Below are 72089 nucleotides of genomic sequence, written 5' to 3' on the forward strand. Positions count from 1 at the left end.
TTTTATCTAATCTATAATGTGATACATAACCCATTTTAGGGTAAACCACACGAATGATCACTAAAATTTGAGTAAGTTTTTGTTTTTATCACTGAACTCGCAAAAGTTACAAATTAGTAACTAACATTATTGATTTGTAACAAAATGACTATTAATGTGCCACTGAAGGATAAAGTAAAGTAGGCTGCTGAGACCTGACCCATATCTGGGCCTGCATAGGAGGGGCACCTACCTAAGGCCCATAATTTTTATAATGTATTATATTTATAAAAAATGGTTTTATTTCAGTTACAAGGTTCAATTATTTTTAATATTTGTTATTAAGGGTTTAATTTTTCTTCAATATTGTTATGGACTCAATTTTTTTAATATTTATTATTAGATGCTTACTCTTATAATTTATTTTTTCTAATATTTGAATAAGTGCCCAATTTTTTTCCAATATTTTTTTCTAACATTTGTTATTAAAGGCTCAATTTTTTCAATAATTATTATTAGGGGCCTAATTTTTCAATAGTTGTTATTAGGGCGTATTTTGAAAATCCAATTTCTTGTATAATTTTTTTTTTGTTATTATGAGTCCAATTTTTCCATTCTTTTTATTAGAGGTCCAATTCTTTTTAATATTTGTTATTAAGAGCTTAAAATTTATTTTTTTTCTTTAATATTTGTTATTAGGGACCTATTTTTTTCAATATTTATTATTATGGAACTACCCTTAATTTTGTTTCCAACACTTGTTATTAGGAATAATTACTTAAACAATAGTATGTAACCAAAACAATGACAGTTATGTAATGATAATGACATCGTTTGAAGCCGCGATATACACAAACGTTATATTCACGATAGCATATGTTATTAAAAATTTACAACCACGATACTTACAGTGACCGTAATATCATCAATAATGTCAGCAATAACGATAAACATAATACGATCAAAGACACAAATATAAACTGTAATTTAAATCCTTAATTAAAAGTCTAATTTTTTTGTTCGCCTGAATCTTATAAATAGGCTTGGTTGAGACTAATTCGTTGAGAATGAAAAAAAGGATGAGATTGAAACCTTGTCGGAAAAACTTAAAGAGGTGGCTATGATACCAGATTTGACCTCATTTCCGGCAAATCGATATATATCGACTTTGACTCCGCCTATCGAAGGATATATCGAGAAGGTAAAGAAAGCGGCTAATAATAGTAAAGCCAAGCAGAAGCTTAGGCGAAGGCGAGGTGGAAGGTATGTTTTTTTCTCCCTTTGTCGTTTTTAACATTATGAATTGGGTTATTGATTAATCGCTTGGTGTTATAAATACTATTGTTACCGACCAACGTTAATTTTGATGAGTGAATCTTTTGACGGAGATTTCCTGTATACATAAAAAACTCGAATTTAAAACCTACTTAAATAATATAAAATTATTTATCACTTGAACTAATTCTGAATAATTGTCGTCTCAACTCTTTAAATATGCTATTTCGTATTGATTTCGATTAAAAGGTATCCCAGGACTTATTGTACTTGATGGCTTTGTTTAAGAATGTACGACAGGATTTTACAAATCTCCAATTGCCAGATACAACAATATCTGTGATGAAGGCTCCCTGTTTCTGGTCCTTAAAGTTCGTCATTTGGCATGTAGAATTTTCGTAGTATTGCCATCTTGTTGTTCAATGTGGCTTCCTATTTGTGATATATATGTCACTATATTTTATGTGGATTGGACATTTACTTTTATCCGATGGTAAAATTTTTGGCAATTTTATTTAAAAATCACTTAAAAAATTAAAAAAAAAATCAATTTAACACCCTTTTCTGAATATTGACCAAATTAGCACCTTTTCTAAAATCGAGGAGAGAAGATGCATTTCGAGTAACACATTTTGCAAGCGTGACCAAAAGGCAAGCCCCAGGAGAAACATCTTTGTTGAGGTGGCAAGACACTTAGGAAGCATGTCTTATGAGACGCATCTTCCCTAAATTTTGATAAAAAAATATTTTAATTTTTAAAAAAAAATTAAACTATAAGAACTAATAATGTAATTTAATACATATTAGTTGTATAAGTTAAATAGTCGAATGATGTTAGTTTATTTAGGCATAATGAAATGATTAGGTTATATTTGATGAAATTACAATTTTTAAGTCATTGATTATAAATTTCAACACATGTTTAATTAAAATTAATTGTATGTTGTCCGTCACTAAATTTTAAAATTAATTTTTTTAAAATTATATAATAATATCAATTTTTTTAAAAATATAATATCTAATTTAAGATAATATATATATATATATATATAATAAAATATAATTTGAGTTGAATTGGGTTATTGTCATTTATCAACCAAAATTAATTGTAATTATGACGGTAAACGAACTGAACGCACACGAACGGAGGTATGTTCATGTTCTTTCATTTAAGAAATAAACGAACATAAACGAACACGAACATAAACGAACAATTTTTTTGTTCATGTTCGTTTATTAATGAATATAACTTGTTCATGTTTGTTCATTTAATAAATAAACGAACATAAACGAACACGAACATAAACGAACACGAACATAAACGTTGGAGACCCTACCTTCTATTGTTCTTTCATGAAAAATAGTCGACAATGCAAATCAACCAAATCGATAGTGATAAATAGCGTAAGAGCTGATTAGCAGTGATGAAATATTTGAAGATATCAAATATTTCGATCGATCTTTTAAAGATATTAAATGATTCACACGACTTTAATTTAACGCTATAACATTTATCTTAGTGGTCCATGATTACATATGAACAATCATTTTCCACTACGTTATTCTAATAAATTCGCCGGTTAAAAGTTTTGTGACATCAATTTCAAACTTTAGTGAGGTTTGTTAATAATGGTTTTTTCCGTTGACAGAGTAGAAAATTTAACTGCATGAAGATTTCGAACGGTACAAATTGGACTACAAGGCAATAACATAGATCTGAAATCCCTTCGATGCTACATATCGTAACTGATATTATTGCTAAACTACCATTCAAAATTTTAACGTACCTAAAGTCTACTCCACAACTAAAGGTCACACAAAAACTATGAAAACAAAAGTTCATTGTCAAAATGTATTTTCTACTTATTAATTGGTTTTTCCTGGAAAACACATTACTTCCGCTATTATACTCTTTTTCAGAAATTGCATAGAAACATTTGTTTTGTTTTCTGGTAGATTCTATATATTTTTCTCTTTACTGATGGTCATATACTTCCAATTGTTACCTTTATCTTCTCATCTATTTCTAGAAAGAAGTATGATATTTTCTTGAATTTTAGATGTGAAGATAGATGCAATAACTTTACATATCAACTATTAAGCCAAATAAAACAGAGAAATGGATGAAAATAGACCTGTAAAACTTCAGATTGCACTATAATATAACTTGTTTTGAAGCATTCACCGATCGTCTCCACTCTCCAGTGAACATTAAGGTTTGGGGAAAAAAGAGGAAAATGAATATAGGTACGAGGTGCCTCACGGGTTAACATATTGGATTTAATCTCCAAATAAAATTGGGTTAGATATGAAGTTGGTCATCAAAATATCAGATTAATTAATATTTTTAAGATACTTACAAGTTGGTCACCAAAATTGATTTAAGAAGACTGGGTTAAATATAAATGAATGAACATAAACGAACATAACCGAACGAACATAAACGAACATAACATAACCGAACGTTCACGAACGTAAATGAACGAACGAGATTTATGTTCATGTTTGTTCATTTAATTAAATGAACACAAAATCTTGTTCATGTTCATTCATTTAATAAATAAACGCACATAAACGAACTTCCCGCCGTATGGTTCATGAACGATTCGCTGAACGATTAGTTCATTTAGAGGCTTAATTGTAATCCTTCTTCTTTTGGGTGATTCTTTTCAAGACTCAATTTCACTCTTCCTAGGGTTTTAATCTCACTCTCAGTCGCTAAATTTTCTCGAAAGCCTACCTCTTGTTTCCGACACCCTCAATCGAGATATGGCTCGAAACGAAGAGAAAGCGCAGTCGATGCTCAATCGATTCATAGCCCTAAAAGCTGAGGAAAAAAAGAAACCTAAAGAACGCCGCCCTTTCCTCGCCTCCGAGTGCCGCGACCTCTCCGAAGCCGACCAATGGCGTCAACAAATCATGCGAGAGATCGGCCGCAAGGTTGCTGAGATTCAGAATGAAGGCCTCGGAAAACATCGACTCCAAACAAGCTTATCCGAGAGAAGTCTCATTGGCAACGCCGTATAGTAGAACTCGGCAGCTCGAATTACGCCAAACATGCTCCTTAAATGACGGATTTAGAGGGGAACATAGTGGATGTTCCGAACCCCAGCGGACGTGGCCCTGGGTATCGGTATTTCGGAGCAGCGAAAAAGTTGCCGTGAGTCAGGGAGCTGTTTGAGAAGCCTCCAGAGTTGCGAAAGAGGAGAACTAGATATGATATTTATAAGAGGATTGATGCGAGTTATTATGGGTATAGAGATGAAGAAGATGGGGTATTGGCTAGGGTGGAGGGGCCAGCGTAGGCAAAGATGAGGGCTGAAGCGGAAGAGGAATGGCGGGGAGTGGAAGAGATTAAAGGAGAGGCAAGGAGAGGAGCAAAGGAGGTGGTTAGCGTGGGAGCTGCTGCGGAGGTGTTATTTGAGGAAGCGGAGGATGTGGTGGAAGAGGAGAGGAAAGAAAGGGAGGAGAAAGAGAGGAAAGATAAAGAAAGAGAATTCATTGTGCACGTGCCGTTGCCTGATGAGAAGGAGATTGAGAGGATGGTTGTTGAAATGAAGAAGATGGAGCTTTTAAGTAAGTATGCGAGTGAAGGGTTGATGGAGGAGCAGAGTGAAGCCAAGGACTTGCTTAATATTCATCGGTAGAGTAGATGCTGGTAATCTTGTATCTTTTAATCCACAACTTTGATGATATCCAATTATATAACCTTCCTGTCTTGTTTAAATTGCTTTTAGATTTCATTTGCATTTTGAGTTCCGAGAATTACTTTCCCATATGCAACTTGGTTTTCATGTGGAAGAGTTAGAAAATTCCTTATATTTGCAAATTCTGATGTTGTTTACTCCTATTATACTCTTGATGTTATATCTTGATTTGGTTACATAGATTTCATCGTTAATCTACTGATCATGGTATTAAATTGCGGCCGCAATATAGTGTAACGGCCGCAATATAGTGTAACGGCCGCATCGTAACGGTTTTGAAGGTCACCGCGACGTAATATTAACGCGATAAAATATTTTAGAAGTATTGTGATGTTTTAGGAAGAAATCACGCCCGCCACAGCCGCAACACGTTACATAACGTCCGTAGCATCTGCAACCGCTACAGATGCCGCAACCGCTATTTTATACTATGCTACTGATAGCCTTCATTTGTCGTTATTGCTGATGCTTTTGTACCTAGCTTGGTTGATGTTCTTTGAGATTATAAGTAAAATGTCGATTTCTCCTTGATACTATGAGCAGTAACGATTCACCACGGATATAGTTTTGGAAATAAGACCGGAATTGTTAACTCTGAAAAGTGCTACACAACACCGGATGACAAATATTGCCCATAGCTTGTGAGTCTTTTGCATCACTTTGTTGGCACTTTAACATGTGTTCCCAGTTCAAGAGAGTAGTATTTATAATCTAACAATTTAAAGTTTTCTTATTGAGGACGTTTATGCGCTCTGATGAAATATTAAGACAATTTTGTACCATTTAACCATAACTGGCCATCCCATATGTTTAATATTGCTTCAACTCCATATTTGGAGTTATTTTCAAGTGAAATTATATGTAACTTTTGAATGTGCTTGATGTTTTAGGGTAGTATTATATGTCTATATGATGGTTATTTAGGTATTCTAGCTTGTTTAAATTCCTAGACTTTGTGGATACCTTTCATGCTTTCACTTGTTTAAAATTGGTGTCACTTAAGTTTATGGTGGCGTTTGTTTTTACTCCTGACATTTGATATCATACTGGAAATTGATACCATACTGTTAAGTTGATACCATACTGATTTGAGCACAAAGATCTATGCCGATGAAAATGATACACGTAGTATGAATATATGTCTAAGACATTGATGCTAAATATACTTTTGTAACTTTTGGCATTGCAGATCTCAGTAACTAGCTTTAGGATATGAATTCCTGCATTGGGTTCTTTGATTGATTTGCTCAGAGTGGAGGACTAAATTTCAAATTGATATAGGAAACGTCTTGGAAGATATGATGTAACAGTGTAATGGATAGATCTGCTTCATTCGGCCATTCTCTAATATTCATACATCATTAAAAAAATTGAATGAAACAGAATCCGGAGAGTAGCATGACTTATTATAGTTTTTCTTCTCGTCATTGCAACTTGGAATTTATTCCTGTTATCTACTTTTATCTTTGTTGGAGGAAGGAAATTCTGAACTTGATTACAAAAATATATTGTATCATGGCAGGGGTTAAATATTTGGTGTTAAAAGCAGTTTAGGGTTTTCATAATAAGATAAGACATTATATTCTTTAAGCAAGGCAAGAGGTTCAAAATTTAACATTTGCGGATAAAATAGACTGGATTGCGAGGATCGTCGTCGTATAAGATTTCTACATGGTTTACAAAACCGATAGCAGCCAAAGGTTTAAAGAGTAAATTATACTATGGGTCATTAAAGGGTAAAAATCATTTTTCACCTGAAGTTTAAAAAGTTACAAAACAATCACTAAGCCATTAAAATTCAAATAAATTTGATTTATTTCTCATTCCAATTTCAATTCAATCTCTGGATCAAGGATGAATTCTTGAAACGTATCCTAATCCTCACATATTCAGTGATCTCTGTTAGAAGAAAAATGCTCTACTGTTCCGATAACTTGAATCAATGCATCTCCCAATTTAGTTACAGCATGAATAATCTCACAACATCAAAATAATCTGGAAATTATATGGTAAAGATCCTTGAAACATCAATCGAGAAATTATAGATCTTATTCATTCATGGGTTTTTCTCCTTTGTTGGATTTACAATCCTCAAAACTCTCCAAACAGCACTGTTACATTTGAATTCGAAATCCAATGTTATTCTCCATGTTTCATCTCCTTTTCCAATCTTACCCTTAGCTCCTTTATACGTCAATTCATACTAAAGTGAACTGCTTGAGGTGTAGTTAAACCAGTGACAATTATGATATTCTTGTCTTTTACATTGAAGAGTGTTTACATAAACTTCAGAGGAAGAAATGAACTTGCTATAATCTTTGACATAGTTTACCTTTTTTTTGTTTAATAGACCTTCGATATTATAAGTAAGATTTGACATGTAGGATGAAGGAGAATTTCCCAATAAATCATCCTATCCATCTTTATTTCCCTGTCGGACACCCTTCCATCTTTATTTCTCGATCTAACACCCTTTGCAAAAAGGCGCGGCCCATGCATCGCGCCTTACCTTGATGTGGCGCCACGTGGGGTAAGGCGCGGCCCATGCACCGCGCCTTATGCTGACATGGCGCCACGCTCGGTAAGGCACGGTGCATGGGTCGCGCCTTCTGCCACGTAGGGTATGGCGCGGTGCATGGGCTGTGCCTTCCTGACAATCTGACACGCGTCAGAATGTCGCGGTGCATGGGCCGCGCCTTAGCCTTAAATCTGGCCCCCACCCGGCCGTTCATACCCCATCCCCCTATAAATACCTCCATTCTCAATCATTTTCATCACACCAAATCCTCTCAACTTCTCTCAAGTACTCTTAAATTCTCTCATAGCTCTTTAAGGTATATTTTATTATATTTAATATTTTGTTAGTATTTATTTAATTATTTAAAATTTTTAATATTTTATTTAATTAATTTTTTTTGCAGTTATAAAATGGAAGACGGTCTGCTTCGTTTGGATGAAAATCATATATCTAGACATTATGCTGATACGATAATATTTTTACATTTTAATTTAATTTAAATTTTTAGTAATAATTTATTTATTTATTTTTTGATTATTAATTTATAAATTAATTTTTATAATTATTAATATTTTTAGGAGAACGATAGTATATTAGATCATTTTATCCGGAACCTAAAGTTAGCAATATCGATCCGTGTCTGGCCGTATTTAGTCGAGGTTGGATTCGGTCACATAGCTAGATATAAAAGGCCATTGTAGGATAGAACCAAACCTGATTTCTGCATTAGTGGAGCGGTGGAGGCCGGAGACTCACACATTCCATCTTCCGTGCGGAGAGTGCACAATTATGCTTGAGGATGTTTCTATGCACTTGGGGCTTCCAGTGGATGGAGATATGATTTCAGGGATGGCGCATGGTAACTGGAATACTTTGTACGAGGATTATCTAGGAGGTGTCCCTCGAAATTTTAACGGTGGTCGGATACCGTTAAATTGGTTAGATGCAAATTTTCAGAATCTGAGTGAGGACGCCTCAGATGATCAAGTTAAAAAGTATGCACGGTCATGCATACTGCATCTGATAAGAGGGTTGATGATGCTGGACAAATCGCGCAACCAAGTTCATTGTATGTGATTGCGACATCTTAGCGATTTTCATCTGGCTGGATCACTGAGTTGGGGCTTGGTAGTTTTGGCATTCCTGTATAGGGAGATGTGTATCGGCGGATGTCTCTTTCTGCTGCAGTCTTGGGCATGATATTGCTTGCCCTTTTTATGTCCTGTTGTGAAGAACATGTTCGTATTCCCGCTACTATTGAGGTAATTACAAAACTGATTTCGTATATTAATCATTTTATCCAGTGTATAATAAAATTTATTTCCTTGGATAGGTGGTCTATTGACAGGAAATGTCATCAAGATCTACCTGATGAATTAGAAATAATCAGGCTACTAATCGATCAGAAGGTTGGCATAGATGTATGTATTTTAATGTTTGAAAATCTATTTTGTATTATACTTATATAATTAGAATATTATTTTGATAAGAATTATATATATTTGTTTTAGTTTGAATGGGTTCCTTATTGTAATGATGATATGAGGATGTACATCCCACCTGAGTTAAGGGGCCCGTTTGATGTTTAGATGGCGGTGATCCCTCTGATCTGTTATGCTATTATTGAGTGGCACCCCACTGATCGCGTGCTCCGGCAATTTAGTTTTGTACAACCAATTCTGGAAGCAGCTAGAAATATTGACCAGTTGTATAACAAAGATCGACGCGACAAGACATATATAGATTGGCTGGTGAAGCATTATGAGTGGGTCATGATATGGGAGGATCGACATCAGCGCAATCCCCATAGAAAACCCATTTATGTTGACGATTTGACGATTGTATATGGGTATTATAAGTGGTTCAACAGTAATGGGAAACCATTTCTGTTTTTCGAGGATGCACGAGGATAGAGCATTCATCAACGTCGATAGAGACGTGCACCGTCATAACCCCATCGTCCCCAGACTTGTGGACGGAGAGCAGGTGCTTCTGGTTCGTCATCAGCTGCACCAACGGAACCTTCACAGTAACCACCATCTACAACGACATACACCCCACAACCATACTTGATGACGCCATTGCCATTCCCTTACCAGATGTCACCACCGTCAAAGAGTTATATGACCCCTCCTGGAGGATATTATGGTTCTATGTTTCATATCTGACTTGGGGTTCATATGCTGGTTATTTGGCGAGTGCAGCCTCATCACCGATGATTGCCGCACAGACACCTCCTGTACAGTTTTCTCACTCATCGATTTCTGTGTTTTCTGAGTTTTCCAGTTTTCTATGAGTGGGGATAGTCAGTCATATACTTCCAGGGTCCTTATTCTACGGAAGTGCTACATCATCATCAGTTCCTCATCAACAAAATATATCTACTCCTGACGAGGAGGAGGAGGAGGACGACGACAACGATGATGATGATGATGACGGTGATGATGATGACAATGAGGAGTCAGAACCAGTTATATGAAGAAATCCTCCTCGAGACAGACATCCACCGGACTGCGGAACACATTCGCACCGTAGACATCGATAGTTTTTTATATTTTATTATATTTGTATTTACTTGTTTATTGGACTTTCTTTATTGTAATTTTTTTATTTACCATTTAACACTTAATTTATTTTGTTAATTTTGTTTATTACTTAATTCAAGCGAACATTGATGATCATTTAGTGCTTTTTAATTGTTTTTATAATAATAATAGTAAATTTATGTATAAAAAACATTTTTCTTTTAAACGTTTGTTGTATTTAAAATTATATTCAAATACCAAATTGTTATTATTTTGATAAAATTTAATAATTTTGTTCAATAACTTTCTTAAGTTTGTCACTTATTATCTCTTTCATTATAATCACATATAACGCCAACGTCGAATCCCGTTTTCTTGTATTGTTTTTTTAATTAATCAGTGGTTATCAAATGACATTAACTTTAAGTAAATGTGAATTAAACCCGTCTAAACTATTATTTGATAAACAACTACATCAGTTTCTCATCAATGGTTACTTGATGACAAAAGAAGTGGACATGTTCTTCTAGTGTGTCCTGTGTTTCTATAATGCTCACATTTTTGTCGTGTCTAGAACTTTCTCGAATATCCATATCACAATGAATTCGAGTGGATTTTGGCCAACCACGGTCCCTTAATAAAGTCAGATCTAGTACAATCAGAACCCAATTTTGAACCTTATTAGGGTCTTTATCATTACTTATGGGGGAACTCAAATTCGTATACCTTAAACACTTCTGATAGTAGGTATACGGGATCCACAAAATGGTTATAGTCTTGACGGGTATGCGAGCAAGCTGCTATCATATGAGAGCATGTATACTTCAGAGCTTGAAAAAACTCGCAGTCGCACCATCTGTCTCGTAGATTTACTCTTAACGAATTAGCTTCAATCCCTTGAAGAGGTCGCGACAACTCTGTGACACGAAACAATTCATGCGTTCTAGAGAAGCTTGTTATAGACATTCCATTTGATGCAACAGCTTTTTTTTTGTAGATTTGTAACCAATCTAGGGTGATAGACATGACCGTCTTGCATCCATGTTTGAGCTTGTCCCCCGAGCTTCGCAAAAAGCGCCCCCAAATGAAAATATGTAGTTTTTACCAAAGCTGATACAGGTAAGTGACGTGCACCCTTTAAAGTTGAATTGATTGCCTCACCCAAGTTGGTTGTCATGTGTCTATATCGATATCAACCATTATATACATTTTTCCACATTTTTTTATTGATGACGCTGATGTAATCGTATCCTTCCTTATTTTTCGCCCGCAAATCTTGAAGCACGGATTCAAATGTTTGAGGTAATAGTTCATAACATGAGCATAAAATTTAGAACTTACTACTTTGTTTCTTTAAAAAATGAAAATGATCAAAAGAAAAAAAACTACAACAACTTACCCATGCACACAAGTAATTGGCGCTCATCATTCTTCTTGAACCTTCCATGGTAGTTCACAGCAATGTGTCATATACAATACCTATTTTGGATAAAGGGTGGTTGCCACATTGGACACAAAGACTCCATTGCTGCTTTGATCCCAGCTCTACGATCTGAAATGACACAGATTTGTTTCCTCGTGATAACATATGAACGTAAGTTTCGAAACAAAAAAGCCCAAGAATATGTATCTTCTCCTTCAACAAGGGAAAAATAAACTAAAATAATGTTACGATTGCCATCTTGGATAACTGCCAATAGTAAAACCTACTTGTATTTTCCATACAAGAAAGTCCCGTCGATCTGGACCACAGGCTTGCAGTATTTGACAACATTAATGCACTGTGGGTAAGTCCAAAAAACCCTGTAGAATTGGAATCGATCGCGAAGAACTCGATCATTATGGTATGCATGGCAGGTTTCGAACTCCACAATTGTCCCAGGATTCAACCTCCGCACCACCCTAAACCAACTTGAAAGTTCATTGTAAGATGCATCCCATTCGTCGTGAAGTTTTTTAATGGTATTCTGCTTTGCCTTCCATGCTTTTTTGTATGAGACGGAATACCCATACTACGATTATATAGATGAAATCAACACACCAATAGCTATATGTGAGCTTTCTTTTACCATGGGCATGATGGCTTGGCAGATCACTTCAGAGTCCAAGTTGGGATGATCTTGGTTGATCCCTCCAGTACAACATGTGTGAGGATCGTTGTATACCATTAGTTCTCATCTATTGTTTTTTCTCTTCCTCTTCGATACGCAAACCATCCAATTGTATCTTTTTTCACGTCGGACATTGTGATATACATACTTTTCTGTCGTAGAGCGGTCGACTCTGGATTGAACAGAATTACGGATATTGTAATTTTTTATAGCCATCATCGCTTCTTCTTTTCTTGAAAAATCCATGCCTAAAGATAACTCACCATTATTTATTGATAAGTAAAATCTATAGTCATTGAGATTAGGCATATCCGCAAATTTTGTGCCATACATTCCACCATATTCAGCTTCATACATGTGTTCTGGAGGTTTAGTTTGTGCCACATTTATGGAAACCTCATCTACATCATCATCATCATCAGAGTTGAATTGCGGTGATTCTGGGTGAATGAATAGTCCAGTCTCAGCACCATCCGCACCTGGCTCACGAAGCGGTTCTTCTGATGGAAATGATGGTTCCTCCATGCTCTCCACATTTAGGTCGAAGAACCTACTACTTGCATGCCTTCCCCTTGAACTAGAAGGCATATCGACATTGAGATCGAAAAAGCTCGCAGTAGAATGCCTCCCCCTGGAGCTTGAAGCCATCGTGTCAAATGGAAACTGTACAGATTGTTGCGTCGAGGGCATCTCCATATTAAGGTCAAAGAAAATTCCAGATGAATGCCTTCCTCTTGAACTGGACGCGATGTTGCCATCCAGATAGTTCGTGGACCCACCTCAATACAGATCATAAGGAGTTATTGATGAATGCCTCCCTATTGAAGTTAATGGGATGGTACCATGATGCGGATTTCCCATTATGGCATTAAAATCATTACACATTACTGTAGTCGGGCTGTCAACTTAATCAGCTTGTTCAGCCAGCCTATAGTGGGAACTTAATGACAGACCCCGAATAACACGCACTTCAACAAACTTTGCATACATCTCCGTATCGGCGTCTGAATAATGATTTTGAGAATCAACCATCATTTCAACATCATCATTTTTTGATAGTTCGAACGTTGTATAAGTTAACGGAAACAATGATGTTGGAAATCTGTACTGAAGCGACGACATTCTTCTAGTACTTCCAACATGAACTTTCCTTTAAATCTTCGTTATCAGCTTTTCAAGAGTTATGTTTCTCTTGAAGGATATTTTAACATAATGATTTATTACAAAAACAACGACGGTTTCATCTTCCCGAATTTCTCCATCATAATAAACAATAGCTGAAATTCGCGTTATTCTTAGAGTTTGAAAGTGAGACAATCTTATAACTGCAAAAAAAAACACCTGAAACAAGCCTAATAAAATAAATAATATATGAATTAAAATATAACGCAATAAAATTTTTACACATAAACGTAAATAATTTAAATAATATAATTGTATATAATTACCGTATAGGCAAAAATATTTCGACGTATGCTCCCGCTTTCCAATTTTACAACCACAAAAATTAAATGAAAACAATTAGTACAATATTTTTTTTCAAATAATCATAAATAATTATAAAAAATATTATAAAAAAATTACCTTACAACGAAAGATCGAACGAACTTCTAAATCAAAGATAAGAGGATTGTCGGGTGATATTTACAGGTTGAGAGGATTATTGTTTGATGTTTTCGGTTGAGAGGTTGTTGTGTGAAAGTTTATGGGGGAGAGGGTTATTTATAGAAAAGGGAAACGCTTTAAAGCCGAGAAGTGCATACACAATTATACAAGGCGCGACCCATGCACCGCGCCATTCTGACGCTTGTCAGACTGTCAAGAAGGTACGACCCATGCACCGCGTCATACCCTACGTGGCATAAGGTGCGGCCCATGAGCCGCGCCTTACCCAACGTGGTGCCATGTCAGCATAAGGCGTAGTGCATGGGTAGCGCCTTACCCCACGTGGTGCCACATCAGGGTAAGGCACGATGCATGTGCTGCGCCTTTCTGCAAAGGGTGTTAGATCGGGAAATAAAGATGGAAGGGTGTATAACATCAGGGTAAGGCACGATGCATTTGCCTAGGATGAATGAATAAGTGCCTACATATAAATAAATAGATGCAAAATTAGAAGAAAAAAATTCTTCCAATTTTTAACCATAATTTTCTTATTTTAAATTAGGATTAGGGTTCAGAGTTTCTTTTTAAATATCTAATTTTATGTTTTTAAAGTAAATGATCAGTCGATTATGGTTTGATATGGCCAAACATTGATATCTTAGTAGTCCAAACCAACTTCCTGTGATTGGAGTAACAAAGGTTAAGTATTGAATGATTGTTTGTTACAAAATGATAACATTAATGATTATTTTATAAATTTTCAAACTTTAATGATAAAAAAATTATCCAAATTTTAGTGATAAGTGTAGTTTACCCTAAATTAAAATATTATTTTTCAAATTCTTATTTGAACTATATCTCGACATCATTACATTCATTATGTCTTACTGAGAATTTTATTTATAATTTTTGTTGCTGGTTCATACCTCTCTTAATCTCTATACTTTCAACTTTCTATAAAAAATCAATTATATATATATATAGAGAGAGAGAGGATCCACTTACACAGATTTAGAATCGTTCAAAATAGATGGTTGAAATTGACTTATTGTTTTTTTCTAGTGAATATCTTCTAATTTCCTACTGTTTAGTCTCAACCATCTATTTTCACTCATCCAACGTTCCTAAATCTGTGTAAAACTAAAAGAGTTTTACATTGTATAACAGGATCCTATTATATATATAAAATCAAAATTAAAAGGAGGGAAGGATTCAAATCAAATTACCATAAAGCCAAGTCCCACCATCCCACATTGCACTGGGAAAGCAAGATAACAACTTTTCCTCCTGTTTATAAAGCAACTTTTTGCATACTTCCAACTCACTGAGTCGTGTGGTGAGCACAGGAACGAATTATTCTTTCGTATTTTACTAAAGAATACCGTGTGCTCTCCATGTTAAGCGGCATACGCCAATATTTGGAATTCCTTGTTGAATACACCCAATACCAATCCAAGTTTCAATGTTTTCCAGTAGCTTTTTTTCCTCATGATCAGAGATTTAAATAACGCTCTGTGACTACAATAACACTTGTGATATAATGGTATCAGTGCTGTCCAATACTGCTATTTTATAACCACGATACTTGTTATTTGTAGACACCCATTTTCTTAAAAGATAGAACTAGCAAGAGTTTCTCTCCCAGGAGGACTCTTCCACCACCATATCTTTTAAAGCAACAACCACACCAACAAACGTGCAACAACCGAGCAAAGAGTCTAGTTGCATTAGGATTCTACTATTAATAGGATTCTAAAAATAGTTAGCTTTTTTCACTATAAATAAATGTAATCTTCCCCATTTGTAAGACAAAATTTACATACAAAATACATAGAAAATCACGGAAAATACAAAGGCAAAGCTATTGTAAACGATTCGAAAAGGAAATAAAAGGTAGCATCTTTTTTTACTTTTGATTCGGTCTCTTACATTTACGTTTTAATTATTATTATTTTATTTTTTTAACTTTATTTATACGCACATTTCCCTTGTTACTCATTTTATTTAATTGTTTTGTTATTTATTTTTCTTTTTTTCATGTAATATTTTTTTACATTTTATGCATTTTTTTTTTTTACTTTAGTATATATTTTATTTTTTAGATTATATATATATATATATATATATATATATATATATATATATATATATATATATATATATATTTTATTATCAATTTTATTAATTTATCTATATATATATATTTACTATTTTTTTTAATTTTTTTATTATATATATATATTATTTTTACTTTTTTATTATTATTTTATTTATTTATTTATTTATTTATTTATTTTTTTTATATTTATTTTACTTACTATTTTATATTTGCTTTCTTTATCTTATCTTTTATTTAATTTATTTTTTCTTTATTTTAATTTAATTAATTAATTTATTTCTTACCTTTTTATCTAACATGATTTTTTGACCTTCTTAATGCCACACCTTTAAAACTATCTAAGGTAAGTAATTGCGATAGTATTTTTACCTTTTAATTTTAAATTACAATTTTCTTAATTTAAGACAACAGGCAAATTAATTGGTACCAAAAGGGTGGTTCAAGGGTGCTAATCCTTCCTTGACCGTAACCGACTCCCGAACCTGACACATTTATGGTAAAAACGCAGATCAGGCAAGATGGTGTCTGACCTACCTAAATTCATTTTAAAGTGGTCGGTGGCGACTCCCAACCCAATTATTTCAAGTCGAAGCCCAATTCAGGGCCCAACCAAAAGACGGTTACGACAGCTTGGCGACTCCACTGGGGACAAGTAAGCGAGTCAGGCTAAGGTAATTTTCAGTTGTCTTTTTAACTAAAAGGGTAAGTTTGAATTTTAAGGTAACTTTTTGATCTTTATTACTTACTTTTGATTACATTTTTCAAATAAATAGTTGTACTGACGTTTTTTTAATGATTTCAGTTTTTTCAAAAGTGTTCATCTCAGGCTCTATACCCGAGCTCCGAACCCTTTTAAGTGGGGGTGAAAGTGATGCCTTCGTGGGAATTTATTCTCCGTATGGGCCTAGCAAGTAACCTTCAGGATTCATATACCTTATGTGTTCGTGTGAATTTATTCTCCGTATGGACATAAGAGAATGTATCCTCTCGAGTTTAACATAGTCCACACAAGCCTGTAATGGGTTTAGGACTAAGGGTCTGGCAAGCGCAAGGGGGCTCCAGTAAGGAGAACTCGGGTACCTTTCTATAGAACCAAAACCAGGAGACCATGGAGAATTAGAGTCCACCCCAAAACCTCATTGCAAACCCTAGGCTGCTTTATTTCATGCTTTATTTTCTGTTCAAAGCATACGAACTAGACAAATATGCGGTTAGAATTTGTTTGAAATTAGCATGCGGGAAAGAGATCATGTCCGGGTAGGAATTAAAGCATGTGGGGTAAGATTTTTCATTTTTATTATTGTTTTGATTTACCTCACTAACTCTTTTAATTTTTTGTTCTGTTTTTTTTGTTCTCATCATTCACATCATTTAACAGAGGTGTTGATCCACTAAAAAAGTGTTTGTTAAACATGAATAATTTGTATTAATGGACAAAGGGTTGTAATACAAGAGATAAAGAACGCAGGGGTCCGACTATGGTCAGAAAAAACTCAGAATGAAAAGGAGGACAATCTGTAAGGCAACTATGTGTCACATTCGATCAAGAAGACGTGATGCCCACAATCAAGTAAATCAAAAGTTAAATTTTCAATGGGTTGACAAAGGTGGCAGGGGAAAGACGAGAAAAATGTTACTAACCTCGAGAGTCCATTCAAAGACCACAAGAACAAGATGGCAAGTCACTGTCGACAAATTCAAGAAACAAGTAAATGAACTTCGGATAATCCCTTTGATGGAGGATTTCAATAGAGTTTCCGATTCAGCAAAGGATGAAAGCTAGAGATGCAGTCATTCGATACTTTTGAGAACCAATACAAAAAAAACAACTCAATATTTTCACGGTTCATCCAGAGAGGCCGGAGCGGTTCGACAGGTTATTCAACCAGTGAAAGAAAAAGGCAAATGACTAGTCAACCAGTTCCGAGTCTAGAGGATTTAGTCCGGATGTCCCTTGAAATATGTTTATTGTCTCTTAAAAGATAAAATACTTTTGTCCCAATAAAGATTATTTATAATAACATACATGTTTTTGGATCAATGCCTCGAATATTTCATGCATTTTGCATCTTGCATCTACATTTCATTTTTAAGCATTTTCATAAACATGAAATTTCTTATTGGAGGATTCGATGGAATGGTTTTAACCACATGGAAGCAAGATTGTAACATAAAAAGAAAAAAACTGAAATCACAACGAATGAGCCCGATCAGCTGGTTGTACGACTAAGCCTGCCAGGATGATATGAGAAGAGAGTCCACATATCCTAAGGGCTACGATGTTGAAGCTGTTTGCAGTTGCCACATAGGATGCTCCAAACATTCCTCTGAGAACTATAAGGCGCTGAAGCGCGAGATCCAAAACCTGATGGATTCAGGGGCATGAACAGCCGAAGAAGGGGGCATTGCATATATCATTTGCACTTAGAGGATTGTTTTGTTTGAACACATCTTTGATCTTTCATGTTTGTTTAATCTTTTAAAAGATTGAATTTATTCACTTTCTAAGGTGAAGCAATTGAACAAATTTTAATCTTTAGTTCTTCAAATATTAAATGAATTAAGGATTCTTTTAATTCTTCAAGAATTATAGATTTTTGACATATGGCAATATTAGACCTTTCTTATCCTGTCTCAAACCCCAAAATAAAATACCTTGATTCTTTACCCAAAAAAACTCATGGTCATTACCAAAAAGACCAAATTTTGACATTACCTCCCTTTGAAACTTTTGAACATTGCCTTTATCTTTTGATACACCCATACCTTTCTTTGAGTCAAATAAAGTCACACCATTGTCTTTTTAGACTCAAAATTGACATTTTTATGCCATTAAAACCCAAGGCATTGAGTTTTTTCATGAGCCTTCTTCTAAGACACAACTTGGGGCATCTCGCAGGGAGCATGAACATTGAGACATGTTGGGGAAAGAAGCAGAAAGAAGAATTCACTCGGAATAATTCTACCATGCATTAATTGCACTGTTTTCATGTGAATAAAATAATCCTGAAAATCTATCCCCCTGAGGATACCTCTTCTGTGAAGACTTTCATGTATGAAATGATGAACGACTTTCTTTCTTTACCCCTTCACAACGAGAGAAAATATATATCCCTTGTGTCCCCTTTTGAGCCTATAGTATTTTTCTTCTGATTCAACCCTAACCAAGGATCACCCTTCACACTGGGGGGCAAGGTGGAGAAAATCTGCTTGCATGAGTGAAGACATTGATTCAGATGAGGTACCGAAAGGTGAACCAAATGCCAAGTACAAAGATTCCATCAGAACAAAAAGAAAAAAATAGAAAAAAGCAAAGAGAAAATAAAAAAAGAAAAAAGAAAATTGAAGAAAAAAGAAGACAAGATGCATATGCAAAGATTCTCTCGATTCAAACTATTAGATTGATCAAGCACAATCATTTCTGAATCACTTAATCACTTCACTCGAAGATCATAGAGCATCAAATGAGATTGATCAAGCACAATCATTTTTGAATCACTGAATCACTCTACTCGAAGATCATGGAGCATCAAGAGAGAGACACATACGAGCATATTCAAATTGAGCAAGATATGATCAAAGACATCAGAATGAATTGATCCTTGGTTCAATCACCCTTAAACACTTGTTTGGGCCTTTTATCCATTTCTTTTATAAACATGAACCATGACCTACGTTACGTGCCTTAAAAGTCCCTTCTAATCATACATGGATTTCTGAACAGACGAGACTATCTTCAGATTTCATCCTGCCCATCAGGATTAATATTTATTTGCAAAAAACAATGTAATTAATGCATGATAGAGAAAAATAACAAAGGGGGTTCAAGACGTAAATTACGAATGACATCTTGAAACCAAAGGAGGATTCGAGTTGAAAACCTGAAAAGGCGGCTCGAATATAAAATTTGGGCAGCTGAGGCGATCACACAAATTCCTTGATAAGGCATCGCACAATCCAAGCGTGACCATGAAAGCTGGGAGTCGGAGAACACTTCCAATAGAGGAGCATGCAAGATATCCCATCAAACCTTTGAGCATCAAATAAACAAAAATGCCAAACCTTTGACCAAACACAATAACCTGAGACATTTTTATCCTTTCCTTACTTAACCATTTCCCAAAAATAGATTTGATCTTGGCACGTGTCAAACGACTATAATTTATTAAAGGATTAACAATGTAATTAATTCTTTGATATCTAATGAACTCTAATTTTATAATTTGTCTCAATTATAAAACCGTGAAAGGGGAAATATTTTCAAAACTTTTGGTTAAACATTTTTCGAAACTCTTTTTTGATATTTTCAGAACTTTGAAAATAAAAAAGAAAGAAAAACATTTTTTTCAAAACAAGACAATCTCTCTAGAGTGGATCTTAGTAAATGACATGTGGCTCTCAAACACAAAACTCATGCTTAGAATCAATACTGAAGCAAGAAATCAGGAACAATGAGGGCATCTTTGAAGATTCGACATCAAATATTGGGCCATTTTTTTAGATTTAACATCAAATGTTGGGATATTTTTTGAGATTCAACATCGAATATTGGGGCATCTTTGGGAATTCAACATCCTGATGCAAATTATCAGACCTTTTGAAGGCATTTCCTCCATATACAGGAACAAGCACACAAAGCAGAAGACTCCATCCAGGGGATAAAACAGAACTAATTCATGTTCCATGCATCTTAGACATACTTAAGAGCATCGCATTTATCATTTTTTGTATACATAAGTTTTTGCAGCTTTTAGAGTCAAGTTTCAACTTCAAGATGAAGGATGCTCGATTCAAAAGCACATGGTGGTTGCTCTACCTCACAGCGAAGGGACGACTGTCTGATAACAAAACAACTTTGCAGTTTCAGTCAGAGTCAATTTCAACTTCACGGCGAAGGATATTGAACTCAAAGTGACACAATTCGCTCGAGAGTAGATTTTAACTTCATGACGAAAGATATCTAGCTCAAAGTCAAACTTCACAATAAATGGGTCATCCACGGTTTTGACTTCATGGCGAAGGGAATCGTGTCTACCCGCAACATACAATACATGGATTTCAACTTCACAACGAAGGATATCCAAGTCAAGGCTCAACTTAACGACGTAAGGGCCACCTACGATTTCAACTCCACGATGGAGGATATCGTGCCACTCGAGACAACACAAGTTCAACTCCACAACGAAGGGACGGCTGTTTGTCAACAAATAATTTCCCAATTTCAGAGCCAATTTCAACTTCACAGCGAAGGATATTGGACTCGAGACAACAAAAGTTCAACTTCACAACGAAGGGACGGCTGGTTGTCAACAAACAATTTCCCAATTTCGGAGCCAATTTCAACTTCACAGTGAATGATATTGGACTAGAGATAGCACAAGCTCAACTTCACAGCAAAGGGGTGGTTGACTGTCAACAAACAATTTCTTAGTTCCAGAGCCAATTTTAACTTAACGGCGGAGGATATTGGACTCGAAACAATACAACTTACTTGGATTTCAACTTCACGATGATGGATATCTAATTCCAAGGCTCAACTTCACAATCATTCACGGTTTCAACTTCACGACGAAGGGAATCATGCTCACCATTGTCTCTCTTGAGTCAGTGTCCAAGTTTTCCTTGAAACAAAATATTTAAATATGTTTTCATTGAAACTAATTTCGTCTCCCTTGAGACATTTTCTTTTGGAACTAAATTTTTTCTCCCTTGAGACAGTTTCTCTTGAAACATAAACATTGAAAACATTTCCCTTGAAATTAATTTTGTCTCTCTTGAGATAGTTTTTCTTGAAACAAAATCTTTAAATCTGTTTCCCTTGAAACAAATTTCGTCTCCCTTTGAGACATTTTCTTTTGGAACTAAGTTTTGTCTCTCTTGAGATAGTTTCTCTTGAAACATAAACAGTGAAAGCATTTCCCTTGAAATGAATTTTGTCTCTCTTGAGATAGTTTCTCTTGAAACAAAATCTTTGAATCTGTTTCCCTTGAAACAAATTTCATCTCCCTTGAGACATTTTCTTTTGGAACTAAGTTTTGTCTCCCTTGAGATAGTTTCTCTTGAAACATAAACATTGAAAACATTTCCATTGAGATGATTTTTTTCTCTCTTGAGATAGGTTCCCTTGAAACAAAATTTTGTCTCCCTTGAGACAGTTTATCTTGAAACATAAACATTGAAAACATTTCCCTTGAAATGAATTTTGTCACTCATGAGATTGTTTCCCTTGAAACAAATTTTGTCTCCCTTAAGACAGTTTCTCTTGAAGAATAAACTTTGAAAACAATTTCCTTTGAAACAAAATCTTTGAATATGTTTTACGTTAAACAAATCTCGTCTCCCTCGAGACAGTGTCTTTTGGAAGTTTTTGTCTCTTTTGAGACAGTTTCTCTTGAAACAAATTTTGTCTCTCTTGAGACAGTTTCCCTTGAAACTTCAATCTTTGAATACAGTTTCTCTTGAAACACAAAAAACCTTTGAAATTGTTTCTCTTGAAACACAAAAAAACCTTTGAAAATGTTTCTCTTGAAACACCAAACCCTCGAGTTCAATTACACTCAGCTTCGAGGGAACATCATTTACAACATAACTCAAGGCTATAAGGGTTATCTGTCACCAAAAGACCTTCGAGTTCGACTATGCTCAGCTCTAAGGCACATCATTTACAGTATAGCTCATGGCAAGAAGGGCTATCTGTCAATAAAATTGTCGAGTTCGATTCCATTCAGCTCGATGACACCTCAATCACACTATTGTCCAACTGCAATCGAGGTTTTTCAAGCCGAGAAGAATGTCTAGGTTAGCCGTGCCTTAGTAGCAAGAAGCTTTTTTTCCGTCAGCATAGCTTAAGTCGAGAAAAGCTATCTGTCAGCAAAGACTTTCCGAGTTCGGTTTCATTCAGCTCGAGGGCATATCAACCACATTGTGGAGTCAAGAGATTACTTTCCAGTCGAATTTTTAGCCAAGGTCTTTAAACCGAGAAGAAGACCAAAGTGGACTACAACAAGAAGCCACATTTTGATTCAAATCATTTCAAGATGGACTCGACTTCGCGACGGAGGAGCCATCCGCAATTCAATTAGATAAGGAGTTATTCTTCAACTCCATTAAACGAAAATTTGTGTCTTTTTATCTTTGTCCTTTTTCGTGTCCTATTTTTTGTTCCACGAAAAAGGACAAAGAGGGGCAGCTGTAGACACCCATTTTCTTAAAAGATAGAACTAGCAAGAGTTTCTCTCCTAGGAGGACTCTTCCACCACCATATCTTTTAAAGCAACAACCACACCAACAAACGTGCAACAACCGAGCAAGGAGTCTACTTGCATTAGGATTCTATTGTTAATAGGATTCTAAAAATAGTTAGTTTTTTTTCACTTTGAATACATGTAATCATCCCCATTTGTAAGACACGATTTACATTCAAAATACAGAGGAAAGCACGAAAAATATAAAGGCAAAGCTATTGTAAACGATTCGAAAATGAAATAAAAGGTAACATCTTTTTTTACTTTTGATTCGGTCTCTTACATTTACGTTTTAATTATTATTATTTTATTTATTTAACTTTATTTATACGCACATTTCCCTTGTTACTCATTTTATTTAATTGTTTTGTTATTTTTCTTTTCTTTTTTTTCATGTAATATTGTTTTACATTTTATGCATTTTCTTTTTTACTTTAGTATATATTTTATTTTTTTGATTATATATATATATATATATATATATATTATTTTATTATCAATTTTATTAATTTATCTATATATATATTTACTATTTTTTTTATTTTTTTATTATATATATATATATATATTATTTTTACTTTTTTATTATTATTTTAATTATTTGTTTTATTTATTTATTTTTTTCTTCTTTTTCTTTATTTTTTATATTTATTTTACTTACTATTTTATCTTTGCTTTCTTTATCTTAACTTTTATTTAATTTTTTCTTCATTTTAATTTAATTAATTAATTTTATTTCTTACCTTTTTATCTAACATAGTTTTTTGACCTTCTTAAGGCAACACTTTTAAAACTATATAAGGTAAGTAATTGTGATCGTATTTTTACCTTTTAATTTTAAATTACAATTTTCTTAATTTAAGACAACCGGAAAATTAATTGGTACCGAAAGGGCGGTTCAAGGGTGCTAATCCTTCCTTGACCGTAACAGACTCCCGAACCCGACACATTTCTGGTAAAAACGCAGATCAGTTAAGATGTTGTCCGACCCACCTAAATTCGTTTTAAAGTAGTCGGTGGCGACTCTCAACCCAATTATTTCAAGTTAAAGCCCAATTCAGGGCCCAACCAAAAGATGGTTACGACATTATTACTATAATAGCACCCATTATATTTGCAATCGCGATATACACAAGTAACTGAAAACATGATAGCAACCACTATTTTAATCCCTAGTGACTAGTGATTGGCTTGTAATTTTCTTCTTTGGTTTTACTATCCTTGTATGTGGTACTCAAGGGTTGCACCATAGGTAAATTTCCACTGTTTCTGTCGTGAAATTCTGCAGTAAATATATGTGTTAGAAGACTCAACCCCAATCATTAACGGAATAATTAGACAAAAGTTTGAAAAGATCAGAATATTCAAGCCTGACAGCTTCTTGTCTATGAAGAATACCACTAAATTAACCGTATACCTGCAGAAAATATCTTACAATTGTCAAACTAAATCAAAACAAAATATAAAAGGTCCTAACAGTAAATTGAAATTTCAAGAGTGTACTCAATACCATGCAACAACCACGTCATGCCATAATCAAGAGACTTTGAACAATAGCTACCAACCTAGAAAAGTGCTTTATACAGCTGTGATTATACAAACAATACCACCAGCAATCTACCAATTAGTTACTCGTATGTATGTCAATGTAGCAAGCAAGAACGCATTGCCTATTAACAGAAGATCATGTGTGATGAAGAAATCAAGTCACCGCAACCATATAATACACCATGAGGAACTGCAAATTAGTGGAGCCAATGAGCCAAAACATTCATGATAAAGACGCATCTATATCTTTGAATTCAATAAATTGAAATTTTCAATAATACAAAATATAATACATACTATTAATTAAGAAAACTTCTAAAGCACCATGTGGTTTAGGGAACCTGCCATGCTCTGAACCCTGCCAAAAGAAACACAATTTTTTACCAAATGATCTTAAAATTACAGAACTTATCAATATTCAGTATTCAACTTGAGCAATAAGTTCAGTTTTATTAGACAAATTACTATTGAAAATGGTAATCCTAGAGCTTGGGTGCACATGTATAATAATAGAAGTAAGCACAACTTTGAGCGCTCAAAACCCACCTCGAAAAGATAACAAAGAGGATAGGTTATCTAGATGTATAAATAATAAGCTCGAGACACAATTGGAACTTACTTACCTGGACGGGGTCGATGGGTGATTAGTAAGGCCCATGGCCTGGGCTGGTGGCTTTCATTGCATTTTGAAGGTGCACTCGCCTAAGGTCTCCTCAAGTAGGAGAGCCTACGTCGTTATTTGTGGCAGTGGGGCCCTGCATTCGCGCGACTCCTTCCTCATTTCTAGTTAGAAGTTTTTGTTTTTTTATTAAGTTTACCAATTGTTAAAGTTGACTATGGATCTAAAATTTATTGAAACAAAAGATAAACCACTGTGGTAATAGCAATGTCCATTAATTCTGATAATCATACTTCCTCAACCTGTATTAGATCGAATTTCCATTAAAAATATCATTGAACTCGAGTTTTGGCTTTCTCTTGAATCAAAAGTTACTTGCTTCTCATATGATGCTAAGACGTATCTTTCTCACTGCCCCAATTTACTTGTCAGCAAGTAATGTGAGTGGCATAATAAGTAATGCATATTTCACATACATAGGCGACAGTTCATCGAAGATTTGTTTCTGCTGCTACAGCACAATAAAAGCGATATCTTCATTTTGTTTGTTGCTTCATTCTTAGGATTTTGTAGTATTATATGACCTTTGGCAGTGAGAAACTGATAATTATATTTCACCAATTCGGTGTAGTTGAGAGTAAAGATCAGTACTTCAGCAACAATAGGAAGTTGAAAATTTCCATGATACATTAAAACTGCACAATTTACTGTTTATATTACGCATAAAAATAAGCTTATGAGGAAAAGAGACGAGAATACAAAACGTTTTCAGAAGATGAGAAGAGAGGCTTCTTCTTACATTGCCTTCTCATCATCATAACATTTCAGAAGAACAAATCAGCAAAATCACAGCAACCTGCATTTGAGAATAACAAAATTCCACCTTGATATGAAAATTTTTCTCAGCCTCACAGATAGCATGAAACTTCACAGTGATGTGCTTTGTTTTATCCTGATGAATTGGGTTTTTAGCAATAACAGTAGATAACTAATTGTCACAAAAAAGAATACTAACACCATCTTGCTCAAAGCCAAGATCAAAAAGTAAATTTCTCAACCAAATTGCTTGATTTACAACAACAACAATAACAATGTATTCTGCTTCAGAAGTTGATTGAGCCACAACTTCTTGCTTCTTTGAACTTCAACAAATTACACTAGAACCAAGGTTGAAAACATATATGGATGTACTTTTCATATCATCCAAACTCCTTGCCCAATCACTGTCATAATATCCGGTCAACATCACACTTCCTATCTTTAAATAATTCAGCCTCTCACTTGATGTGCTCTTCACATACCTAAGGAACCTTTTAGCAACTCCCAAATGAACATTAGTAGGTGAACTAAAAAATCTTGATAACAATGTTGCAAGGAACATTAAATCAGGTCTTGTTACTGTTAAGTAAAGTAAGCTTCCAATTATGCTACTAAAATTAGAAGGATCATAGAGTTTCTCAATATCGTTATTTGACAACCTCAAACTTAAAGGCAATAGTAAATCAACTCCCTTGGAACATTCCAACTTAAATTTACGTAGAACATCTAAGGCATATTTCTGTTGTGAAATAAAGATATCAACCTTGCTTTGATTCATTTCCATCCTAAGAGAGTAGCTCAACAAGCCAAGATTAAACATCTCGAATTCTTTTTGCATACTCGATTTAAATTCTAAAATAGCTTTGTCAGTGCTTCCCATTACCAATAAATCATCAACACAGAGAAACAACAAACAAATCATCATTCTTATCTTACTTAAGATACAAAGTAGCTTCTTTAATGCTTCTTTAAAAACTCAACTTTTTCAAATACGTATTAATTCGATAATACCAGGCCCTTGGTGCTTGTTTTCAGTCTTAAAGAGTCTTCTTAAGTTTGTACACTTGATGTTCCTTTTCAGCAACCATGTAACCTTCAGGTTCAAAAACATAAAAATATTTTTCAAGCTCTCCATTCATAACGACAAATTTTACATCTAGATGGAACACATTTCCTCAGTTGACATGCAATAACAATGAGTAATCTCAATGTGTCACATTAGTTAACTCAACCTATCTGTACAAACCCCTTTACAACCAACCTAGCCTTGTTCTTGAACACAGAGCCGACGAAATTGAACTTGGTCCTATAAATCAACTTAACACCTATAAAATTCTTGTTGTCAGGTTGATCGATCAAGAACCATGTACCATTTTTCTCAATTACAAAAATTTCTACTTTCATTGCATCAATCCATTCAGGTCCCTTTTCAACTTCAATAAGACTTGTTGGTTCAACAAAGATAAAATTTCACATCTCCTACACATCTACTAAGGATTTAGTTTTGATAACTTAAACTTCATTTGTATCTGTTGTATAGAACTCATCACTAGTTACATGATTCTCAATATTATCAATTATAATAACCTCGTCAGCCATTGATATACTATCATGCTTCTGCACATTATTCTTCTCCAATTCCAATAAGAACCTTAATCAAAAGTGACATTTTTACTCACCACGATCTTCTTGCTATACAAATTAAAGATTTTATACCGCTTGGATTGGGAAGAATAACTTATAAAAATTCCTTTCCAAGTCCTTTTATCTTACTTGGGTCTCATATTAGCATGTATATGATCGAAACATAGTGAACTGAACACTTTAAGGTGTTTCAAAGATGGCTTAAACCTAGACCAGGCTTCAAGAGGAGTTTTCTCATCCACATCCTTAGTTACTAACCTGTTTAAAAAAATACATAGGCATAGTGACAGCTTCTACCCGAAATGATTTTAGAAGATGTTCTTTAAACAACATACATCTTGACATATCCAGAACAATTCTATTCTTCATTTTGGAAACCCTATTCTATTAAAGAGTGTGAGGAATAGTGAGCTGATATGAATCCCAATGTCTCTACAAAAATCATTGAACTTCTTGAACACGTACTCTCCACCATCTTTCTGTTCTTAAAACATTCAACCTAAAATCACTTTGATTTTCAATAGATTTCTTGAATTCTTTGAACGTTGACAATACATTCAGGTAAGATTCAAGAAATATACTCAGCACATCCTTGTTATATCACATATTAAAAACATACAATACTTGATGTCATTCACAGAAGAAGTCTTTATTGGACCACACAACTTAGAGTGAACTAACACTAGGGTCCATTTGGTTGGGTGAAAACATTTTACGGAAAATATTTTTCCCGTTATCATGTGTTTGGTTCCCGTAAAACAAGAGGGTCAATGGACTTTGTTTTACGGTCAACGGAAATCTCAAAGTAAAACACGGTAAAATGACTTACCGTTTGGAAAAGGGTAAGTCATTTTCCCATCCCTTGCTCCACACCGAAAAATCGAGCGATCCAGTGACCTCCTTCTCACCAACGAGGCGGACATTCGTCTTCTCAGGTGTCTTTCATTTCATCTTCTCCATTTTCATCTTCCTTGACCTCTTTATTAATAGATGTTTCTTTATTTTCTCCGTTCAACGTTCGCTGTTTCACACTCATGTATATCACCCATATCACTTCCAAATAAATCCCTAATTCCCCTCTTTCTCTTTATTCCTTCTTTATATAGACAATTATTGGTTATGTACTTTTAGAAAATTAGAGTTTAGTTTTTCTTTCCTTTTTGTTGTTGTATATAATTTAGTCTAAGGATTTTATGTTTTTCCCTCATTGTACATTCCGGCTCTGTAATTCTTGGACTCATATTTATTATTGTACTGGTTCAGTTTTTTATTTATTGATTTCATTGAGATGGAATTACGAGTCCTTAAAGATTTAGGGTTTTTGATTTATTTGTACTTTGTTAATCATTTAATATGGAGAATCCGCGTAGGTCGTTTGATAAATCAAGAGGACCCCGTTTGAAAAAAACCGCATTTAACGGAATATTGGGAGAGATTACATTAAACATTTGCTGCCAGATTGGGTTTCATTATTTTTCTTTTGATTCCATCATTACTGAATGGGACATATGGCAAAATTTCTTGTAGTATGCTTATGTTTGAATGATTATTACTTGAAAAACTGCAGAAGACTTTGTTCTCAATGAAAACACTATACGCTTTGACAAATATGCACATCCAGTTGCCACCTTTATGTGCTTAGGATCTTAAACTCTTCCAAATGCTGAAATCTTCTTTGTATGTTAATTTTTTGTTTGTATAGAATGAAGTTGATACTCATGTATCAAGTGTATGATCCATATCATTTTGAATGCTAGATTTAGGTGTTCTGCAAAGTATATAGACAAGTTGATCCTCCTGTGCATCAAAGTATACATAATTTTTTAGAACATGGAAAGGGGTATTCCCATGATAAATAGTTCATCTTCAGGAACGACAACATCAAGACCCGATCTACTTTCACAGCGTCCACCGCATAGCATTCATGTAAATCCAAAGTATCTAGAAAGGCAGTGACTTCAACAATCTAGCAGGGTAAATTCTATAATCATCTTGTCCTCTATTTTGTTAAAGATTCATTCAAGTGCTTTTCAGTATATTTCTGAAGCATTTATTGAAGTTGGAGATTGCTTATGTTTATAAAGCTAGCACTTTAAATACTTTTACTCCCGTATTTTCTTCACCTTGTTTGTTAAAGATTCATATCCGAAATTTTGAGATTCCCACTATCATTCATTTCTAGTCCTTTGTGGAATCATATCAATGCCACTGTTGCCAATTCTTTTTGTCCTTGTGACCTTGTCTTGATTTTAACTTCCTTAATTTCTCTCAGCTATATATGATAGATTTAATGCCTTCATTATACGGGATTTTCTATTGATTTGTTTTTGTGTGATGAAGGCAAAAGGTATGGTCAATGACATGACTGGAACTCTGGCCAACTCAAAGGAGGATTATGAGAGGCCAGATAAAGTAGCCATTACAGTTGGACAACCATATTGGAGATCCTTCTGTTAAAATGAATGTATGTGAGGTGTTTTAAAGTTTGTTTTAATCTGTTTATTACTTTTTCACTTTCTTATTCTATTTTGAAGTTGTCAGAAAATCCGATGTTATCATAGAGATGCATTTAACTATGATGTTTGTGTTGAGAAATAAATATTAGCCCACACCCAACTTAATTTGATGCCATTGCATACATCAATTTAGTTAGGTGAAGTTGTCATTGCTTATCTCAAATTAATGGAATAGGCGGAGTAGGTGGTAATAATGTATGGCTAGGAATATTTCTCAATTTAATAATTGTATGGTGTAGGTTGCATGGTGAGGACTATAAATACCTCCCTTGCATTTGAGTTATGCATCCTCCAAAAATTTGAGTGTAGTGTCTTGAGTATAAGTTGTGAGCTTTCTATTGAGTGTTTATTTCTCTTCTAATTGTGAGTGGTCTTTGGAAAGTGTTGTAGTGTCTTTTATTGTGGGTATAATACTAGTAATTTGTTTATTTGTTTGGGCAATATTAGTAAGTTTAGAGTTGTATACTCTAAATTTTACTCAACAATTGGTATCAGAGTCACGTTATAAGGTCTCTTGAAATTCCAAGTATGCTCTATGGCTGTAGTTTTAACTGATCTTCCACATCAGAAAAGATTTCTTGAGATTATTTTTGGGGTTATTACAAACCTTGTGGAGCTTCTTTGTGTTTAGAGTAATTTAGTACTTTGCACGTTTGTTACTCAAGCTTGTTCGGTGCAGTCAAAACCTTGCTGTTACAATGGGTAATCTTCAAGTAGTTGGAGGAATCAAGAAGCTCAACAACAAAAACTGCAACACGCGTGCAATATGTATGGAGTCATACTTACAAGGTCAGGACCTTTGGGAGGTTGTCGATGGTGGTGAATTTACACAACTGGCTGTAGAGGATGCCAATGGCATCTTGCGAAAGTGGAAAATTAAAGCAGGCAAAGAGATGTTTGCTTTAAAGACCACAATTGAAGAAGAAATGTTAGAGCACATTCGAGATGCTAAAACACCAAAGGAAGCATGAAACACTTTTGTTACACTCTTTTTAAAGAAGAATGATATAAGATTGTAACTTCTCGAGAATGAGTTACTATCGATTGTGCAACGTGACATGACGATTGCTCAATACTTTCACAAGGTAAAGTTGATATGCCATGAAATTTTAGAGTTAGATCCGAAAGCTCCTATTGGGGAAACCATGGTAAAGAGAATAATTATCCATGGTTTGAGACCTGAATATCGAGGGTTTGTTGCCGCTGTACAGGGATGGCTGACACAAATATTGCTTGTTTAGTTTGAAAATTTGCTTACATGCCAAGAAGCCATGGCCAAGCAAATGAGAGGAGTCTCGCTGAAGGGTGAAGAGAAAGCGCTCTACAGCAGCAAAAGTAGAGGCACTTTTCAGCGATATACTAACAGTGGATCTAAAAAGGATGATGACAAGGTGAAAAATTACCAAGGAAAGGGAGGTTCTTATTCAGGAGGAGCTTCCAAGAATCGCGGTAATAGTAGAAAGTTCGATGGAAAATGTTACAACTGCGAGAAGATGGGTCACATGCCAAAGACTGTTGGACCAAGAAAAAGTCTGTTGAAAGTAATATTGCACTTCTAGCTTGAAAGAGAATAGTGAAGATGGTTGGGATGCTGAAGCGTTACTCGCTATAGAGAAAGAAGAATTAGCTCTCACGGTAACAACACCAGAAAAGATTAACTACGAGAATAATTGGATCATAGACTCAGGCTACTCAAATCAAATGATAGGTGAAAGACAGAAGTTTCAAAACTGTTCTAAGTACAAGAGAAAATGAGTTTCCACGCGCAAAGGCAAAGAGTTCTGTGGTGGGAAATGTGAAGAGAGTCTAGTAGGCTTGAGAGCATCTTCGGTGTCCAAGCATGGGGATGCCATGATGAGTTCGCAAGAAATGCTTGGGGCGGTGAAAACACACCAGGGGGAGCTAGATCTCGAGGTAGAGATGCTCGATGGTGGAGCCTAAGGCATGTTTGAGGAAACAGTACGTTAACTCATGAAGATGAGGAGAGTCTTGATGGGAAAAGAGAAGAGGAACTGACAGTCTACGAGAAATGGGCTTATTTAATGGAAGGTTTGGCTTTTCACAAGGATAGGTTCATCAAGTTGGAGCATATCTCAACGTCGTGGGAAAAGGGTCGGGAGACTTGAAAAAGTCGATGATGAGGCCAAAGAGACCCATGGTATTGTGGAGTCCCGCCTTGATAAATTGTAGTCCATGGAGGACAGGTTCAAAGACGAGATACAACGAGTTCTCAGTGAGTTGGAGATGGTTTGAGGGAGTAATGCCCATGAAACCAAAGTGATGGCTTTGAAAAGCGAGGTGAATGAGCTCAAGAAAGAACTGATCATATGCAATGGAGCAATGAGTGAATGGGGTGTGCTCAAGACCTTCTTGGAAGGACTCAGACCAGGGGTAATGCTCGGGGGAGAGCAAGGTGATGCCCAGAGACTTTCAGAAGCCATAGCTGTAGCCGGAAAGCTAACCGAGCTTACGAGAGACAAGCCAACTAGCATTGTGTCATCCAGATCCATGCCTAGGAATAGTAGAAATAGTGGGGAGACCGGGAAAAGATGCATCAGGGAGATGGTAAAGAAAGCTCTTCGAATGGCCAAGGTGAGCCATCGACTGTTCGTAGCCAAGGAAAGCCATCGGGAAAGAATGACAAGACTAAGTCCGGTGTAAAGAAGAAGACGAGCAAGAAAAAGCTGAAGTGCTACTTCTGTGATGGTCCTCATTTGATTAGAGGATGTCCCAAGAAGCGTCTCCTTGCAACTATCATGAAGAAGATGGGAGAAGGAGAAGTAGCGGGAATTGGTGCAGCTGCAAGTGTTAAAGCTGTCAAGCCAGGGAAAAGACTTGGTCCGATTGAAGGTGTCAATGTGGTTAAGCAAGGAACAAGACGAGGGAAGGTTGTTGATTTTGAGGCAGTCGAACCCAGAGGAAAGTCTGATGCAATTGCGAGTGTCCAAGTAATCAGGTCAGAAGAAGGACTTGGTGAGGCTACATGTTCTAAAGTAGCAAAATCAAGAGGGCAGCATGGTGCGACTACATGTTCTCAAGTAGTCAATCTAGGATCAAGACATGACGAGATTGCAAGTGTCAAAGCACTCGAGCACAGGAAGGGACCCAGTGCGATAGCGAAAGATAAGCCGTCAAGCTGAGGGTACAAAGTGAGCAAGTTCGCTTACAATATGCCAGGATGGAGGTATGGTCCAAGTTGAGACATATCATGCATAAAGGGATACTTAAGGAGTATGTGAGCCGATTTAGAAAACTCATGTTCAAAGTCCTGAGTTTGACTGAAGAAGATGGTTTCTTCACCTTCATGTTCGGATTGAAGCCATGGACAAAGAAAATGTTGGAGCGAAGGGAAGTCAAGGAGTTGTCTAAAACCATGACAACATCCGAGTCCATCAGAGAATTTGGAGTCAAAAAGAGCAAGACTTCCAAAGCAAGGCCAAAAGACGAGGGTAGTGGAAGAGATTGAGATTATGCAAGTCAATATAGAGCAAATTGTGGACTTGTTTACAAAAAGCTTGAGCATTTGAAAGTTTGAACATTTTTATCATCAGCTTGGTGTGATTCAAAGAATGGGGGCTAACATTGAGGGGAAGTGTTGACAAATCAATATTAGCCCACACCCAACTTAATTTGATGTCATTGTATACATCAATTTAGTTAAGTGAAGATGTCATTGCTTATCTCAATTTAATGGAGTAGTGGAGTAGCTGGTAATAGTGTATGGCTAGGAATATTTCTCAATTTAATATTTGTATGGTGTAGGTTACATGGTGAGGACTATAAATATCTCCCTTGCATTTGAGTTATACATCCTCCAAAAATTTGAGTGTAGTGTCTTTAGTATAAGTTGTGACCTTTCTATTGAGTGTTTATTTCTCTTCAAATTGTGAGTGGTCTTTGGAAAGTGTTTTAGTGTCTTTTATTGTGGGTATAATACAAGTAATTTGTTTACTTGTTTGGGTCCAATATTAGTAAGTTTAGAGTTGTATACTCTAAATTTTACTCAACAGTTTGTAATAAGAACATTGGTGTTACTGATCTTTCACAAACTAAAGGTGTGGGTGTTGGAAGAGCCAGTGTTACTAAGGCTATTTCCAGCCAGAGGAATGGTTTCAATATTAAACATGGATCTAAAAATTACCCGACATCCAAGTCTGGAAATGCTGATCCTCATTTATTGGCAAGACGTAACATTTCTGGTAGAAGCAGTAATGCGACACACAACAACTGGAAAAATTATGAGGAAAAAGAATTTATGTGGAAGATGCTCTCAAGATTGTCTCAACATGATGCTGTCAACATCTCTAACAACTCGAGGAAAGATCATTGGACTCTTGATCCTTCAGAAAAGTTGGTAAGATTTAAAGGTTAGGGCTTTCAGTTGAATTACATAATTTTATTGGTTACATCCTAAGAAACATCTTTTCTCAACTTGTAAAGATAAACTTTATGGAATTGTCTCTAGATTAATATTGCTGAAACATTTGCAATATGTATGTTTAACTCTTTTTTTGGGACCATATATACATTTGTACTGCTTATAGCTTGTGTAAGGTATAAGACATGAGATCTACTGCAGTTTTTAATAAGCATATAAAGATGTTCATGATGCATTGTTGAAAATCACTGTTGTTAGGTTGAGGAACATTTGCAATATGTATGAATTAGACTTTGTATTATTACGGTTGGATATTATTGTTGTTTTAATGTGATAAACATTTTAATTATATATTTTGACACTATTACTATTATTACAATGTTATGTACTATTGTTGTTTTAATGTGGTGTACTATTAAGTAAACCTACATAATATTTATAAACTTTTATAATATATTTTTAATCAATTATTAATATTATATCAAATAAACCTACATAATATTAATCATACGTTGAAATTCATTTCTAAAAATACGAATGAATAAGCATCATGAAGATTTTAAACCTAAAATAGTGTATTTATAACATAATCAACATAAATTATTAATATTATCTAAAAATTTAGTTTGACGTACTTATAAAAATACATATTTTTATAAAATATAATTATATAAAAATAAAATGAACCTTTAAAATTGAGGTAAAGAATAAAAACATATCAAACATGTATACTTTTTTATTAAAAACAGATTCTGAAAATTGTTTTCAAAAAAATTAATCAAACAGTGTAAAATATTTTACAATGTACCATCCAAACACTGTAAAATGTTTTCCAGAAACTCTTTTGAGTGAAACAAACAAACATTGTAATTATAAAATATAATTATATAAAAAATATTTTCTGAAAAATATTTTCCATAAATGTAATTCATATTTGCTCTATTCACACAATTATGAGAAAATCACAGTCTATAAGACTTTTCAAATTGACCACTATCACATTTATCATAACAAATATTAAGCTCAGACAAATATGTTACAAAACCATTTGGTTGTATATACTTTGAAGTTCTAAGATTAAAATGACCTATCTTTGTATGTCAAATAGGATTGATATCATCTTTTTCCAAGTACACATGTTCACAATCAACATCAAGCTTCAATTAAAATCTATTATTTTTCATTTTCAGCTCAACGAACTTAGAACCACAAACATCAAATATGTTGTAGAAATCACCCTTAAACTGAACACTAAAATCATTTTTAATCATTTGAGGAATACTCGGAAGATTTTGATCTAAATCAAGAACAAAAAGAATATTATAGATTGTTCTTTTACCTTGTATAATATTCACGGAAATTGAGTCTTTGCCTTGAATTTGAACTGTGACACCATTTCCTAACTTCACATTTATCTTAAAAGTCTTATAAAGGTTGTTAAAGTATGCATCCACGAGTTTCTTGTGACTGGTACAACCACTATCCACAACCTAAGTAGAGTTATGAGATGATTCAACATGAAAAACCATAAACAAATGCTCACCCTGGTCTTAAAAGAAACACAATTATTTACCAAATGATCTTAAAATTCAAAATGTAAACATAAAATTAAAGGCAAGCTCACATATAATTACAATACTATACTTCTGGGTAATGATAATTTGATCCCGCAAGCTGAGTAGAATAAAATGTGATAATTCGGAGAGCCTTCAGCAAAAATAAACAAAGAAAAGAAACAATTGTGAGTAAATGTTTAAAATTGCAAAACTTATCAACATTCACTATTCAACTTGAGCAGTAAGTTCAGTTTTATTAGACAAATTACTGATGAAAATGGTAATCCTAGAACTTGGGTACCCATGTATAATAATAAAAAAAATGAAGCACGCACAAGTTTGAGAGCTCGAAACCCACATCGAGAAAGACAGTAAAGAGGAGAGGTTGGCTAGACGTATAAAGATAAAGCATGGGAGACCTTTAAAACATACTTACCTGGACGGGGTCGATGGGTGATCAATAAGACCCATGGCCTAGGCTGGTGGTTTTCTTTGCACTTGGAAGGTGCACCTGCCTAAGGTCTCCTCAAGTGGGAGAGCCTACGTCATTATTTCTGGCAGTAGGGCCTGCGTTCGCGCGGCCCCTTCTTCATTTCTAGTTAAATGTATCTTTCGTCTAATAATGAAGCTTACCTAGTGTTAATTGTTGTTGGCTGTGGAGTTGAAATTTATTAAAACAGAAGATCAACCAATGTGGTAATAGCAATATCCCTTGATTCTGATAAATTTGGATTTGTTGTTCAAACTTGTATAGATACGAGTTTTGAAGGGGTTTAGCAGTGACGGGTACTCTTCCTGATTGAAAGAGTTGGGATTTTATTAGGATAGGCAGAGATTGGAGCATTTCCCGCGGTTGCATTGTAAGCAGTGGAAAATGCTTGCATCGTTCATCCAAATCACAAAATACGTTATCTTTGTATGTATGTTAGCAGAAAGTCTAAAACTAATGGCACTGATTATTGGTGTTTGCTACTCTACACATTAACTGACCTTCTGGTTTTGGTAAACTATGTTAATTCTGTGTCTCAGATATTTTGTTAGAATCAAAGCTAACCTAAGACATTATATCCACCCCAACCAGATTGAAATTGATTTCCACACCTTCATTTTTGAAGTAAAAGTAATGGTTACTGCTAATTCCCCCTGCAGGAAATTTCATTTGAAGCATTCGTTGTAGGTTCTTAGCTCTTCCCTTCACTTTTAAAAGAAATCACAAAGAGAGCAGAATTTAATATCACGAGTCACAAAGAATTCCGTGACATAAGCTGATAAAATTGGACAAGTGAATGATTCTGTTCACAAGTCCCGCATCGCACTGGGAAATCAAGTTTGCAGGTACTCCTCGTGTTTATAAAGCAAAATGTAGCAAGCATTTAAACTCACCGTGCGGTGAGCACGAGCGAACAATTCTTTCGCCTTTTACTAAAAAATACTGTGTGCTCTCCATTAAAAGCGGCATACGCCAATTTTTGGAAGGGTTTTCCTTGTTGAATGCCCCCACATCAATCCAAGTTTCCTAATTATTATGAGATGGTAGTGCCTTCTTCTCCTGCTGTTATTGATATATTTCTTTGGAAAGTGTTGTGCGATCATCTTATACCATATTTAGCCAGAGTCCTTGTCAGCAGCTTTGGTGGTGTAAGTCAATGCTGTTAGTCGATAGTCATTGGATATATATATTAGGTTGAGACCGTTCTGCAAGTTTCCACAGTTTTTTCGCCTTGTGGTTATTGGATTTCAAATGTAAATTGAGTGATAGCACGCATAGCAATAGAAATGTAGTGTTCATGTTTATTTCTCAACTCTATGGATTAGTCGAATGCGTGGATTTGAAATGTCTTAAGGAATTTATAAATTCAATAATCTCATGCTTTTATTTTCAAATATAAATCCATGCTTGTTATTGCCAGTATTTACTATATTGAAACTTGGCTGGTATATTCATAATGTATGCATTTTGAAGATATAGATGTAAGAAAGGCAGAAAGAATGCGATAAAAGACTGTTAGGAGTTTTCTTGTAAAATCAAATCAGAAACTCTGCTGATTGAGAATTAAGACAATTGAAGAGAATGAGGCTGTTATTAATGCCTATATAAAGACTCAAATGATTAAAGTTAAAATGCATGTATGTATGAGTAAAAATCGAGAGAAAGAGAGATTATTTATAGAGTGTCCACTTATGCTTCCAACATAAATTCCATATGAGATGAAGGTATTCAAATAGTCAACAAATGAAATCACTATATCCAATCTTCAGGGTCCACACAATTTCCAATCAAGAGTTTTTGATTCTCTTCTTTGGTTTTACTATCCTTGTCTTTGGTACTCAACGGTGGCAACATAGGTAAATTTCCACTGCTTCTGTTGGGCAATTCTGTTGTAATATATTACAGACAATAGCTACCAACCAAGCAAACTGCCTTCAAACAGCTGCAATTACACAAACAATACCACCAGAAATCTATCAATTATAAGTTGCTCGTATGTATGTCACCACAACCATATATTACACCACGAGGAACTGCAAATTAGTGGAGCCAAAAATATTCATGATAAAGACGCACCTATATCTTTGGAATCAATCAATTCAAATTTTCAACAAAACAAAATAAAACATTCACTATTCAACTTGAGCAACAAGTTCAGTTTTATTAGACAAATCACTGATGAAAATGGCAATTCCAAAACTTGGGTGCACCTGTATAATAATAAAAAATATTTAGTATGCACAACTTTGAGAGCTCGAAACCCACATCGAGAAGAAAGTAGAGGAGAGGTTAGCTAGACGTATAAAGAATAAGCATGGGAGAACCTTGAAATATACTTACCTGGACGGGGTCGATGGGTGATCAATAAGACTCATGGCCTAGGCTGGTGGCTTTCATTGCACTTGGAAGGTGCACTTGCTTAAGGTCTCCTCAAGTGGGAGGGCATACGTCATTATTTCTGGCAGTGGGGGCCTGCGTTCGCGAGACCCCTTTTTCATTTCTAATTAAAAGTTTTCATTGTTTAATAACCAAGTTTACCAATTGTTAAATTGTTGACTGTGGAAGAAGATGTATTTCACATACAGAGTGATTGATGTAGTGTAATATTATATTTTATCTCATGATTTTTATTATCAAATCGCTTGTTCTACAGTCCACTTGCCTGCCAATTTGGAACTAACTTATATCACAGTTTTTAATCAAAGCATTTGCGTAGACTAGACTTGTTATTGCTCACCTGTAGGAAAACTTTTCCTAATTAGAGAAATCACAACCCGAAAATAAAAGATATCACGATTATTGTCTTTTTTATTGTTATAACATAAATCAATTGAATTACAGTTCAAATAAATTTGATTTATTTCTCATTCCAATTCCAATTCCAATTCAATCTTTTAATCAATGATGAAGTCTTGAAACATATCCTAAGCCTCACATATGCAGTGATCTCTTTTAGAAAGAAAAAAATGGCTCATGTTTCGACATCAACACAATCTGAAATTTAGATGGTTGATATCCTTGGAACATCAACTGAGAAATTATGGATCTCATTCATCCATAGGTTTTTTTCCTTTGTTGGATTTACAAACCTAAAGGCTTTCCACACTGCACTTTTACATTTGAATTCAGAACTGAATGTTGTTTCTCATATTTTGTCCCCTTTCCTAATCTTACCCTTAGCTTCCGTATATGACAATTCATACCAAAGTGAACTGCTTGAGGTGTTGCCAAACCTGTGGCAACAAGGCTCATGGCGTAGGTCATAATTTGTTGCAGAGGGGGATCCGTTCACGTGGTCCGTTTCAATTTCTAGTTAAAAGTTTATGTGATCTAATCATCATTCATATTCTTAATGTTTTCAGTCTACTTTCCCTTGGCTTAAGATGTTAATGTTAAACCAAGAAAACAAGCTTGAAAGCAAAAAGGAGAGGAGCAGAAAAAAAAGAGAGAAAAGAATGCAAAAGGTCTAAACAAAGATAGAGAGGTTTTCACTACACTCATCATTCTAACAATTTCATTTAATAGGATTACAAACCACAATAATTTGAAATGTAGAGCTGTCAAACATTAGTATAAAAGAAACACTTAACTTAAAACAGACTCAAAAACAGCTAATAGACATCATTACAGCTGGCATGTAAGACAAAACCTGTTGCAACCTAAATTCTCAATTGCAACCTAATTTCTCATTTCCAATTGCAACCTAATATCTGCTTTCAATCTTAAGGTTCTGGGTTGCAACCTAATATATGATTTCCAGTATCAAACTTAAAGACATCAACACTCCACCGTGAGGTTGATATTGGTCATACCAAGCTCATGTTTGAGAAAAGAAATTATATTCCTTGAAAGAACCTTCGTCATCAAATCAGCAATCTACATTTCAGAAGAACAAAATTTTATCTTGATCTGCAAATTTTTTTCAGCTTCACGAATTGCATGGAACTTCACATCGATATGCTTTGTTCTGCCACGTTGAACTGGATTTTCAGCAATAGCAATAGCAGATTTGTTGTCACAAAAAAGAACAGTAGCACCTTCTTGCTCAAACCAAGATCAGAAAGCAAATTTCGCAACCAAATTGATTGATTTACTGCTGCTGCAACAACAATGTATTCAGCTTCAACAGTTGATTAAGTCTCAACTTGTTGTTTCTTTGAACTCCAGCAGATTGTACCCAAGCAAAGGTTGAAAACATATCCATGTGTACTTTTCATATCATCGAAACTTCCGACTCAGTCACTGTCAGAGTATCCATTCAACAATACACTACCAGTCTTCAAATAATTCAGCCCCTCACACATTGTGCTTTTCACATACTTGAGAACTCTCTTAGAAACACCCAAATGAACATCAGTTGATGAACTCAAGAATCTAGATAACAACATTGTAGGGAACATTAAATATGGTCTTGTTGTTGTCAAATAAAGTAAGCTTCCAACTATGCTTTTGAAAATAAAAGGATCACCGAGTTTTTTACCATCGTTCTTTGACAACTTCAAGTTTAAAGGAAATGGTGAATCAACTCCCATTGCAAGATTCCAATTTAAATTTCCTTAGAACATCTAAGGCATATTTTTGTTGTGAAATGAAAATACCAGCCTTGCTTTGATTAATTTCCATCCCAAGAAAGTAGCTCGTCAAGCCAAGATTAGATATCTCGAATTCCTCTTGCATACTCAACTTGAATTTTGAAACAACTTTGTCATTGCTTCCCATCACCAAAAAATCATCAACAATAAAGGGAAATAACAATAAAATCAGCATTCTCATCTTTCTTAAGATACAAAGTAGCTTCATTAATGCTCCTTTGAAAACCCAACTTCTGCAAATTAGGATCAATTCGATAATACCAAGCCCTTGGTGCTTGTTTTAGGCCATAAAAAGCTTTCTTGAGCTTGTACACTTGATGCTTCTTTCCAGCAACTATAAAACCTTCAAGTTAATTAACATATATGTCTTCTTCAAGCACTCCATTTAAGAAGGCAGACTTTACATCAAAATGAAACACATTCCAACCCAATTGCCTTGCAATGGTAATGAGTAATCTTATGGTATCGGGTCTAGCAACCGGTGCAAATGTGTCACCATAGTCAACTCCACCTATATGTGCATACCCCTTTACAACCAACCTTGCCTTATGCTTGAACATAGTTCCATCCAGAGTGAACTTGGCCCTACACACCCACTTCACACCTATAACATTCTTGTCGTTAGGTTGATCAATCAAGAACCAAGTACCATTTTTCTCAATTGCAGAAGTTTCTGCCTTCATTGCATCAATCCATTCAGGTACCTTTGAAGCTTCAATAAAACTTGTTGGTTCAACAAATATAAAGTTGCACCTTTCATCCACATCAGCTAAGGATTTGGTTTTGACAACCTCAGCGTCAGTCGTATCTGCTGTATCAAAACTATCACTATTTTCATCATTCTCAATATCATCGGTTGTAACAACTTCTTCAACCATTGGTTTATCATGTTTTTTCACATCATGCTTCTCACAATTCCAATAAGAACCTTCATCAAAAGCGATATCTCTAGTTACTACAACTTTCCTGCTTTCCAGATTGAAGACTCTATCCCCTTAGATTGATAAGAATAACCAATGAAAATGTCTTTCCAAGCCCTTTTATCTAACTTGGACCTCATATTGGAATGTATATGACTGAAGCAGATTGAACCAAACACTTTAAGGTGTTCCACAGATGGTTTAGACCCAGACCATGCTTCAAGAGGAGTTTTCCCATTCATAACCTTGGTTGATAACCTATTCAACAAATACACAGAAGTAGAGACAGTTCTGCCCAAAAAGATTTGGGAAGATGTTTTTCAAACAACATGCATATTGACATATTCAAAACAATTATATTCCTCCTTTCACAAACTCTATTCTGTTGAGGAGTGTGAGAAACATTGAGCTGATGAGGAATCCCAGAGTCTTTGCAAAAACAATTGAACTCCTTGGACACATATTCTCCACCATTGTCCATTCTAAAGACCTTCAACCTACAATAACTTTGATTTTCAACAAATTTCTTGAATTCTTTGAACATTGACAATACATTCAACTTAGACATTAAGAAATAATCCCAACACAATCTTGTCAAATCATCTATAAACAACACAAAATTCTTGGTACCATTCACAGAAGTAGTCTTCGTTGGACCACACAATTCAGAGTGAATTAACTCTAATTTCATACTTGCTCTCTGTAAACAATAATGAGAAAATGAAAACCTACCTGACTTTCCAAGTTGACAAGTTTCACATTTATCATCATAAATATTTAGCTTAGGCAAGTCAGTTACAAAGTCATTCGACTGCATGTACTTCAAGGTTCTAAGATTAAAATGGTCCATCATTTTATACCAAAGAGAGCTAATTTCATCATTTGCTAAGTAAACATGTTCACAGATAACGTCATGGTTCAAATAGAAACTATTATTCTTCATTTCTAACTCAGCAAACTTAGAACCACAACCATCAAATATATTGCAGACATCACCCTTAAACTGAACACTACAACCATTTTTAATCATTTGAGGACTACTTAACTAGAGTTGGGCTAAATCATGAATAAAAAAAACATTATGAATAGTTCTTTTACCTTGAGGAATATCGACACAAATCGAACCTTTGCCTTGAACTTGAACCGTAGCACCATTTCCCAACTTCGTACTTGTCTTGAAAGACTGATCAAGTGAATTGAAATATGCTGCCATATGTGTCATATGACTAGTTCACCAACTATCCAAGAGCTAAATGGAATTGTGAGCTGGTACAACAACATGAGAAATCATGAACAAGTGCTCACCCTGCTCTTAGTTCTCTTCACTGGCATTTGCTTGCTGTTGAGATTTCTTCTTTGCTTGCTTGTTTTTAGTCCAAAAACGATTTTCAGTGTGGCCAAGCTTATCACAAAAAGCACACTTAAATTTGGTCATGCCCTTATCTTTGAACCGAAAAATCCTTTTCAGCATGATTTGTTTTCTTACAAATAGGACATGACGTGAACTTTCCATTTTAACCATCAAGAGAAACAAAAGTCTTACCCTTTTTTGAACTTTCAGATTTCTTCCCAAATTTGTTAAAATTTACTCCTTTATGAGTAGCAAGAAAAACACCTTCACTTGCCTTATGAGCTCGCATAGAAACTCTTTGTTCTTGTGCTTCTAACTTGCTAACAATATCAGCAATGGTCAATCTTGACATGTCATAAGATTCCTCAATAGCTAAAATTTTTTCTTCGAACCTTTGAGGAACACTAATCATGACTTTCTCCACCACATTTTCATCTTGTAAGTCTTCACCATAAAGATGAATTTGATTTACAATGTCCATCAACCTCATTGAAAAATCTTTAATTAACTCATACTCCATTTGCAACATAGAAAGTTCTCTCTTTAGAGTCAAGAGATTAGTTTTCTTTACTGTATGACCTCCCTCATAAGTTTCCTTGAGTTTATCCTAAACTCTCTTGGGTGTTTCAAGATCCATAATACTGGTGAAAATGTGCCCAAACATGGTAATGAGTTCCTGTAAAAATAGGAACATGTGTTTAAGGAGCATTTGAAGAATCCATTTTAGAAAACACTTTAAAAACTCAAACTCTCAAAGTGTTTTAATCACCCACAAATAGTAATAGAACCTCACAACCCTCAAGAAACATATCTGATTACCACTGTTAATGTTAAACCAAGAAAACAAGTTTGAGAGCAAAAAGAAGATGAGGAGCAGAAAAACAAAAGAGAAAAGAATGCAAAAAGTCCAAACAAAGATAGAGAGGTTTTCACTGCGCTCTCATTATTCTTAGCCAATTTTTTGTAACCTTGTCGATGGATCTTCATCAGTTTATACTACCCTCCGCAAGGTAAGAGATCTCAAATAGACTCTCATCTTAACTGCCCAAACATGGTAATGAGTTCCTGTAAAAATAGGAACATGTGTTTAAGGAGCATTTGAAGAAACCATTTTAGAAAACACTTTAAAAACTCAAACTCTCAAAGTGTTTTAATCACCCACAAATAGTAATAGAACCTCACAACCCTCAAGAAACATCTCTTATTACCACTGTTAATGTTAAACCAAGAAAACAAGTTTGAGAGCAAAAAGAAGAGGAGGAGCAGAAAAACAAAAGAGAAAAGAATGCAAAAAGTCTAAACAAAGATAGAGAGGTTTTCACTACGCTCTCATTATTCTTAGACAAATTTTTGTAAGGGTGTTCCTTGTTGAATCACCCCACATCAATCAAAGTTTTGTAATTATTTATAATGTTGTGAAAATAAAAAATGTATAAGTATTTATAATCTTATTTTTTAAAGAATGTTTAAAGAAATGGATTAATGAAAGTACGATGAATTCTTAGACTTCATCTCAAAATTGATAAAAAAAAGTTGTCGTTGAAAGATATAATTGAATAAAAGCAATTACACAAAAATTATAGTTAAACCATCAATCTAAAAAAAGTACAATTGAAGCACTAAATTACAAAAGGAAATTTACTTTTAAAAAGAAAATGAAAAATTGAAGTTACACAAGTATTCTATGGTAGTTGAGGAAGAGTATGTGGTTCAAATTACATAAAATAATAGACTGGTGAGTGTTTTAAATTGATAATATTTCCTTGATAATTCTTTGATCTTATGGATTTATTATTGCTGATTTGGTTTTATTGTGCTTATTTTCGTGCAATATCTTATTTTCCAGAATTAGTAGTAAAAAGTGTGCGTTTTGTAATTTTTTTATTTGGTTACAACTGGAGACATGTGCATGACTATGGGCATGACACGACCAGAAGTGGCAGTTTCTAGAAGGTCCAGTCAACAATAGTTTTCTAGAAGATCTAGTCAGCACCTTCTGGAAGGTAGATAGGCAGAGATATCTTAGGAGATTTATTTTTAAATTTTAAAGTTTGAATTTAAAAAAAATTGGAATTATCTTTAAGATTATTTTTATTTTAATTTCCATGTTTGTCTCTAGGATTCTAGAAGCTATAAATACCCCCTTGGGGGTAAGGCTCAGAACACACTTGTTTTTAGATTCAGTAACTTTCGGTGATTTCAGTTTTTATAAAAGTTTTGTTCTTCTTCTTCTTTTGTTTTCACTTTTTTTATTTTCAAGTTTTATTTTTCAATATCCTAAGTATGACTTCTGTCATGCTTAGCTAATTTTCTCATAAGCCGAAAGACTAAGCGATGACTCAATTCAATATGTGAGAATTGAAAAGCACTTAACATCTTCAGGATGTCACCCTCAGCTTTCTGGAAGCTTGGATAAGTAATTGACCTAAAAAATCAAAACACTTTCATTTCAAAAAGAGCTTGTTGGTCTGAATGTTGTTATGATTTAAACTTGGGAGGAAAGATCGACTTGTAGCAAATTCGACTTCTTGTGAACACACTTAGCGACGGTCTACTAAGGGAAACTGAGATCGGATTCGATTCTCTGCAAGACAACATAATCCAAGTTGGGCTTTTCCTAAACTAAAACTGTTTTTGTGCTAACGACGATTGTTGTAGTTGGTTCAATTAAAAACTAGATTTCCAAAGATTGGCCTTGGGGAAATTGGTTACCAAAGTGAAAAGAAAGTTACAAGGGTTGGGCCTTGTAAACTGTAATTGGCGTGAATCCCAAAAGTGAAAATTCATTTTCGATTATCAGAAACGAAACAGATTAAGTCAAAGCGAGGCTTGAGGCTATTTTTTTACCATAGTTATTTTTAATTTTACATTTTCAATCTTTTTTATTTTCACTCTTAATTACTTTTTCTTATTCAGTCCTTTTGTTTTTATCAAAACCCTATTTTGTTTTATTTTACTACAGCTTACCTGGATCATAGCCAACTCAAACTCAAATTTGGGAATTTTCTAAGTCTTTGTAAATTGACCTTTACTTCTCTTTACTACGCTCTTCCCTTTCTTATTTATTTTGAGAATAATGAATTTATTTGACAGCAAAAAAACGCTTGTCATATACATAAAACGAGACAAAATTAAATAAGCTTATTATATGATATGCAAGAATTGGAGAATAATCCTTAAAATTGTCTGAAGTATGATTAAATGTGTGTGTTGATGTGAATAACTTATGATATTTTCTAACTATATTTAGATATAAAATTCGTAAGTCTTGACTAATTCAGTAAGAACACTTTGTATATATGTTGATGATATGATTGCGTGACAATGAAATCATTTTTAATATGTGTACATGTACGATATAAAAGTGTATGACATATATAATGATATTTGATATATATATATATATATATATATATATATATATATATATATATATATATATATATATATATATATATATATATATATATATTAAAACATGTAAAAATTTGACTATATGTGTAACACCCCAAATTTAATGAAATTATGACCTAAATTGAAAGTTTTGGAACCTTGCAGCCTAGTTTTGAAACTCTGGGAAGTTCAGGGATTTAACCCTAAATTTTCCTATTTTTCATTGACAGTGAACAATAAAAATATTAGAAACCCTAGTAATCCCTAAAATCCCTAACCTCAAATCCCTAACCTCCATTCGAACCCCCGTCGTTGCCTTGCACTTTTCTTCACCATCGACCGTCGTAACCTACAATATTCCCTATATCCGACCCATCTCTATACGACGACCAAAACCCCTAAGTTTTCAAGTCAAGAACAAACTTCGTTCATTGTCAATCGACGTTCGACCGATTTAGGGAGAAACCTTACAACCGCCATAAATTTTTCATTTTTCGGTTGATTCCGCCGGTGTTGTAGCACACCGTCACCATCATTAGCTTCATCGGTGACGTGCGAATAAAACCCAGGTAAGCGATGCCTCTATCGCTACGCCATTGTTGACTGCCGTTAGGGATAAGATTCAAGCGTTTTTTGGTTGATTTAGCGTAGATTTGGATGATTTTTGATTAGTTGTGGTTTGTTTTTGGTGATTTATTGCTCAGGGGAGAATCAGCCGATCGAAACAGTCCTCGTCGTTGACTGAGCCTGTCCAGTCGAAATGAGTCTGTTTGACCCTACCTAGTCAACCTGATATGACTCAACGTCTGACTTTGACCGTTGACTTTGACCCAAAAAGTCATATTTAATGTTTTTCGACGTCCTGAGTCCGAATCCAAAGGTTGTTTTGCCAAATTAGCAATTTGTAAGCCATTTTTTAGTGTTTTATCTTTGGATCCAATTCGGTTTCTCAATTAAGTTCAGTTTCTAACGTAAATTCAATCGTTATGTGTCCAAGGAATTATTGGATGTTGAATTCAAGTTTAAGAGTGATCGAATGGAGTTTAAATGTTTGATCGGTGGAGTACAAAAATTGAGGTAATATTTTACTATCTTTTGTATGATTTCTGAAACGTTGTGTCGATGAAATGATTAGTCCTTTGGGAAAAATTAATTATTTTTGGACTCGAATAGAATTTTAGTAAAAAAAATTAATTGTATAAGACTCAGATGACTCACATAAGAAACTGGAAGATCGATCGGAAATAATTATAAGTTCAATGATTCATAAATGAATTGAATTCAAGATCCGCAAATTTTGATAATTTTTTAAAGGTCATCTCCAATATGATCGTTCTTGATTTATGGATCATGGAATCTAGTGGTTTATGAACTATGATTACTTGAAATGTGTTATCTGGTTTCCTGTTTTCACTGGAAAATATGATCGTTCATGGTTTATGGATCATGAAGTCTACTAGTTTATGATCAATGATTACCTGAAATGTGTTATATGGTTTCTTATTTTCACTAGAAAATATTATCGTTCCTGATTTATGGATCATGAAATATACTGGTTTCTACTTGAATTATTTTATTGGGACATTATCTGGGTAGGCTAGAGTATGAAGGTTCATCTCTGATCAAGCTGGTAAATCCTTACAAACCTAAGATGACCTTTGGGTAGGCTCCGAAAAAACTTTCTTAGGTATGCTTTCAGGCCCCAAGGCACTCCCTTAGGTTAATCATGGAACTACATATGGTGTACGGGTGGAGGGCAGTTATATGGTTTATTTCATTTTCACATTTATGAGATTTTACTGGATCACAATCCAAATATCACTATTACTGCTAAATATGATTTCTATTGGATACTGTATGTTTAGGATTCTGAGTATAGAGGTTCATCTCTGGTCAAGCTGGTAAATCTTTATGGAACTAAGGTGACCCTTGGGTAGGCCCATAAGCCCCAAGGCATTCCCTTAGGGTGGCTCATCTGTTGTGTGCTTAGGGTAAGTCCTTATGGATGCAACTCTGGGGAACTACATAACGGTGTTTGGTTGGAGGGTACTACTATGGTTTTTAAAAATATGTTTTAAACTGTTATTGTTTTAAAACGATAAGTACCTTTACAATGGTTTTGGTTGGAACACACAAGATATCCTATTCCAATCTCTTGAAAACTTGGTACTCTGAATGTTTCCTATGAACTGAGATCTTCATGGCTTTTACTCGATGAAATATTAGTGGAACCTTAGCTCATTACGAAAATCTGTAGATAGTTGAGTCAATAAGGAAAACTTATGATGTTTTTTTATCTGCATGTCTTTTAGCATCACTTGGTAGTTCTGTATTACTGAGCTTCACAAATCTCACTCTTTTACTCACCATTTCAGGTTAAAAGAATCCAACCAATGCATCTATCGACATCAGTAAAAGAGTTCCACCGGTGCTGTTTGCGGAGTACGGTGCATATGATTAGGGGGTATGTAGGTTGCATTTTATTTTATATCCGAGTTTGGAATATACTTTTGTATTTATAAATTGTTTTATGATTTTAGTCGTTTTAACAAAAAAATTTAAATTTTCCCGGATTTTTATTATGGGTCGATCTAGTGGCCCTAATGTGACACCTCAGATCAGATTGGGTCACCCGTATCAGTCTGAGGGTGTTACATTAAGTGGTATCAGAGCTTAGGTTGAGTCGATTTTTCTGGGTAAATCGGACGATCGACTGTAATAGAATGTCTGGTCTATACATGCCCCTAGATTGTGACAATACTCTTTTAAGCCAGAAATTTGATATCAAGTAATAATTCTGTAATAAGTATACTAAAGTATCTTATATGTTATGACACATTCTGTTTAAAAAGAGAATAATGTTAGCATTTGTCCAATCTTAGAAGTTACCCTGGCAATATCATGGGAGTTTATTCATTCGAGAATTTAGACCTGACTTCTGGCGTGAATTTGAGTTTTACTACAGTCCAAACGTTCTATGATGATAAACTCACAACCAAACTTATAAGTAAAATGTTGAGATCAAGATCTGTTACCCAAGTAGATTGGAGAACAAGGTATTTAGTCCAAACCTAAACAAGGTGTTATGCCTTAAAAGGTTCTGCACTGATGTACTTAAATTAGAGAATTATGGAATCATGCTTACTCCAATTTTATGAGTTTGAAACTCAATAAGTGTTGAGCCTTTTTACCTCAACGATTTGATCAGTATGAGATTAAAAGAAAGGGATGTGTTTATAGTAAAAGTGTAGATCTCGAAGTGATTCCATTAAGTATAAAAGAAATCAATTATGTGATGCATTGAAGTTAAGGAAGTATCATTTTGATTAAGAACTAATAATTAAGATATTTTTGGTTATACTAGTAGAATTCTGTTCAAGTTTGGAATTTTTTATAAGGAAAAGTTTTGACTCGAACCTTTATTCAACCAGTTAAGGTCTAATAGGGGAATTATATACCTGTAAACGAGACCTGAGAGAATGAAGACTAGATGTAAGCTCAATTTCTACATTTCTATGACTTGAGTAAATTTCGAGGACGAAAATTCTTTTAAGGATGAGAAAATTGTAACACCCCAAATTTAATGAAATTATGAACTAAATTGAAAGTTTTGGAACCTTGTAGCCTAGTTTTGAAACTCTGGAAAGTTCAGGGACTTGACCTTGAATTTTCCATTTTTCACTACAGTGAAAAATAAAAATATTAGAAACATCTATGATCCCTAAAATCCTAAACCCTAAACCCCCAACCGAACCCCACCGTTACCTCACAAATTTTTTCACCATCTTCCATCACAGGCAACATCGTTCCCCGCATCTGACCCATCTCTATCTGGAGACCAAAACCCCCAAGGTTTCAAGTTAAGGACCAACATCGTTTGTTGTCAATCGACGTTCGACCAATTCGGGGAGAAACCTTGCAACCATTGCAAATTCTTTATTTTTCGGTTGATTCTGCCAGTGTTGCAGTACACCGTCACCATCATCAGCTTCATCGGTGATGTGTGAACAAAACCCAAGAGAGCGATGCCTCTATCACTGCGCCATCATCGATCGCTGTTGAGGGTAAGCTTTGAGTGATTTCTGGTTTATTTACCGTAGATTAGGCTGCTTTTTTATAGTTATGGTTTATTTTTGGTGATTAGTTGCTTAGGGGAGAATCAGTCAGTCGAAACAGCCCCTGTTGTCATCGCACGCACCGACAGTGCACGTGAGATTCGTTCATCGGTCCAGGAAGCTTCTAGAACCGGCCCAGCCGGACCGAACTGATCCTACCGAATCAGCTATGTTTGACCCGGCCGAGTCAACTTGGATTGCGTCAACTTGTATGAGTCAACCCGTTGACTTTGACCCGTTGACCTTTGACCGTTAAATTTGACCCAAAAAGTTATATTTTATGTTTTTTGACATCCTGAGTCCGAATCCGAAATTTGTTTTGCCAAATTCGTATTAGGTAAGCCTTTTTTTAGTGTTTTATCTTTGGAATCAATTTGGTTTCTCAATTAAATTCAATTTTTGACGTAAATTTGATTGCAATGTATTTGTAGAATTATTAGACGTTGAATTCAAGCTCGAGAGTGATCGAATGGAGTTTAAATGTTCGATCTGTAGAGCACGAAAAACTGAGGTAATACTTTACTACCTTTTGTTTGCTTTTCGTAACTTGTTGATAATTGGTAATTACATCAATGAAATGTTTGGTCCTTTGGGTAAAATTAATTATTTTTGGACTCGAATAGAATTTCAGTAAAAAGACAGTAATTATATAAGACCCAAATGACTTGCATAAGAAGCTGAAAGATTGATCAGAAATAATTATAAGTTTAGTGATTCATTAATAAATAAATTGACTTCAAGATCCGTAAATTTTGATAATTTTTTAAAGGTTAAATACCAAAAATATTTGGATAAGAAACTACCAAAAATAGCCCTATGTGGTAATATTAAGAAAATGCCCTTGTACTGTAAAAGACCAAGACTTCCCTGATGGTGAAAAATAACCCAGAAAGGATATACTTGACCAATTATTAGAAAAAGTGCATATGTTTGGATTGAAGGGAATTACCAAAATGTCCTTGAGCTACAAAATAACTAAAATGAGCTAGAATACTTTGAAGCCTCAAATGATCAAATGAACAAAATACCCTGAACTCTAAAAGAACTAGAATACTTTGAAGCCTAATTTATCGAAAGTATGATATTGGAATGAGTATGATATTGGAGATGACCTGAGAACTCAAATTTTGATTCGCTTGAACCTTGGAATCACCGATTAAATTCATGATCTATTTGAAAAACACCAAAAATAAACTTTTACATTTGAAATTTCTTAATACAACGTTCCCTTTGTTTTTGAATAATCATTTGAAGATTAGATTACTGGAAGTGCGACACATCATTGAAGTATTGAAATGATGGATTATTCTCAAGTTTTGAAATAACTAATGTGCTTGGACCCCAAAATAACTAAAATAACCCCGAATATCGAGATGGCCTAATTACCTTTAAGATTAGGATTCAGTGGATGTTGTTGGATAGTCTATGGGAACATCGATGAACCTAAATAATGTATTGCCTCTAAAGGTTATAGAGCACGACCCAAGTCGTCGAACATTGTGGGATACTATTACAACATGGAAATGAAATAAATGCCAACGGAATACCTACTCGTCTCCTCAAGAATTGATCAAGGATGATTCTGATATTGATCAGACCAGCTGGTGCAGTCAGTAATAAGAAGTGAATAATAGTGAAATATCAAGGTCCGAATGATTGACAAGTATCGCAGTGTTGGGATCGTTGGTTCAATTGGACTTAAAATCCGAATAATTCAATATATAATCTTAAATCCCACAAATCATCTCTCTACTCTTATTAGATTAAATTACTAAGAATTCTCCAAGATTCAAATGTCTAAAATGCCCTTGATTTGCCTGAATAATGGGAACACTCATGTTATGTCTAAATCTTCAATAATTTTTATGTAAAAGATTTTGAATGTCTTCCTGATACTCAATTGCCTACGAAAAATATCTGAATATTGTATGATATTGATAAATCTATCCTAAATGAATGATGAATCAGTTAGCTATCAAACCTCATTTTATAGGGATATTGATTTTGAAATTCTATTAAATTACAAATGTTTCATGGTTCCCTACCTGATAAATACCAAGTATCTTCGAATAATATATGGATCCTCTAGTGTGTTCCTTATGTGACATGTAAATTATTTACATGTTTTAAACGTGATTTTTCGAAATCACTGATTTGCTGGTTTATGAACTATGGTTACTTGAAATATGTTCTCTGGTTACATGTTTTCACTGTAAAATATGATTGTTCTTGATTTATGGATCATGGAATCTAGTGGTTTATAAACTATGGTTACCTGAAATATATTATTTGGTTTCTTATTTTCACTGGAAAATATGATCGTTCCTGATTTATGGATCATGAAATCTACTGGTTTATGAACTATGGTTACTTGAAATATGTTATCTGGTTTCCTGTTTTCATTGAAAAATATGGTCGTTCCTGATTTATAGATCATGAAATCTACTGGTTACTACTTGAATTGTTTTATTGGGACATTATCTGGGTAAGTTGGAGTATGGAGGTTCAGTTCTAATCAAGCTGGTAAATCCTTACAGACCTAAGGTGACCTTTGGGTAGGCTCCGAGGCCCCAAGAAACTTTCTTGGTTAGGCTCTCATGCCCCAAGGCACTCCATTGGGTTAATCATGGGACTACATATGGTGTACGGGTGGAGGGTAGTTATATGGTTTATTTCATTGTCATGCTTATGAGATTTTTCTGGATCACTATTAAGATATTACTAGTACTACTAAATCTGACTTCTACTGGATACTGTATGGGTAGGATTCTGGAGTATGCACTGATCAAGCTGGTAAATCCTTACGGATCTAAGGTGACCCTTGGGTAGGCCCAAAGGCCCAAGGAATTCCCTTAGGGTGGCTCCTCTACTGTGTGCTTAGGGCAAGTCCTTATGGATGTAGTTCCGGGGAACTGCATAACAATTTTCGGTTGGAGGGTATTACTATGGTTTTTAAAAGTATGTTTTAAACTATTACTGTTTTAAAAAAAATATGTACCTTTACATTGGTTTTGGTTGGAGCACATTAGACATCCTATTCCGATCTCCTAAAAATTTTGTACTCTGAATGTTTCCTATGAACTGAAATCTTCATGGCTTTTACTCGATGAAATATCAGTGGAACATTAGCTCATTACGAAAATATGTAGGTGACTGAGTCAATAAGAAAACTTATGATGTTCCTTTTATCTGCATGTCCTTTAGCATCAATTGGTAGTTCTGTATTACTGAGCTTCGCAAAGCTCACTCTTTTACTCTCCATTTTAGGTTAAAAGAATCAAACCAGTGTGCCTATCGATTCCACCGCCGTTGCTTGCGGAGTATGGTGCAATGATTAGGGGCATGTATGTTGTATTTTATTTTTATATCCAAGTCTGGAATCTGTTTTATTTCTGAATATTGTTAAATTCTACTTTGTATTTATAAATTATTTTATGATTTTAGGCGTTTTAACAAAAAAAATTAAATTTTCCCGAATTTTTATTGTGGGTCGCTCCAGTGACCCTAATGTGACACCTCGGATCGGATCGGGTCACCCCATCGGTCTGAGGGTGTTATAATATGAATATACTTAATTTATCTTTAAGCCAATATATTTCATGTGCATCAAAACCGAACACATATATATACATACTGAAACTGCATATCACAATGCATGCCCTTAATGAACCTAAATAACCTAACACTTAGAGTGTGTTTGGTTCACGGAATGTAAGATTACCAGTGGGAATAAAAGATTACTAGGGAATAGGATTATTGGGAATGTTGTATTTTTGTGTTTGGTTGATTTAGCAGGAATGTAAGATTATCGTGTTTGGTTAAAGGAATAAAAGATTATTGAAATGTATATTTGACCAAATTATCATTATTATATTTTTTTAACAAGTTGAATTCTACTATAATATTACTATAAGATATTTATATATTTTCTTTAAAAAAATTTAAATTCATAAAATTTATATAATTTTTTTTACAAAATTGAAAATATAAAAAGGTTTAATGAAATGGTAAAATTTTATTTTAATCCCTGAACTTCATATAAAATTTTAATTATAGACTTTTTTTTATAAATCTAAAATAGTTTAAGCATAAATTTGCAATTTAACCTTCGTAGAATTTTTATTATTTAATAACAGAAAAATGATATTTTTGAAAAAAAATTTAAGGGCATTGTAGTCCAAAACGCCGGTAATCCAATAATACCTAAGGGAATAGAGGTAATGACATTCCCGGTAATATACCCAAAAAAATCTACTGTTGGTAATAAAACATTACCGAGAATGAGATTACCGGACAACCAAACGGAGGAATGTGGATTTCATTTCCCTGATAATCCCACATTCCCCGAACCAAACACGCCCTTAGGACTTAGACTATATGATTAGCCTAACCTTGAGTCTTCACTTAACACTTTTTTTTATAGGAATATAACATGGAACACCCTCAACCTAGTCTAGTCGAGAACCATATCGATGATGTTATATAGAGAGGCACCTTTGAAAATCATAAGAAAATCAAGTAATTTTTAGGGTAAATTATATAAGTGGTCATTAAAGAATGAGTAAGTTTTGTTTTCCTTATTGAAGTTTCAAAAGTAACGAAGTGGTCACTAACGTTGTGAAAAAGTAACAAAACGATCGTTGTGCCGTTAAACATTGTTTTTCCTGTCATGAAAAGCTTACTTGGCATGTTTAACACAGTGAGCTATCACCATTTAGTCAATACTTTGACCGGCCATTTGACTCTCATAAAGAATAAGAGTATTGGAGAAAGAACCAACCTAAAGCAGTGACAAGAAGAAAAAACATTATATTCGAAAGAAAAGCAGATGGCCTGCATGTCAAATGTCAATTCAAAACCATGTAAAGGTTTCAAGTTCTCAGACCAATACTCAAAAGCAATCTTCATTAAAAAGGCCAAATTATCAAATAGACTAAACACGTGTGAAGAAACAACACCCAAATCAGAGTTGCAATGAATATAGCCACATTATAATGTCATGTATCATTGCTGTATTTATCAAATAAAAGTAAGATATAACCATCTAGCACAACTGAGTAGAGACTGTCAAAATAATCCTAATAAAAACATCATAACTGCACACACAAGGTTTAGGCACAAAGAAGTATTAGGATAAGTCAAAATACATTGCAATAAGATGCGTACAAGAACAAGGATACCTACAAACCATATCTCAAGGGAATGCAATTCAGATAATTGCTGAGTAACTAATAAATATGTTACGAAAGATCCAATACCTGAGTCATAACAACTCAAACAATTCATATTACAAGAAAGCCCAACCTTCTCACAACGTGCAACTTCCATTTCATTGTCCCGTTAATTCAATTGTCCCGTTAATTCATTATTGGCAGAGTAATAATTAAACGAAAAATTAAACGTTAGTGTTAATAAATTGGAAAAATTAAAAGTTCTTTGATATAAACGAGTCATTGATCAAACTTTGGTGGTATTTGAAATAATTTTCTCTAAATTTAAATATAAAAAATTTGGTTATTATGATATTTATTAATTTTTTAATTGCAGTGTAATTTGAGTTTATTTTTACAACTCAAACACTCCTAGTACGATCGTATTACAACCACACACTATAAGATCATTCTTGTGAATTGTATCCTGAGCATTTTGGAGATAAACATCTTCAATCAATATATTAAATATTAGAATTTTTATATTTCGAGTTTTTAATTTTTTTCTTAAAATGTTTTTTCTCTCAACAAAGTAATTTATTAATAATATTTAATCATAACTTACGTGTCTCGTTAAAAACTTCATTAAACCTATTTAGAGAAAAAAATACACAATAAGGTGACCGAATACAAAACAGTGATCTATCTACACACCAGAACAGTCACGAAAATAGTAAAAGGACATGCAAAGTGCTGCAAAAACTGCAAAACCAAAGCGGAGCATGCCTCTTCAAGTCAAAACTACTTACCACCACGCTTTAAAAATTTCAAACCATAACATTCCATCTTTTGCTCGGTGTAAGTGCTCTGATTTCAAAAACTGCGCATTGGCATTGTCCTTTGATACAATGTGCAACTCCTCCGTGACAATCAACAGCTTTGCAGTCTGCCTCAGTGCTGCATGGAATAAATACCTGCCCTCGAGCTCTTGGTACCATTGAAAACATCATTGATGAAGCAATCAGCAAAAGGGTGACAGATTTCATATTTGAAGGAACTGATTTTGCCATTACCACCACGCCTTAAATAAGGCATGTCTTCGTAGTTCCACTTTAGCAAGGTGATCCGTCATGGTGTTAATTTCCTTTGGTACATAAACAAATTGCACTCTTACGATTTTGTTCACCAATTAATCAATTTCATCAAAAAGACTCCATTACCTCCAAGGACATAGTGTGGATTAATGAACCCAATTCAATGCAACTTATGAGTCAGCTTCTATGATCAACTCAACTTTTCTGGACCAATTTGCCTCCACGAAAACCTCCAATATGATTTTTAATAGCTAATACTTCCGCACAATCTAAGCCTAAGCACAGTTTTGGTCTAGAAAACATTGCTATAACTATACCCGAATCTGCTCTAAAAACTTCCCCACAACCGTAGCATTCACTTTTGCAGCTCCATATACATTGAACTTCAGTTGTCCAGCTATCGGAGGTGGCCAACTCGAACCCGGCTTGTCCTTCTTACAATTAGCTGCTAGACAATCCAGTGGATCCTCTCACCAATTATTTTCGATCAAAACAACATCTTCTTTAATTGCCTTAACCAAATAAGTGCTCGCATCTTGGCATAGAATACAAGATCCTTGAAGTTTGTATTTTTTTCTCGAAAATTTTTCTCATTTCTTGATATCCATAAACTCCATAGTGCTGCTACAACACAAATGAGCCACACCGATTTGGCCTCTCCTATCAATCGGACTCCGGGGAAAAATCAAACAATTCGTAAACTGTGCTTGGGCACGTCCATATCACACCCCACCACCTACAAATACAATTCCAAATGAAAGAAACAAATGGTTAGTGTAGATGCTCGATTTGTCCGGGCCCATATCAGTTACAACCAAAAGGAGAGGGAACGGTTTGTAGAGAGGGGGCACGATTCGAAGAGCAGTTTCGAAGAGGAAAAATCGGAGAGCAAGAGCAAACTATTTGAAAACAAAAAAGCAGTTCATTTATTGATGAAGGAGAGCAGCAAAGAAAAGGGGGAGAAAGGAAAAAATACATTGTAACAAGAGGGGCTTCCTCTGACAGATTCGAAAGGAAATATAATGTAACAGGGGTCTTCCCCATTATTTTTCAATCAAAGCAAGACAGTGACTCTTTCCCTCATCATTATTGAAAAAAACAAACACAAAGCAATAAAAAATCTCTTCCTGATTGTTTTCGAAAAAGAGAGCAAATATACACCTTAAAGTTCTTCACCAGAGTTGTAGAAGCTCGTCAAACCCTTTAGGAGCCCTTGTTATGTTTCGTCTCGAAGGATTGAAGAAAGAAGAGACAAAGAAAAGGAAAAAGTCAGAAAAACAATACCTTAGGTGGAGGATATTCCCGGTTTTCCTCATCAGGAGTCAAGAATCCATCGTCTGTCGAAGGTATATCCTTAAAACCTTTCCATTTTCATGTTGAGTTTGGGATCTGTTGGGGGTCGTTTTAGGTTTGGGTTAGCGGGTTTTTGGTTCCGAGAGTTAAAGAGTGTTGTAGGGAACGTTTACTCTTTTGCTATCACCAACTGAGGGCATTCGGAAAAGGGGTGAGATGGGTAGTCATTGATTCATAGATTTGTTTTTTAAGATGAGGAAAAGAAAAAAGAAGAGAGGGGAAGAAGGAAGAGAAAGGTGCGTGGGAGTAGCTGGATAGGAAATGATAAGTAGGGTTCTCATTTTAGTTGAAGTAACGCCTTAAGTCAAACATGGGAAACGGTGTCGTTCCAACGGGGTTTAGGGTAGCCCATCTGCGTGCGAGTAGGTTTATTGCCTCAGGGGTCATGTCAGTTCCCACTTTAGTTCAGTTTAGTCCTTAAATCCAGTTTTCCGAATTTACAATTTTATCTTCATATTTCACACGCTCTCCCTTTAGTCCAGTATTGCTAATTTCGTATTGTTTTACATTTGGAATATGATTTTATCTAATTTTTATTCTAGTCCTACGCATGTTTTGGGTTTACGTTAATTCTAATGCTTTCCATGTTCGATGCCTAAATTCATCTGTGTCCCTAATTTCCTCTTTTAATTAGTCGTTATTATTATTTTACCTTTTTTTATTTAGTTGTGATGAGGCATGCTCATATGTCCTGTAAATACATGATCATGTAATTCATGTGCATTTTTAAGTTCTTTGCTTTCCAAATTACGTGTGATGCACTGCAAGTAAATATATCTATGTATAATTACTTCATGCCAAATGTATGTGCCTTATAATGTACAAGTGTCCCTTGCCATTTATTATCATTGTTTTCCACATGGCACAAATGTATATAGACACCGTTCCTTGTATTTGTTATGTACAACATCCTCATGTCCATAATTTGATGTATCGCATAATTTTATTAAGGCTAATACTCTTTTAATTTAAATTTGTTTTGAGTGGCTTGTCTTAACTTATTAGAGAGTCGCTTTTGACGATTTTAAATTGAAAGTGTATCCTAACAGTGAAACCTAAAAATTTGTTTCGTCGCCTTAAAATTTGGGAACGAAAGAAAAAGAAATATTCGGTTATTTAAAATTTTGGAGAAAAGATTATTAGAACTTATCTAAGATCTGGTATTGATATTTTTAAATAATCGAATATTCTTTATCTTTCTAAAAAGGCTTGGTAATTTTAATTTAATTTGTTTCGGGTGCATTTGAATATTATAATGGAAATTCTAATATTTATTTATTTCGATTGGAGTAAGAATTAATTACCTCCAGTTATGAGGGATTTATTTCTTCTCGATAGGAAATAATTTAATATTATTATATTTCATTGTAAAATTCTTATTTTGTTGTTTTAAGGGATTATAAGTCAAATTAAATTCGAATTTGTAATTTTCATTGTAAAGACATTATTTAATTGATTATGTACCGATTTAGGGCGTTGTGGGTTGCTACTCCTTCCCCACGCATAACCGACTCCCGAACTCATTTTATAGTAACACAGGCCTGAGTTTGTTGTTTTAATTAAATTAATTTTTATTTAAAATGACAAAACATTTTTGGGTGCTCAATCACACCTTAATCAAGGATTGGTGGCCACTCCTCGAACCGTATTTTTTTATCGTAAAGGAAATCCCAAAATTTTCAAAACGAGAGGTTTTTTAAATCACACAGTTTTTAATTAAAAGGTAATAATAAAAAAATATAATTAAAATTTTGTATGGTTTTAAAATCTCACTTTTAAGGAAAAAATCGTTTCGACAGCTTGTCAATTCCGCTAGGGACTTTTTTTAAGAGAGTCGGGCCAATAGTCGATTAATTAAGTGTCTTTGCAATTGAAAGTTATAAATTTGTTTTAATTTGGTTTTTGATCCCTTGTTTGGGTTTAATATTTTTTGTTTATAATTTGATTAACCATTAAATAGTTGTATTGATCTGTTTGCTAATGGTTTCAGATTAATTGTGTGTTTTAAAGGGATATGGGAATTGATTTTTGGTGTTTGTCTGATTGTGCATTTTTTGGTTTTCCTTACACACTGCATAGTTGCATTATCATGACATGAGCTAAAACCTCGCTCCGTCCTATTTAAGTAAGAGTGAGACTACTCCCTCGTGTGGTTTTCACCTCCGCATGGGATAATGGATCGCTCCTGGAACTCGCGGCTTATGGTCTTCGTGATGATATTCACCTCCGTATGGACATAAGGAGGTGTATTCCCTCGAAATTGAACTTGATCCCAAAAGCCTGTGATGGGCCAGGATTGAGGGTTTGGCAGCCCAAGGGGACACTAGGAGGACAATTCGAGAACCTATTACTTTAGAACCTAACCCAACATATAGTGAACATAGAGCCTGAACTTAGGTCGAGCCTAACCCGAACCTTAAGAGTCCCGTGAGGAGGGAACACAAGGAAAAACTTTTTAAGTCATTTTATTTTTGTTTTTCGAATAAATGCATGCGAACTAAAAATCATGCGGTTAGGTTTATTTCTCAAGCAAGCATGGGAATTAAATATCATGCGGATAGAGTTTTAATGTTCAAACAAAGCATGGGGGTAAATATCATGTTGGGTAGGATTTGATAAAGCATGATTGGGTAGCCAGCATGTGTGGGTAGGATTCTTGAACAAATTATTATCCTTGATTAATTGCTTTATGTTTGCTAACTGATTTTCTTTTGTCTTTCCTTTATTTTTTTTGTTTTGAATTGCACTATCCATCTCATGGTGTTGATTTGGGATCGATATCCATATAGAAGATTAGTAATATGTAACGAAAGGTTCAGAATGAGGTTGAAGACAATGTAGATGTTCTGAGGTGGTCGGAACAATCCCAGCTGATCAACGAAGATAGTGCGATGCCCGAGTATGTGTCAAAGTTGTTTGGTTACACTCACATCAATGTACGTCAGAATGATCTGAGTGAGCTAAAAGAGGTGTGAGGAAAATGGGAAGTAGCTGATAAGGAGATGTTTTATCAGTTGTATGACGATATTCTTTATCTTCTAGATGTTCTAATTGACTAGAATTTATTTAGAGCCCTGGTGCAGTTCTAGAATCCCGCTTATAGCTATTTTACATTTGGTAGAGTAGATCTGACACTAACAATAGAGGAGTATCTAGCTTTGATCCGTTGTCCGAGGTCTCAAATGGATAAAATATATACCAAGTTGCCTGTCACTCCTTCATTCAAGAAGAAATTACTATTGATGACCGGCATGAGCGAAGATTAGGTTGTTAAAAACATTAAGAAGAAATGAGATAGTGAGTGTATCTCTTGGATTGCTCTAAATGAAGTAATTGATCGTCACCCTAAAAAGAGGAAGAAGCTTGAAATGTTTGCTTTAGGGATTTATAAGCTCGTTATTTTTCTGAAGGTACTGGGATATATAGATGTATCAGTCGTCAACATGTTTGAAAGATTATATAAGCATGCGGATCATGTTCCAGCCATTCCAGCCGGGATGTTCCGTTCTTTGAATTCTTGTAAGTGAGAAGGAAAATGACGCTTTATAGGGTGTGCGACCCTGCTGTCATTTCAAATATGTTGAAAGGGCATCAGGAAGAGTGTTTCTAGATGGGTTTTCACCTTTGAAGAATTTTCTTTCTAAAGAATGGTCTGGGGGTTTCACTAAAGAGAAATGGATAGTTATCTTCAAGGATATCAGGGATGGAGATATGTTGTGGCGACCTTCATGGAATGTTCCTTCGAATATACTTTACAGATGTAGAGAGCGAGATTGGGTTCCTTTTTCAGGTATATGAGGTTATGTCGGGCATACACCTCTACTAGTTTCTAGACAGTATGGGTCAAGGCAGTTCATTCTAGCTACATGGGACTTGGTAGGGTTAGATTTTGTATTCAAAGGAGAACAATATAAGATTAAAGTCAAGGGGGTTGCTAAGGCCTGGAAACATACTCATCGTGTAAATATGTTCACCTATGATCTCGAGTTATCTTAGGAGTACGAGTAGTGGAGAAGCAGTCGAGTAAATGACAACATCCCGATGGTGAATCCTAAAAACCTTCAACCTATGGAAGAACATTTGAGAAAGGTGCCATCGTATTAGAGCTAGCTAAGCTTGATTTTGAGATAGAAAGAAACAATGGAGAGCGATTTTACAGAAGTTAGAAGATGAAGTGTATCAAAAAAGGTTGGAGATTGATATTTAGAAGGGTAGAGCAGATCGAATTGAAAAAGTGGAGAAGCAACTTCGGCTAGAATTTGACGATCTTCAGTTATCCTATCAGCGAATGCTAAAATCTCATACATCTTCTAGTTCGAGTAAGTCATCTGTCGAATAGAGACAAGAAGTGACAACCCTAAAGAGAGAAGCCTGAGAGAGTCAAGAAGAGCTCAAGAAAAGTAGGCACCAAGTTAAGATTTTATTGAAAGAAAAGAGTTCTGTAGAGCAGCGATTACAAGAGAATCAAGCCCAGAATGAGAAGTTGATGGGGAAGATTTTGAGTTTAGAATCTGTATTACGATGATACCGAAGCGGATAAGGTAGTTCGAGCTGTGGAAAGGTCGAAAGTCTGAAGAAATGAGTGAGTGAGTTTGAGGTTATAGTTTAGGGTTTTTAGAGACGAGCAAATGAGCTCCTGATAGTTCTTTACGAGGGGATTATACAGTGGCGTTATTGGTGGGAGCAAGCTCAGGCGAGAGTTAAACAAAGAGATGACTTTATTGTTTGTTACATAGAGCATGCTTAGGGAATATCTCAATATTTTTGCAACCTGTATCATGAAGCTGCTACTGTAAGTGAAGGATTAGAGCCTGAGACTAAAGAAGCCCAGAGGATTTTAGACTTATTGACACATATGTGTTGCGTGTTGTGAGTACTATAAAATTATATGCAAATAATGTGCAAGTATACATAATCGCTCAAGTAATACAGTGATGAGTGAGTATCGTCTCCACAGGGATTGGGTGAAATTACAAAAGTCTAAGCAAAACAAAGAACTAATCTATCTATGTATAGTTAGTCTTTATACAAATGTTACGGCAAATGAAAAGTGTAAGAAGTTGGCATATGGATTGATGGTCTGATGGTGTAGTGAATGAAAATGCAGTGGCAAGAACAATTGTTTAGTGTTAAAAATGGTGTAATGTTGAGGTAATGAAAAATGGTAAATAAATAGTAAATAAATAGCAAATAAAATGATGAATAGATAATCCTCATGTGACAAGCTTCCAACGGAATGAATGGTAGGGATTGATTTAAGGATGCTAAACTTATCTCTCAGGTAGATTTAAGCTATCTAATCTTTACTTTCTCGACAAGGCTTTCCTAAAGTGTTCTTAAATGAACCTAACAGAATAGGATGCCAAGGTATCTGCTCTCACTCAATGATGTTGGCCAGCCTACCCTATTGATAAAGACACCATTTTTAGTCGTTGAAATCCTATCCTAGTCTCTCCCGAGATCTAAGGGATTAGCTTATAATATTCCTAGGCCGGTTCAAAGCTCATTGAAAATACTATAACCCATTGCTTATGAGGATCTTGTCTTGTGTTTCTCTTGAATACTTACAAGTATTTTTAGCTTAAGTTTCTCTCAAAAACCTAACCTTCATCTAAGAAATGGACATTTACATGCCTCTTACAAGCCTAGATGGTAAAGCATTCATAAGCAAAGCAAATAAAGAACCAAAATAAACTTAAATATACCATTAAAATAAAGTTTAAAAATCCATTAAACCAACCACCACCAAATAAGTTAGTTCATGGTGGGGTTCAAAATATCCACGAAATAAATCATGAAAATATTCATTCCAACAACCCACAAATAATATAAAAATAACATCAAAAAGGAAAGTGAGAAGAAGCCTTCGACGCGCGCCACCGGAGGTCTCCTCGACCACCACGAATCACCTTAGCTCACTAGCTCCTCGTGGCACCTAGCTCGCCACTCCTTGAAGATTTATCAATAGAGGAAAACCCAATGAAGAAGAAGGAAAAAAAAAGAATAAAAATATGATTTTTCTGCTCTATGCGTGTGCCTCATCTCATGTTGTCTCACTTGAGGTGTCATATATAATACAAATATCTAGGGGTAATGATGAGGTTGTTGGGTGCAAAATACCCCTCATACCCCTAGAATCACACCATAAGCGTGAACCTTATCCTCCAAGTGGCAGTGGTCCCATAGCAGGTGGTTATAACAATCATTTCACGTACAGAGCCAGCTGTCCATGTACAACTGTATATTTTTGTCATTTTCTGCGCCAGAAATGTCAAGGCATTTCAATATGCTTCAGCAACGTGTGATGCCATGACATTACTTCCCAAAGAATCCTTTTTGCTTGCTATTCCATGCAGACCACAGACAAACTGCACCTTTCCCTCAAACAGCATCATTAAGAAATAAAATAGCACTACCACCACAAATGCAACTATATGCAACTACATGATCCTAAAATATCTAAAATGAGCTTTTAAACAAACAATAACTTAAGTGAAAAAGGCCTTAAAAGTAGCCTTTTTAGGAAGTTAACACACCCCCAAACTTAAGCTATTACTTGTCCTCAAGCAATGGATATCAGTTACATAAGCAAAATGTCATGGCAATTTTCAACAATAGAATAGTAGGACAAAATTGAATTTCAACCCTCAGAAAAATAGGCTTCAACATGCTAGACTTATCAAGAATTCAAGTACTTTTCCCTAGATCAAGATCCTTTGTGGTAATGTGTGTGCGTGATTATATCCAATATATACTTAACAAATTTAGACAATTTCTACACAAGTCCCCTAGTTTTTGTTAAGGCATTTACTTATTCATTAAGCACATTTTCTTTACTCCCTTTTTCTTTTCTAAACTTTATTTTATAGATGTTATTACAAAGGGAGTCAGCTCATCACACTTACTCTCCCACACTCTAGGTGAAAGGAAGAATACCTTCCACCCCCGAGCTAGTTAAGTAGAGTCATCCATTAACTACTTTCATTCACTCATATGTACATGGCTGCCATTTATTAAAGAGAGTTCCAGGCAATGCCACGGCAAAGAGGAGTGTCCCTCTACAGCTATGCCTAAGCATTTATTCATAGTTTCATATATAAGGGAGTTGTTTTTTATTTTTCTTTGAAGCACACTACCATATTTCAATGCCAAAACTAACTAGAGTTCCTTTATAAAAAATTTCCAAATTTTCTAAGTATAGAGAACATACAAATCGTGTAAATTTTTTTCACAAAGCATCAAACCCTAGAGTGAGTTCTATCATTCTCAACAGTTATTTACATTCAATTTCTAGCATAACAAGATCATCATCATTGGGTATCCTCAAAACATTCTATCTAACTATCCTAGCATTTATTGATGCCATGGTATAATACTACGCGAATGCTATCATGAATATGTCCTACTAAAAACACTACCTCCTCCAAACTTAAAGGAAGCATTATCCTCAATGCTTAAAGAGAACTAAACTAAATATAGACTAAATGCCATGCAATGAAATGCAACTAAATGAAATTGAATGCAAGTGAGGTAACTCAATGTTTACGTGGTGGTGTTACCTTAGAGGTGCTAACAGCTCCTCGTCTGGTGCGCTTGCGTAGTGGTGCAGAGCTAGACTTAGAAGAAATAGAGTACTGACGCGCAATGCGTCCAGCCGTGGTCTTGATGCGATGACCACTTCGTGGTGTAGGAGAAGGATTGGGTGTAGGGACAGGACTAGGTGTTTCTTCGACAGGTACAGTGGGCAGATATTCAGGGGTTTCAGAACGATGCAGAGCAGGATTCGATTCATCAACTGGAGGATCGACTGCCTCTTGATCGGGCTCTAGAGATGCCTCGACATTAAATGCCGATAGAATTTCATCTGGGAAGCCAGGGAAATTCCGTTGACCGTGGGGAATAATTCTTGAAACATTGATTCCACCATAGCATCTCTATGTTTCACATATCCAAATAAGTTATAAATGTCACCATGTAAAGCATGCAGGTGAGCTTGAGTCTACATCACAGCTTCCTCGAGAGCAAGTAACTTTTCCTCGGCATTTGATTGTGTAGTTTCTGTATATTGCTCATGAACAGGGTCTTTAGACTTGGGATTTTCAATTCCCAATAGCAGTGGGAGTCTGACCCTAGTAATGCCCGATAATCCAGGTAAAATCTCATCAAAACCATTTTCCTCGACTTTTTTCTTACAACACAAAGCAATAATTAAGTTAGGAAACACCAAAGCACTTGCCTTTTTACCCAAACAATCATTAACTTGCTGAACAATAATGCGACCAACATCAATAGGACGAGATACCATTATCGAATGTAAAAGCATTAAGCGAGAAAGTGATAATGTCGTATTGTGGGAAGTAGGTATAAGTTTATGCTTAAAGAAGTGATCCATTACTTGGCATGCGATAAAAGATGCTCACGGTTGACCGAGCATCGACTCGTTTGACGTCCATTCCACTCGGTGTCTTCGAAGCACAAATCTTCCAAAATCCCATCGTAGGTGGTGCTATCGGCCTCTGTTTTGAATATGGCATGGCCGTCCACTACATCCTTCAAATGAAAATACCTATTAATTGCAATGGGTGTAAAACGGATCTGCTTACCTCGAACGAAAATGGAGTGTTGGTTGGGCTTGGAAATATTTGCGTAAAACTCCTTAACCAACGAGGCATTCACTGAACCCAGATGGTGTGTGAACTTCTTCCACTTGAGCGGTGTCACGATGTCCATTACGTCGGGACCAAAGCTATCATCGGTCTCCTCGGTAAATATGAAACCCAACTCAAAGAAAAGTTTGCGGTTCTTGAAGTTTTGGAACTGAGCCTTGGCCTTGTCATCCTCAAACTATTGCCAAGCGGAAGAGTCGGTTGGAGCGGGTCTTGAACGTACCATTTTCGGTGTTATTGAAGCAAGAAAAATGAAAAAGGAGAAAGCTTTTGAAAGCTTTAAAAACCTTGGAGTAGTTTCGGCTATGGAGAAAATAAAAGAAGAAGATGAAGAAATGAGAGAGAAAAGTACAAGTTAAAAATGAAATATAAAAGTTAAAGATGAAAGAAAAAAGAAAAAAATAAAAATTTGAGAGGGAAAAGGGGCGATAGGACGGTTAAGAAAGGAATGAGTGAGTGAAGGGGGTTATATGTGCATGGGGAAGGAAAAACTGCCAAAAGGTAATGATGATGATGTGACAAAACTATGAAGAGAGAAAAGTAAATGTCAGTATTAAAAGAAATTAAAAAGAAACAAAATCAAATAATATCTTCCTCATTTAATGCTCTGTCATTTCCTCCATTTGGGTAACCGCTCCCTGCACGGTTTGCAGCATTGTGGTCCCTACAAATCAGATAAAAAAATTAATTACAAAATACAATAAGAATAAGAATAAAGGAAAGCTTAAATTTTAAATTTTATTTATGCACAGACACAAATTCAATGTCGTGGCATCGAATTTTGGTTCTCCTCTAGGCACGCTTGAGCATAGTGCAGACGTAACACGTCCTTGTTGTGCGGTGGTGGAACTCCATTGTAGGTTTTCAGACGCTGGCCATTAACCTTGAAGATCATCCCATTGTCTATTCTCTTGATGTCAATAGCTCCATGGGGATAGACATAATGCACCTCAAATGGTCTTAACCATTGAGATTTGAACTTCCTAGGAAAGAGTTTGAGTCTGGAGTTGTAGAGCAAGACTTGTTTCCCCACATGAAAATACATGGCATCATTTTCTGGTCATGCCACTTCTTGGTTTTCTCCTTGTATATCCGAGCATTCTCATATGCTTGTGCTCTAAACTCTTCCATTTCATTAAGTTCCAATAATTTTTGCTCCCCAGCTAATTGAGCATCAAAATTCAATCGCTTGATGGCCCAGTATGCCTTATGTTCAAGCTCAACCGGGAGATGACAAGCTTTACCATACACTAGCTTGAATGCTGACATTCCCAAAGGAGTTTTGAACGTTGTTCTGTACGTCCAAAGTGCTTCATCTGACTTTGGTGACCAATCCTTTTGCCTTGGGTTCACTACTTTCTCTAAAATCTGCTTGATCTCTCGATTGGATATCTCTGCTTAGCCATTTGTCTGTGGATGATATACCGTGGCAATCTTGTGTCGAACTCCATATCTCTTCAATGCCTTAGCAATCAACTTGTTATCAAAGTGAGTTCCTTCATCACTAATAATAGCACGAGGTATTCCAAACCGAGTGAAAATATACTTGTGAAAAAACTTGAGTACGGTCTTGGAGTCATTCCTTGATGTTGTTATTGCTTCTACCCACTTTGACACATAATCCACAGCAAGCAAGATATATAATTTTCCTTCAGAAGATGGGAATGGTCCCATGAAATCGATGCCCCATACATCAAACAACTCTATCTCCAAGATATTTTACAGTGGCATTTCATGTCGTCTGGAGATGTTTCCAGTCCGTTGGCATCGATCACAAGCATTGTAAAATGCTTGGGCATCTTTAAACAGAGTTGTCCAGTAAAAGCCTGATTGCAGAACCTTAGTAGCATTCCTTGCTCCACTAAAATGGCCTCCATATGGTGCCGAATGACAATGGTAAAAAATGTCACGCTGCTCCTCTTCAGGTACACACCTTCTAATGAGCTGGTCGACACAATGCTTGAATAAGTATGACTCATACACAAAATAGTGCCTTGCATCGTTCTTGAACTTTTTTTTACCCTGACTATTCAAATCAAAAGGCACAATTCCACTAACAAGAAAATTAACAAGGTCAGCGTACCACGGGATTACCGTGGCATATAAAATTTTCTCATTAGGAAATTCCTCTTGAATATCTACAGTGTCATGGCATTTAGAATTGTTTTCTAGCCTAGATAAGTGATTAGCAACTTGATTTTTAGTTCCTTTTCTATCTACCACCTCTAAGTCAAATTCTTGTAAAAGTAAGATCCACCTAATAAGTCCAGGCTTGGCATCCTTTTTGTTCACTAAGTATTTTATAGTCAAATGATCAGTGTCAACAATAACTTTTGTGCCTATTAGGTAAGGCTAAATTTATCAAAAGCAAATACCAGGGAAGTAATTCTTTCTCAGTGGTGGTGTAGTTCAATTGTGCTTCATTTAAAGTGCGACTAGAGTAATAAATAACATGAAACATTTTACCTTGGTGTTGTCCCAAAACAGCTCCTACGGCATAATCGCTTGCATCACACATCAGCTCAAATGGTGATGTCTAATCGGGAGAAACTACAATGGGTGCCTAGATCAATTGTCGTTTCAGCTCAGTAAAAGCACCGAGGCATAATTCATCAAACACAAAAGGTTGGTTTTGTTGAAGCAATGTGCACAAGGGCTTAGAAATCTTGGAGAATTTTTTGATAAAAACCTTCTATAAAATCCAGCATGTCCAAGAAAACTTCTTATTCCCTTGACTAAAGTTGGTGGTGGCAACTTTTCAATCACTTCAATATTTGCCTTGTCTACCTCAATACCCTTGTGTGAAATTTTGTGGCCTAATACAATGCCTTTAGTCACCATGAAGTGACATTTTTCCCAATTTAAGACCAACTCAGCCTCTTCGCATCTTTTGAGAACTTTTACTAAATTGCCGAGGCATCGTTCAAAATCATCTCCATAAACAAAAAAATCGTCCATAAAGATCTCTAGAAAATCCTCAACCATGTCTAAAAATATGGCTTGCATACAGCGCTGAAACATTGTCGGGGCATTACAGAGTCCGAAAGGCATCCTCCTAAAGGCAAAAGTGCCATAGGGACAAGTAAATGTAGTCTTCTTTTGGTCCTCTGGTGCGATGGCAATTTGATTGTACCCCGAGTACCCATCCAAAAAGCCATAAAATGCTTTACCGGCCAATGGATCCAACATTTGGTCGATGAAAGGTAGAGGAAAATGGTCCTTATTCGTAGCTTTATTGAGCTTTCTATAGTCCATACATATCCTCCATCCGGTAACAGTGCGAGTGGGTAATAGCTCATTATCCTCATTAGTAACCACAGTCGTGCCTCCTTTCTTTGGGACACAATGGACATGGCTCACCCATGAGCTATTGGAGATAGGGTAAATCACTCCAGCATCAAGCCATTTCAGAATTTCTTTCATCACCACTTGCTTCATAACAGGGTTGAGTATTCTTTGTGGTTTAATTGAATTGTCGTGGCAATATTCCAGTAGAATCTTGTTCATGTAGATCGTGGGACTAATGCCTTTCAAGTCGGCTATAGTCCAACCAATGGTTTTCTTATGCTGCATCAAAATACTTAACAAACTTTACTCTTGATTAGCAGTAAGGTTAGCATAAATAATCACCTGTAAAGTCTCATCGCTACCTAAGTAAGCATATTTAAGATGCCCTGGCAAAGTCTTAAGCTCTAAAGTAGGATGCAATAATGAAGGCTTAGGAGGAATAAATTCATCAAAATTCAGAGGTTCAAAATTCATACCTGATCTAGCTTGTAGTAAGCTAGATTGCTTCTCCAAAATTGAAAAGTTGTCGGACTCCACTAAGTTTTCATCATCCACCCAATATTCATTTTATGTTAGCTGAATGAAATTATTCTGGCAAAGATGTTCAGTCTCTTCTTCAATTACTGACTTCAATTCAGAAATGCCTTGGCATTCTTCAGTTTCATATACATATTTGAGCGTTCGAAACACGTTGACAGTCACACACTGATCAACCACTCTCATGGTGAGTTCACCTTTTTCACATTCTATCAAGATACGTCCAGTGGCTAGGAAAGGTCTTCCAGAATAATCAGTGCCTTGGCATCAACTTCGCAGTCCAGAATTAAGAATTCGACCGGAAACAAAAACTTGTCCACCCATACTATGACATCAACTTCCCCGGCAACGGCGCCAAAAACTTGTTTCATGTTGTGAGTACAATAAAATTATACTCAAATAATGTGCAAGTATACACAATCACTCAAGTAATACAGTGATGAGTGAGTATCGTCTCCACGGGGATTGGATAAAATTATAAAAGTCTAACCAAAGCAAAGCACTAATATATCTATGTATAGTTAGTCTTTATATATTCAAATGTCACATTAAATGAAAAGTGTAAGAAGGTGGATATGGATTGATGATCTGATGGTGTAGTGAATGAAAATGGAGTGGCAAGAACAATTGTTTAGTGTTAAAAATGGTGTAATGTCGAGGCAATGAAAAATGGTAAATAAACAGTAACTAAACAGCAAATAAAATGATGAATAGATAATCCTCACGTGACAAGCTTCCAATGGAATGAATGATAGGGATTGATTTAAGGATGCTAAACTTATCTCTCAGGTAGATTTAAGCTATCTAATCTTTACTTGCTCGACAGGGCTTTCTTAAAGTGTTCTCAAAGGAACCTAACAGAATAGGATGCCAAGACATCTGCTCTCACTCAACGATTTTGGCCAGCCTACTCTATTGATAAAGACACCATTTTTAGTCGTTGAAATCCTATCCTAGTCTCTCCATTCAGGTTTAAC

General features: G+C 35.1%; 4 non-coding genes and 2 pseudogenes across 4 annotated transcripts; all 6 read left to right on the forward strand.

The window, feature by feature from the left end:
* The first annotated feature begins 3935 nt into the window (after positions 1-3935).
* LOC120122618 lies at positions 3936-22321 on the forward strand (annotated as a pseudogene).
* On the forward strand, positions 15048-15157 carry LOC120122826 (annotated as a pseudogene).
* A 2925-nt stretch (positions 22322-25246) lies between the features above and the next one.
* Positions 25247-25407, forward strand: LOC120122814. Its single transcript, XR_005516113.1, has one exon. It is a non-coding gene; the product is annotated as a U1 spliceosomal RNA (small nuclear RNA).
* An 11184-nt stretch (positions 25408-36591) lies between these two features.
* Positions 36592-36751, forward strand: LOC120122825. Its single transcript, XR_005516122.1, has one exon. It is a non-coding gene; the product is annotated as a U1 spliceosomal RNA (small nuclear RNA).
* A 792-nt stretch (positions 36752-37543) lies between these two features.
* On the forward strand, positions 37544-37659 carry LOC120122827. Its single transcript, XR_005516123.1, has one exon. It is a non-coding gene; the product is annotated as a U5 spliceosomal RNA (small nuclear RNA).
* Positions 37660-38985: 1326 nt separating this feature from the next.
* LOC120122833 lies at positions 38986-39146 on the forward strand. Its single transcript, XR_005516128.1, has one exon. It is a non-coding gene; the product is annotated as a U1 spliceosomal RNA (small nuclear RNA).
* The last annotated feature ends 32943 nt before the right edge of the window (positions 39147-72089 follow it).

The sequence above is a fragment of the Hibiscus syriacus genome, unplaced genomic scaffold (genome assembly GCF_006381635.1).
Source record: "Hibiscus syriacus cultivar Baekdansim isolate YM2019G1 unplaced genomic scaffold, ASM638163v2 tig00110387_pilon, whole genome shotgun sequence".
Lineage (NCBI taxonomy): Eukaryota > Viridiplantae > Streptophyta > Magnoliopsida > Malvales > Malvaceae > Hibiscus > Hibiscus syriacus.